Source organism: Petromyzon marinus, chromosome 25 (genome assembly GCF_048934315.1).
Source record: "Petromyzon marinus isolate PM22_M1 ecotype Great Lakes invasive population chromosome 25, UKy_Petmar_22M1.pri1.0, whole genome shotgun sequence".
NCBI classification, from domain to species: Eukaryota; Metazoa; Chordata; class Hyperoartia; order Petromyzontiformes; family Petromyzontidae; genus Petromyzon; species Petromyzon marinus.
Genome location: NC_133691.1, coordinates 4,699,015 through 4,767,639, shown reverse-complemented (window position 1 = coordinate 4,767,639; position 68,625 = coordinate 4,699,015). Strand labels below are relative to the sequence as shown.

At 48.2% G+C, this 68,625-nt stretch overlaps 1 protein-coding gene across 1 annotated transcript; it reads left to right on the top strand.

Moving 5' to 3' along the window:
* Positions 1-7,913: 7,913 nt before the first annotated feature.
* LOC116945941 (cerebellin-1-like) lies at positions 7,914-37,077 on the top strand. Its single transcript, XM_032960640.2, has 3 exons — positions 7,914-8,999; positions 22,687-22,806; positions 33,653-37,077. The coding sequence occupies exons 1-3, from the start codon at positions 8,628-8,630 to the stop codon at positions 33,848-33,850; spliced, it is 690 nt and encodes a 229-aa protein (XP_032816531.1). The 5' UTR covers positions 7,914-8,627; the 3' UTR covers positions 33,851-37,077.
* Positions 37,078-68,625: the final 31,548 nt, after the last annotated feature.

Sequence of the window (68,625 nt, the reverse complement as noted above, 5' to 3'; positions counted from 1 at the left end):
AACTCACTTTTAGAACTCACTTTTATAAATTTTAGAACTCACTTTTATAAATTTTAGAACTCACTTTTAAAACTCACTTTTATAACTTTTAAGAACTCACTTTTAGAACTCACTTTTATACATTTTAGAACTCACTTTTATAACTCACTTTTATAACTTTTAAGAACTCACTTTTAGAATTCACTTTTATAAATTTTAGAACTCACTTTTAGAATTCACTTTTATAAATTTTAGAACTCACTTTTAAAACTCACTTTTATAAATTTTAGAACTCACTTTTATAAATTTTAGAACTCACTTTTAGAACTCACTTTTAGAACTTTTAAGAACTCACTTTTAAAACTCACTTTTATAAATTTTAGAACTCACTTTTATAAATTTTGGAACTCACTTTTAGAACTCACTTTTAGTACTTTTAAGAACTCACTTTTATAAATTTTAGAACTCACTTTTATAAATTTTTGAACTCACTTTTAAAACTCACTTTTATAACTTTTAAGAACTCACTTTTAGAACTCACTTTTATACATTTTAGAACTCACTTTTATAACTCACTTTTATAACTTTTAAGAACTCACTTTTAGAATTCACTTTTATAAATTTTAGAACTCACTTTTAGAACTCACTTTTATAACTTTTAAGAACTCACTTTTAGAACTCACTTTTATAAATTTTTGAACTCACTTTTAGAACTCACTTTTATAAATTTTAGAACTCACTTTTAGAACTCACTTTTATAACTTTTAGAACTCACTTTCAAGAACTCACTTTAAGAACTCACTTTTAGAACTCACTTTTATAAATTTTTGAACTCACTTTTAGAACTCACTTTTATAAATTTTAGAACTCACTTTTAGAACTCACTTTTATAACTTTTAGAACTCACTTTCAAGAACTCACTTTTAAGAACTCACTTTTAGAACTCACTTTTATAACTTTTGAGAACTCACTTTTAGAACTCGCTTTTAAAAAAACTCACTTTTAGAACAAAGCCGTAATTGCAATTTCCCCGTGACATTGCAGGGCATGCGCCGATACTTGCTGCTTGTCTCGCGACCCGAAGCCACGTAACGCGAAACATTTGCACTGTCGCAGGACGCCAATTACAGAGAACTTTCTTTCACAACTCCCCCTCCCTTTCTCGCGTCAATAAATAAAATAAAATAAAAATCGCAATGCAACCGCGACACAGATGATATTATTTGACATGCCGTTGGAGGATAGCAGTTCGTCGCACGTGGAATCAATCGTTGAAGTGAAACATGTAGTGCATTGTACAACCGCTGTCGAGTCACTTGCGACTTGGCGGAGGCCGTCAAACTCGCCGAAACCCGAGGATCCGGGTTGAAACGTGGAGCGGACGATCGGTTGTTGGCGAACGCGGCTTTATGTGCATCAGCGGCTTGCCGTCAACCTGTCCGAAAGACTGCGCTCAGAGGTCGAACTCGGCCTCGAACGGGTAATCGGTGTTGCGTGTGAAGATCAACACTGGGAAGATTTAAAAAAAAAACAAAGGCGGCCGGGAATGGTGCTAGTCGCATTCACCACCTTTACGCTAAAAGCCCTCGTCCCAATGGTCTGTACACCGTTAGAAAGAAAAACAAATCCCCGTGTAATTACAGAAAGTTTATATGGCAGCTACGTAGCCGTACATTTTTTTTTGCCAAAATAATGGGCGTCTATACAATCGTTTTCTGTAAGATTTACGGAAATCTGACAGGAAATATTTGGGAAATTTTACGCCGAAATGCCTGAATATTTCATGCAAATATTTCCGTAGCGTATTCGTGAACGTACACACGCAACTCTTGAACAGACTTCCGTTATTTTACGTAAAAAATGTATTGCCAAGCAGCTGCCAGCAATGTGTTTCTATGTGTGCGTGTGTAAATTAACGGAATTTGTATTCAAGGACATTTTGCGTACAATAAGGCTAAAGGGCACGGTGTGTGTCTGTGTTTGTGTGTCTGTGTTTGTGTGTGTCTGTGTTTGTGTGTGTGTCTGTGTGTGTGTCTTTGTTTGTGTGTGTCTTTGTTTGTGTGTGTCTGTGTGTGTGTCTGTGTGTGTGTCTGTCTGTGTGTGTGTTTGTGTCTGTATTTGTGTGTGTGTCTGTATTTGTGTGTGTGTCTGTGTGTTTGTCTGTGTGTGTGTTTGTGTGTGTGTGTCTGTCTGTGTGTGTGTTTGTGTGTGTGTCTGTATTTGTGTGTGTGTCTGTATTTGTGTGTGTCTGTATTTGTGTGTGTGTTTGCGTGTGTGTCTTTGTTTGTGTGTCTGTGTTTGTGTGTGTGTCTGTGTGTGTTTGTGTGTGTTTTTTTCTTTGTGTGTGCTTGTGTGTGTGTGTATGTGTTTGTGTGTGTATATCTGTGTGTGTCTCTGTGTGTGTTGTGTGTGTGTGTCTTTGTATGTGTGTTTGTGTCTGTGTTTGTGTCTGTGTTTGTGTGTGTGTCTGTGTGTGTGTCTGTGTGTGTGTTTGCGTGTGTGTGTGTTCAGCCTGGTGTCGCGGTTAGCTCGCTGCACTTCGAACCCGGCAACCCAAGTTCGATTCCCGCTCACGGCCACCTACACCAGTGGCGATTATCTGAACCCGTCCTGGGCATCCCCTAGGTCGACTCAGCCTCAAACGAATACCTGGTGCGGTGTGTGTACAACATCGTCACTCAGGGAGACAAAGGCGGCCGGTTGTGGTGCTGGCCACCCACCCCCTCGTGTACCGTCCCAGCCTTCATAGGTAGGTGCTGCTCGCTCACAGCACTTGCCCCGACCGTCTGTCCAGGCAAATCGGGGGGATCTTTGTCTTTGTGCTCAGCCTGACGGGGGCAGTGGTGGGGTCAGCATCTACCTGGGGAAGGGGCCCATGTTTGTTTCTCACCCCCCCCCCCCCCCCGGTGCTGAATACCTTGCTCACTATCAACAGGGGTGCTCACTAACAGCAGTGCTCACTAGCAACAGCGGTGCTCACTAACAACAGCGGTGCTCAATAACAGCGGTGCTCACTAACAGCGGTGCTCACTAACAGCGGTGCTCACTAACAGCAGCGGTGCTCACTAACAGCGGTGCTCAATAACAACAGCGGTGCTCACTAACAGCGGTGGTGTTCACTAACAACAGTGCTCACTAACAACAACAGTGCTCACTAACAACAGCGGTGCTCACTAACAACAACAGCGGTGCTCACTAACAACAGTGGTGTTCACTAACAACAGCGGTGCTCACTAACAGCGATGCTCACTAACAGCGGTGCTCACTAACAACAGCGGTGCTCACTAACAACAGCGGTGCTCACTAACAACAGTGCTCACTAACAGCAGCGGTGCTCACTAACAGCAGCGGTGCTCACTAACAACACCGCGCGTTTATATTTTTTCCACACACCGCTGCGTCAATTAAATCAATTCGAGTACGGTTCCTTCAACGCACCGAACTCGATATCTGCCTTAGCGAAGCCTCGGTGGCCACGGACGCGCGTTATAGCGTCAGACATGCTCATCGTTAGATCGCCGTAAGAACTGACCGAAACACACGAAAAAAAATGCGCGTGCCATGCAAATGCGATTTAAAGAAGAGGGGCAAAAAAAAGCGCGCCGTGCTGCCGCGACGTTCTAAGAAGAGCGCGTGGATCAGTGTCAGTCACAAGCTCAAATTAAGGCGCAGATCTCTTTCGTCCTTATCGATCCTCCAGGCAGAGTCGTTAGCAAGTGCATAGCGCCACACGCGCGCGCCTTGCTATTCGCGGTGCGCGTCTGCGTTCACGGCCGAGTTTTGACGCGCAGAGCGCCCGTCGCACGGAGAGAGACGACGGGTTTAGGGAGGAGAGAAGTCGCAACCGGAACAAGACGCGAAGCAGATGCATTGTCCGAGGTCTGAGCTGGGATGGAGCGAAGGTCCGGGAGGCTCTGAGATGTTGGGATTGGGAAAGACGCAAGGGAAATAGGACAACTGTCGCGCGATGATCTGAAGGAAGTGGAGGGGGAGGGGGATGATGTACAGAGAAATGAAGACGGAAGCTCGAGATACGAGAGGATGGGAAAATCTGAGCTAAAGACCTGCCACTGGGCAGAGGACTTATAAAAGACGAATGCAATCAGAAGGGCGAGCTATCTGTGTGCATGTACGTGTGTCGTTGGGAGCGGTAGGTGTAGCGGTTAGCGATACGCGGCGCTACGAACCGGTCCTGGGCCTCCCCTAGGTCAACTCAGCCTCAAATGAGTACCTGGTTGCGGTGTGTAAACATAATCGCCACTGGGGAGACAAAGGCGGCTGGGCGTGGTGCTGGCCGCCCACCCCCTCGTGTGGCGTTCCGGCCTTCATAGGTTCTACACTAACAGCACTTGCCCTAATAGTCTGTTACAGGCTATATGGGGGATCTTTGTCTTTGTCGTTATGGTTAACTGTGGTGAAATATGAATAGCGAATCGCCCAAGAAGCACATTACCGAGATGGCATTGGAGCCCAGTTAAAACATTTTTTTGGAATAAAATTCCAGGAATGTGACTACACTTGAATGAATACGAATGACAGTGACAGATGTAACAATCAGCTGATAGGACAAGCCAACTGTAAAACCCATCAATGGCGTGTTAGCAGTAAATGATTTAATGTCTTTAAGCGGAATTGTTATCAATGATATCCACAGTAATTAAAACGAACATGAGGTGTCAATCTAACATCTGCGTTTAGTTCCATGAATTGCCATATCGACTACAGGGCAATACGTCTTTAAAAAAAAAACCGTAGTGTTATTTTACATTCTCTCGTTGTGTGAGAGTCACATTTAGGAAACATAATTCTCCAACTGCCTCGTCACTCTACTGCTGGATGAAGGCCTCACCGCTCCCTGTCGCGTCACGTGCGTTCTTTGACCATACTTGACCACGCAGATTGGTGCAGAGAGGGAAGGGGGGGGGGTGCAGGTACGATTCAGAGATAATCTTATCTTATTTAATATTTACAGACCGCCAAGGCGCGTTGTCTATAGTTTACCACGCAGTAGGCTTTCGCGACCAATATCATCCATAAGAGAGGTTTTTGGGTTAGATCGCGTAAATATATAAATGTGTCGTTAAAACCCGCCACCACCCGACACAGCCAACTAGTAAGGGTTGTACTCAGATTGTAAATGTCGTGGCTTGGCTCTCCAACACACCGGTGTGCTCTACTCGTGACGAATTGGCACGTTCTGTTTACGTGACAACCCTTACTAGTTGGCTGTGTCGGGTGGTGGCGGGATTTAACGACACATTTATATATTTAGGCGCTCTAACCCAAAACCTCTATTATGGATTGTGTATAGTTGTTTAAAATCGGTCTGTGGCAAAGGGTTCGTGACGGTTCCGTGGCCGAGAACCAGTCTCAGGTCACGGGGGCTCACAGCGGCAACCTGCACGTATTATGAAGTCTACCAATTCACCAGAACACATATGATCCGATAAGATAACCGAACGGAAGAAAAAGTACTACGGGTGATCACTCTATAATAGTGAGATCGCGTCGCAGTTTCCACGGATGATAACAAGCAAAACAACCCCACACACACCATCCCTTAGACATTTGCACAGGGACATACGAATAAACCAGGCCAACACCCCAACCCAGAGAATAACTTACCCGCTTAGAGCCACGTTGCATTCGTCTCAATGTTATGCAATGTAAATGCGCAAAAATGAAACATCTGCCAGGTCGGGATGGAACTACCTCTTGGTCACAACGGGCGATGCATCGCAAAGGAAGATATGCAGTCGCGTATGCGAATGTGATTTGTAATTTAGATCCTTGCCTGTTGGATAGTTCAATGTTAACGTGGCAATTTTATTGAGGGACTACTGCTGTGTGGCGTTATCTTGGTGTGGTCTGGGACTGTTTTCTTTTTGCCACCTTTTCCAATCTTGATTAATCGGACATACAGTATATAAGTAATTGCGTTATTGTTTATTTATATTTAGTGACTTAAATTTGTATTTAAAGCTTTCGTGACTGCAGTGATTCATATTCATATTCTTGGTTTTTTCTTGGTGTGGTCTGGGACTGTTTTCTTTTTGCCACCTTGCCCAATGTTGATAAATCGGACATACAGTATATAAGTAATTGCGTTATTGTTTATTCATATTTAGTGACTTAAATTTGTATTTAAAGCTTTCGTGACTGCAGTGATTCATATTCTTGGTTCTTTCGGTAAAGTCACGTTGAAGGGAAACAATATATTTTATTATTTCCCATCAACGTGACTTTACTGTAAGAACCAAGATTATTTAGTGACTTGCTTACCATTTTCTCTATTTCGCACTCCTATAGTTTTTGTTTTCTTGCTGCATTATTTGCGGTCGTAAACTTTCTCACGCGTCCGTAACTGGACATCTGTGAAAAATAACTTCCCTAGCTCAGCGCATTCCTCCACTGCAAATAAAGATTCTGATTCTGAGATGCGACGCATGAACCCCGGCTGGTGACCTTGGCGATGACAACGCCATCAAGAGGGAGTAAGGAGCTGAGAACGGCCGCAGCTATATCACGCCACAAACTGAATGCGATTGTCGGAGATTTGTCTCGAGATACATCTTGACACCGACGTCGGAACCGATTGAACGAATGCGTGCAATGCCACCATCTATAACGGGACGCATGTCTGTCAATGTGTGCGCGCGCGCTATGAACCCGGCCGCCCGAGTTCGAATCCCGCTCACGGCCAACGCCAGTGACGATTAACCCAACAGGTCCTGGTCCTCTCTTAGGTCGACTCAGCTTCAAAATGAGTGCCTGGTGCGGTGTGTAAACATCGCCACTCGGGGGACAAAGGGTTCCGGGCTTGGTGGGGCTGGTCACCCACCCCCTCGTGTGCCACAGTGCCGGCCTTCATAGGTGCCGCTCGCTAACGGCACTTGCCCTGACAGTCTGTTGAGGCAACGAGGGGGATCTTTGCCTTGTGTGTGCAAAGGACAAATACGTCAACACCTTGCCTGAACGTACATCAATCACGTGGACACATAAAGTTGCCACCTGATTAATTTTTTTTCGCTCTATTTTCTCATTTGATGATGCGCACGTGATTTTGTTAAGGCGTGTGTTCGCAGCATGCATACATTACGCGACTATTCGCATCGTGCAAAGTAAGGTTATATAAAGACATAATGCTCAATTCCGCTAATGCACTGTTAAACCGGAACATTGAGAATATTTGCACGGCTCCATAAACCTGGGAACATATCCTGCTAAAAATGTTTATGCAGAAAATCATCAAATACTACTTCCAAGACGGTAACAACGTCACACGAGTTAAAAACGCACACACGCACAAACCCCATCTACTACATCTGATAAGAGTCATCAGACACTATAGCGCTAATGGACCATTCTAGATTTGAAGTTTTCGTGACTGCAAGGATCCATATTTTTTGGTTCTTTCGGAAAAGTCAAGTAGGTGAAAAAATAAAATAAATTAAATCACGACGTTTCGATTGCAACACAAGCAATCATCATCAGGTGTGACAACCACAGCAAGAAATGTTTTACTTTTTACTTCAGTAAAAAAATACTTATTGCTGTGGTTGTCACACCTGATGATGATTGCTTGTGTTGCAATCGAAACGTCGTGATTTATTTATTTTTTCACCTACGTGACTTTACCGAATGAACCAAATAATATGCTAATGGTCAATTTAAGAGGTCGCAAATCTTACATTTTCACGCGACCAACCAACCGCCACCACGAACCCACCCAGCACAAACTTCCCAACACCTACCACGACTATGTGACTGTATGGATGGGACAGCGAATGTGGCGGGGGAGGAGGTGTGTGGGGGGGGGAGGGCGAAAGGGCGGGGTTGGGGGGGAGACCGCACAGCCTCCATAAACGTCTCTAAATAGGGCATTGTTCTCAACCGTCTCTCATAAATAATTCAGGGTGAGAGGGGCGAGTGGGTTGAGAGAGCGCAGCCAGAGAGTGAGGAGAGGGAGGCGAGCGAGAGAGAGACACACACGCAGGGGTGTTAACGTTGGAGGCGGTGTTGGTGCGGGGGAATGGACAGGCGCGCAGCACCGCGCACCGAGCGCTAGAACTCGGCCGTGCCGCGGGAGGGTGTGGGGGGGGGTGATCCGAGTGAGCAGCCCCGAGACAGCGCGCCGCACGCACGACACGCAGCACCCTCCTCCTCGCTCGCTCGCTCGGAGCGCGCGGCACTTGCAGCGAGCGCAGTGGGAGGCGACTCGGCTCAGACGCTCGGAGGCGGCGCGCACCGCGAAGACGACGCCGCGATCCACGTCGAGAAGGGAACGACGCAGTTCGAGCGCGCGTCCGTTCCTCGCGCGTCCGCCCGTGCACGCGCGTCTGGTTCTGTTGTCTTTCAAACTCATCCACGCCACCCCCTCCGCCACCCACCCACCCCCCCAACCCCCGCTTATACGCGCACGCGCGCGTGTACGCACGTGCGCGCGCGCGTGCGTGTCGCGCTCCTCCAGCCGCAACTCGCTATCGACGACAATAGCCGCCTCTTGACAGTCCTCCGTTCGCTCACGTCGCCAACGGAGTGGGGTCCACCGTTAGCCCGGTGTCTCGTCCCATCACGTCACGCGGCAGCCTCGCCCCCCTGAGCGAGGCGAGGCGAGGCGATTCGTAGCGGCAGTCGCAGTTGCGAGCATGGCAGCGCACGGCTGCCACGACCGCTGCGCGATCCGCGCGGGGCTTCTGCTGCTGCTCGTCGGGTGCGCGTCCCTCCGGCCAAGGACTCGCCCCCCGTGGGCTCTGCTCGCCGCCGCCGCCGCCGTCTTCAGCCTCGCCAGGGTCGCGCCCGTTCTCGGCCAGAACGAGACGGAGCCCATCGTGCTGGAGGGAAAGTGCCTGGTCGTGTGCGACTCCAGCCCCTCGGTGGAGCACGCCGGAGCAGCTGGCGCCTCCTTCGGGATCTCGGTTCGATCCGGCAACGCCAAGGTGGCCTTCTCGGTCATCCGGAGCACGAACCACGAGCCGTCAGAGATGAGCAACCGGACCATGGTTATTTACTTCGATCAGGTATTGATTGTGCGCGTTTGGGGTGTGTGTGTGTGTGTGGGGGGAGCGGTAGTGTAGCGGTTAGCGCTACGCTGCGCTTTAAACCTGCCGATCCAAGTTCGATTCCCGCTCACGGCCAACATCAGTGGCGACTCAGCCTCAAATGAGTACCTGGTGCGGTGACTAAACATCGCCACTGGGGAGACAAAGGCGGTCGGGCGTGGTGCTGGCCACCCACCCCCTCGTGTACCGTTCCGGCCTTCGTAGGTGCTCGCTAACAGCACTTGCCCCTACAGTCTGTTAAGGCTATACGGGGGATCTTTCGTACGGTAGGTAAACGGCGGCGCAACTGTTCGCGCACCGCGCTACGAAACCCGCGACCCGGGTTCGATTCCCGCTCACGGCCAACATCAGTGGCGAATAAATGAACCGGTCCTGGGCCTCCCCTCGGTCGACTCGGCCTCAAATGAGTACCTGGTGCGATGTGTAAGCATCGCCACGAGGGAGACAAAGGCGGCCGGGCGTGGTGTCGGCCACCCACTCGCTCGTGTGCCGTGTGGGCCTTCACAGGTGCTAAGCGCTAACAGCACTTGCCCCAACACTCTATCAAAGGCTATACGGGGGGGGGGGCTCTCTGGCCGCTCGCGACTCGCTCGTTCCCCGAGTGTTCGCCAACTTCAAGGTGCCTCGTAAGAGCAACACAACTCGACACGGCCCCCAGTCATTAGAGTTGTGACATTACATATTTCGCTGAGACAAGCGGAGCTTAATTTGACATTATACCCAACGACGCGTGCCTGGATGCTACCGCAAACTCGAATAGCGCTGTGCTGGCTGGCTGGCACCGTGCGTTATGGGCAGTGCCCGCACGCATATGCCAGGTGCGCAAAAAAAATAGGACCGCACCTCCAATTGTCGCGGTGGTGCTACGTACGGTGCGAAAGAAGTCCAACACACGCACACATACATAGACGTTGCCGTGCGCACTTTGACGAGAATTTGCACTTCTTGACGAGAAATGGATTCCTCACTCCCGGTGGACATTCGAATGGGTCAAGGGGTCCATGCGTCCTGTGAGCCACGCTATAAATATATATAAATTATTAGTAGTATTACATAAAGGGATCCTAAAGCTCACGCGTGCGAATGTGGGGCTATCGTACGGCGAAGGGTTGGTAACGCGAACAGCGAGGAAAATAAAGGGGGTTGGCAGCGGTGGGGGCGGCGGGTTGGAGATTTATCACGGAATTAAATCTTGACTTAGAGCTTCCGTGGCTGCAGGAAGTCATATTCTCGTGTCTTTCGGTAAAGTCACGTAGATAGGTTCAAAGACAATAACACGAACCTGCCGACGTGACTTTACCGAAAGACCCACGAAGAAAATGTATCACGCGATTGTTTTGAGGGCTCGGCAAAGGTGCAACGGTTACGGGTGTCGTGACGTCCACCGTCGTTGTCGAATAACCGGGACTTATTAGACTTCTCTGTGGTGTCAAGTTGCGGAGTTCGAGTCAAATCCTTCCGTCTTCCTCGTTAGGGCGCACTCGCCAAGGCACAAAACAGCTCTTTCCACACGACGACGACGACGACGACGATGATGCTGATGATGATGACGACGCTGACTATTTTCATCTTTCACGTTTTCTTCATGAACTGCACGCACTCAACATTGCAGTTGGGCTACTTTGGTGACGGCGGAATATTGGCATTCATCGCTTAATCCCGAACGCTTTACGAGCGACCCGTTATAATTACATAAACATTACGATCGCGTCAACAGATATTAATGATGTCACTTACACCTTAAGTGCTGTTAAGAACGACCTGTAATGACGATTACAGAAACATGGCAACTTTGATGATAATGTAATGGTTTGTGTTATCAATTACTCATGAGCATTAGTTTAGAAGTGGCCGATGATGATGATGATAATGGTGCTTGCGCGCTGCGCTACGAACCCGGCGACGCTGAGTTTGACTCCCGCTCACGGCCAACACCGGTGACGATTATCTGAACCGGTCCAGGGCCTCCCCTAGGTCGACTCAGTCTCAAATGAGTACCTGGTGCGATGTGTAAACGTCGCCACGAGGGAGACAAAGGCGGCCGGGCGTGGTGCTGGCCACCCACCCTCTCGCGTGACGTGCCGGCCTTCATAGGTGCTGCTCGCTAACAACGCTCGCCCCAACCGTCTGCTAAGGCTATACGGGGGATATTTAGTCTTTGACGGTGTTACGGATGATGCTCGTGATGGCGATGGTATTCGTGCACACAAAAGGTATAATGCCATAGAGGCGTTCTCTCACAGCCTTTGTTCTCAATCCAAAACGCCGTTGTTCTCGACTTCTCCTCGCGCCTCTGAAAATTCCAACCACCACCGTCTAGATGGCGTTCTCAATGCCCTCGGCTCGTCTTCGTCGGAGCAGCGATGTGGGCCGAGTATTCTAACTAAGCCCGTTGTGTGAACGTCCCCAAAAAAAAGAATTAGCCTCTGACCAGATCACGCAGAAATGCGCCCCGATCTCTTCAGATCTCGGAAGCGAAAATCGATTTAATAACTGGATAGTGCTTGGATGGGTGGGCACGTGTTGGGCACGTGCTCCGGAGGGCTGCGAGGTCTCACGTTGTTGGGAACAGAGGGCAGGGCAGTTAAACATCAATTTGTTGTACGGCACTTCTATGCTCCTCCACCTTCACCAACCCGCATCGAGCAGCGTGGTGAATTACGATAAAATTAACCCCCACGACGTGCACGGTGTGGGGATGCCCTATTCTGGCATTGCTTTACGTCGTCTGTGCTCTCGAGTAATAGTTCTAATCATAATCGTAACCCTGATGAAGATGATGACGACGATGCACCTTTGCATTATTGGCAGTCTCCCTGCGCGTGCTCAGTGCGTTCATAGGCGATTAACGCACGCGCGACACCTTCACGCATTGGTTAACCGATCGTCCTGTCCGCCGTGGCGCGGTGATGAGATAACGTAAGGGGTAGTTGTTTTTTTTTTGACATCTCCATTAGCGTCTGCTGCCTTTCTTTAGCCAAGCAAACTAGGCGAGTTCAGCGTCAAAACGACCCGCTAGCTCTGCAGCTAACAACCATTCTTCAAACACCACAGCTAACCTCCAGCAGATGCGATGCACACCTTTCGTGTGCGGGGTTATTTCTGCTCGCGTTCTTCGTCCACACCCGCGCAGCTGGTGTCTGGGAACATTACAACACCCGCATCGAAGAGACCATTGCACCGTAGAGAATTGGCGTGTGTATTTGCGCATGTATTATGCATGCCTTTAAATGTGACCTTATTCTTAGCGATGGTGAATGTGTCAAAAAAAAATTTCGGTGAGCACAATCGACACCCCGATCATCAATATCGCCACCACCATCCCTATTATCACCATCTTTATAATCATCACAATATCATCATCATCATCACCACCACACTACCACCACCACCACTACCACCGCTATTCCCACTCTAGCGTCTAAATCATAAATGTGGGTCACAATGGCAACCATCGACAAGACTGCTGCTGATTCATTCAAACATCCTCTGCCCGGCCTAGATTAGAAGTCGTGTTGGGGCTCTGCTTCCCCTGTGGCTCACCACACAGCCCCCCCCCCCAAAGGGTTAACCGCAATGCTCCCTTCAGTCGCTCGTGGGATGCCGAATTTCAAAGCTCGCGCAGCCGACCTACGACAATGTCCAAACGCGACTGCAACCGGTGGCAATAGCTACTATCGAGTGTCCAGGGCGGTGCAACTGGTCGGGAGAATTCGATGCGCCGGATGACGAAGAGAAGCGGTGAGTGGACATTGGGGCCCATTCCATTACCCCCAGGTGGGGGGGAGTGAGGGGGCCCGGGGCAAACTCCACTTTGGGTCCCCACGACCCCTTCAAACTAAACGGGGAATATTACATCTGACACCGTGACGTCACAGCGCGCTCCCCGCCCCCCAAAGCGCGGGCCCCGGGGCAGTCGCCCCAATTCGTCGTACCCAAAGGAACCGGGCTCTCTGACCCCCACGAGCCGCGCTGAAAACCAAAAAAAGACAGGAGCTGGGAGCTAGAACGGCACGCGTGATCGCCAGAGGCTGATCGCGCGATTTTCTCGTTCTGTGGTAGCGTTCACCGCTATTTAAGAGTTGGTTCACGCGTGCCGTGCCCCGCCCACGAGTCTTGTATGACCCCCCCACCCCCGCCCGTGTTGAACAAGGTAACGGCTACAGGGTTGGGTGACACTGACCCTAACTGCACTCGCAGGCAAAGGGACAATGAACACACACAAACACACGCGCGCGCGTATCCGCTATATTCTCCAAATCGCTGAAGTGCCGCAAAAAGCGTTAACGGTTTGTCATTGCGCCAAGTAAATTATCGAGATCTCATCCCGACCTTCCCTCCCGTCCTCCCTAATGAAAGCAATGTACTCGCCTTCACTGGAGCGACCCCTGCAAATTGTTATTGATTAGTAACCAGTCTATCCGAGTTAATAGTAGAGAGATGTTACGGAAAGATGAAAGGTGTTGTGTGCTTAAGTGTCACGTCCCGGTATATTGTACAACGAGATATGATGTATGTGTGATGCAAGGCTATGGCCCTTTGTCAATCCACTGCTGGATGAAGGCTTCGAGTCACTTATGGGCCAATCAAATGTACATGTCTCATAACTCAATAGCGCACTCGTTAATGTCGGCTCTTTAAAATGTCTATTGTGGAGGCATGCAAAAGTACCCCAAATACAGTTCTGTGCAGACTCAGCTTTAGCGGGGCATGGCATCTCAGTTGTCACCCGTTTCACTCGACTGTGTTTGACTACAGGCTTGTTTAGCTGGATAAGGGGTTCCATTGACCGGCGACACCTGAGTTTGCTCTCCGTCAACCACAGCGCAGTGTGCAAATAATAGCATGCACGTGTACAGCCAGTGCTGGATTAACCTCGGTGCAAAAGTAGCTGCATCTGTAGTAGCTGCATATGTAGTAGCTGCATATGTAGTGGCTGCATATGTAGTGGCTGCATATGTAGTGGCTGCTTATGTAGTAGCTGCTTATGTAGTAGCTGCAGATGTAGTAGCTGCATATGTAGTAGCTGCATATGTAGTAGCTGCAGATGTAGCAGCTGCAGATGTAGCAGCTGCAGATGTAGCAGCTGCAGATGTAGCAGCTGCAGATGTAGTAGCTGCAGATGTAGTAGCTGTATATGTAGTAGCTACGGGCCCCGCACTTTCTTTCAAGTTATCAATTTCGGTTCAGTGATTCTGCACTTGCTCTATTACTATAGTACTATACTGCCTTAGACTTTTATTAACGGCTGGGTGTTTAAGGTTAGCGATTTGTCGTATTATTTGGCTATATAGAAAATAAAAAAAACACAATTACTTTACTATGCAAGTAAAAAATTTGTGTTTTAATATTTATGTGTTTTTTATATTTAGGGCCCCTTTCTAGCATATGCTAGAGGCCCCGCACTAGCCCTGTTGTCAATCTACAGCTGGACAATAATAATAATACGTCCAACTTGTAACGGGCAAAGCCGTCGCTAATTCGCGTAGAGAGCAGAATAATCAGAATATATATCCTCGAGGAATCCGATGAGCTATAAAGCTCTTTTTCACAGATGTCCAGCAAGGGGCGGGTAAGATCGTTACAACAACAAACAGTGCAGAAACACGATAGGAGTGCAAAGGCAAAGTACAAGCAAGGCAAACTAATCACCCAAACACCTGCAAATCAAACGAAACCATCCTGCCAGACAAAGTCCACTGAGGTATTAACTCATTTTTCACAAGCCACCTGGCCACAAATAATAGCTCGGAGGCGCGAGGATGAATCACGGACACGCGGGGTAAGGCAGCCGCGCGGTGACTTGGAGCCAAAAGATTGCCCAAGTTCTGCGCTCCTTTATGTATTGAGGTGTTATCTGTTTACCACGTAGGCTTTCGCGACCAATATTATTCATAAGAAAGGTTTTTGGGTTAGATAGCGTTATTTATAAATGTGTTGTAACCCTCCACCACCCGACACGGCCAATCAGCAAAAAAGTGTCTCGTTGACAAAAGACAAATAGTTCACTACTTTAGCCCACCTGTGTGTTGAAGAGTGAATCCACAACATTTACAGTTTGAGTACGAAGTTTCGCTGCTATTACATCCAGCATCATCGGGCAATTCGCCAGAATGGTAAAGCCCTCACTTGCTCCCGGTCTTAAATAGAGCAAACAGGGTGACGTCATCATTTAACTCATTTCAGGTGCAGTGATTTGAGACGAAGGGGGGAGGGGTATTGTAATTATATAATCAATTGGTAATCAGTCAAATTCGAGGGGGAAAAAACACTCTTTCTCCCATGCAGACGGAACAGGTGAAGTACGCATACTGTACAGGAACTGAACCGGTCCCTTGGGGCAGGTGGCGGCGTTCCCCTAGGTTGACTCGGCCTTTAAGTGAATGCGTAAAACATCTGACACCGAGGGGGAGACAAAAAGAGTGTGGTCGGGTCGAGCACCTTGCGTGGTGCTGGCCACACCACTTGCCCCAACAGTCTGTGTGTCTCTTCCTTCCGATATTGAGAAATCACTGGAGCTATGCACTTTTAAATCGAGCTTGAAAAATTCACCTGTTAAGAACTACTTCTTGTGTTTAGTGTATTGTCCTTACCCTCGCACCTTCGGTTAGCACGGTTGGCTACGTACGGTGCGAAAGAAGTCCAACACACAGCACCTCCGATTAGCACGGTTGGCTACGTACGGTGCGAAAGAAGTCCAACACACACACACACAGCACCTCCGATTAGCACGGTTGGCTACGTACGGTACGAAAGAAGTCCAACATACCCTGCATACAATACATCTCGAGCGCGCACGTTAAGGTATGCAGGGGCAGTAGCCGGCCTTGCCGGGAGCGCATGCAGTTTGAGCGATGAGTGATTTGCCGCCGTGAGATACAGGACTTTGACAAACGAGATCGCTGCGTTTGTACCCGAAGGGATTTCTCTCTCTCTCTCTCCCGTCTCTGGTTTTGTGCCTCTCAGTCAACGCGTCCGCGAGGATGGATCGGCCCCGGCGCACACGTATCGATGTTGATCCGCGCGTGACAACCCACCACACACGATTTAGACTTTGACAATAAGAAGTCGCCACCCCTTTAACCCCACAGTCGCAAAGCAACGGCTTCTCTCGCAGACACCGCGCGAGGCCTTTTTAACGGCTATGTCCCGTGCTGTTGAAGGGTTCATCACAACAATAATCGCGCCCAACAGTTATTCTGGACCGGCCCATAGACACCCCCCCCCCCCCCAAAAAAAAAGAATACAATAGACAAAGATGCCCCGGTGTGTTTTCAGTTTTTTTTTTTAACAGGCTGTTGGAGGCAGGTGCTGTTAGCGAGTTAGCGGCACGCGCGAAGGCCGCCGACTCGCGTGCGAAGGCCGCCGACTCGCCACACGAGGGACGCTGTCGACTCATCGTAGCCCTGGGCCGGTGTGGGTGCAGACCTCGCCGCTGATGTCTTTAGGCGTTTGGGAGGGAATAGAACTCAGGTGGCTAGGTTCACGGCGCAGTGCGCATGCAAAGACCAAGAACCCCCCCATATACATTACACGCACACTGATGAGATGAGTCCTATTACCGAGCACCTATCCTCGTTAAACATACAGATGGAGAGCTTTGGGATTAAAAAATACCCCCCCCCCCGTATAGCATTTACAGACTGTTGTAGCATGTGCTGTTAGCGAGCAGCTATGAAGGACAACACGGCACACGAGAGGGTGGGTGGCCAGCACCACGCCCGGCCGCCTTTGTTTTCCGAGTGGCGACGTTTACACATCGCACCAGGTACTCATTTGAGACTGAGTCGACCTAGGGGAGGCCCTGGACCGGTTTAGATAATCGTCACCGGTGTTGGCCGTGAACGAGAATCGAACTCGGGTCGCGGGGTACAAACCCCTGCGCTACCGTTCCCCACAGAGACACCACACGCGCACACACGCGCGCACAGAGACACACGCGCACACAGAGACACACGCGCACACACAATGAAATATGACTGCGAGACGCCGAGAGGGCGGGTAGCCTCTGTATTAAAAGCCCTTCATCTTCGATTGATGAAAATGTTAAGGGAGTTCGTTATGCCAGGAACGTCCTTCAGCACTCTATTATATATCCATACAACACACCCGCCCTCCTCCATCACACTTAACCAGTGACTTTGCGTCCCGTTTATGTTGATAACCTCGCCTGGTATACAGGAGGTCGCGGGTCCGATCCGGACCCTGACGCCTGCTGTATATTTGGAGTTTGCGTGTGTCTCTCCCCGTGGTCGCGTGGATTTTTCTCCGGGTCCTCCGGTTTTCCCCTCCACATTTAGAAACGTGCGCTTAGAGCATTTGGCTGCCCTACACTTCCACGTGATCAGCCACTTCGTTGAGCTGTCATTGGTTACCAGGTCGCTTCTCAAAAAGAGCTATCCAGCTCAGTGGGCCTTAGCTGGTCAAATTGAATATATTTACTTAAAATAGTAAACCAGGGAAACGAAAAGCAACGTCGCTGGAATTGATGACGGCCGAAGTGAAAGACTGGTGACGGAATGACAGCCAAAGGAGAATCACACCCAAAAGGACTGCCGCCTCCGACACGAGCGATGTGTTCAGTGTGCACAGAAATAAGATGGATCGTGACCTCCCGGGACTGCGAGGGATGGTTGTGGTGTAAGCGGGCCTGCACGTGGCAGTGGATAGATAACGGCTGATGATTCGCAGCGCGGTTGGCCACGTACGGTGCGAAGGAAGTTCGACATAGGTGCGTGCATGATATGTAAACAGTACTTGGCGCGGTATGAATTGCGGGAGCTTGTTTTGCCAGCCTCACAAAGTGATGGAAAGCATCTAAACGCAGCTTGACACGCTTTGGGATTCAGCTGGAGGCCTTGATCCCATCATCTGGAAGCTTTCCCGCAATCACTCCTGTTCCCACAGCCTCAGATTCATCAAGCTCCCGACCGCTCCCCGGAGCCACTTCCATCACGTGCTGTATACATACGCACGCACCGCAATTACGTACAAATAATGACTGAGACATAGAGCTACGTTTTCTGGTGTGCAGTGTGAAATCACGAGTTGGAATTACCACCCTCCCCACTCGTCCCACCGCTCGACCCGCAAGGGGTCAACGCAGCACGATGCATCGCCCATCGTCGATACGGGGCTGGTAAATTCGGCACCACCTCGTAATGTCACGCGACTCGGTTCAAAGGTCAGCAGCAGTTGTTTCTAACAAGCGGCCGCACCTCGCCATAGTAACGTGGGATTTCCAGCATTGGTTCAAAGGCCAGCGCTGAAGACGACCGACCCACACGTGCTTTCACGTTGGTGTCACATGCCAAAAAAGACAAAAAGAAATACACATATTGCAAGGGTGAAATCAAACAAGCCGATTTCAAATGTACCTTGGTTGATCGGAGGCGGGAGGGGGGAGGGGCGTGGATTTGACGATCTGGCCACGGTAGCCTTCGCTCGGCTACCGTGGCAATGAAGCCAGTCCCTACGCAGTGTCTGTGAGTTATCGAATTGAATGAGGACTGCAGCGGATCATAGCCTCCACGCGACGTGTAAAGACTTCAGCGCCGAGTAATTAACTCAACGTGGGGAGTTAAAATAACGGTCAGCTGTCGGCATTCAGGGGCCGCACGCATCGCAGACTTTTACTGGCGACGCAGAGGAAGTTGAGTGCCATAGTCCCTACGCAGTCTTGGAGACATTGAATCATCCGTGCATTCATTCTGCAACGCTGACCGAGAGCCCATCGAGACCACACATGCATCTCATTCACAAGGGAGGCCCGAGGGAGAGAGAGAGAGAGAAAGAAAAACATTATTTGTGGGATGAAAGGTGCCAAATAACCGTTCAACCCCCTACCTCCCCCAATTAATTCCACATGCAAGGACTGTTTTGTCTGTGACAGACGTTTCTAATTGACACCGCTGGAGGCTGGGTACAGCAAAACACCCTGTTTCCAACATGATTCAGTCGTGCTACCTATCCCGGTACTATATATATATACACTATATATAAACGGAGGCGGAGCATGTAATGAATAAAACACGGGAGCAGACAGAACCCATTTTCCCCAAACCAGCCTCGCGTCTCACCGCTGAGACAACCACTGTGGTATTCATTTCTTATGGGGCCCTAACGGTCCAGACTGCTTATGTCAAGTCGGGTTACCGTGCTGAGGAAGCTGCCGACAAAAAACTCCAAACACCGGGGGACTCCCATCCACAGTCCTTTCAGATTGGAAGTAATCGCAGTAGAATATTTTATTTTTGCCCGACGTAGTGGCAGGCGATCGCACCTGTGGTCTAAGATCTTAAGAGGTGGGGTTGGAGTATCGTGCAGAGATGAAGGCTTCCCAAGTGTGAGACTCACACCCGTAAGGTAACAAGGCGCCCGCTGGAGGCAGTACAGAAAGTAGGCCGTGGACTTGTCTGTGTAGTATAACTGTTACTGTATTTGCTTATGTTTTGTTTCGCCCATTACTTCAGTATTCCGATGTGAAACAAACTTACTCAACAAGAAATTGGCCGGATGTTTTACGGCATAGGCCCCATTTCCCTTTTAAAAAACATATACCGTACGTCATTTTGCAAGCACCTGTTTGATTAGCAAACTTTAAAGTTCACCTTCGATGGCCTCAATTACTGGTAACTGATCATTAGAACTTTATATATTTTTTAATTATGAATATTTACACCTGCTTTTAAGGGTTTTCTCGCGTCGACGGTAAATCAATGATAAACAAAGGTGTTCAAGAATGCCGAGAAGTGAGCCCTGTTAAGAAATAAACAGACGCTGACTGGGTGTTATAGCGGCTTGTGAGGTCAGAGAGCGCGGCTCTCTACATTGGCGAGGGGCTGTCGCAGGGGCAGCTGACGCAGGGCGCACAATCTGATTGGACCAGTGGAGGGACCGTTCCAATCTGATTGTGTCGTCACTGTCATTTGAAAGAGCCCGGGGTGGGGGCAATTGAAACGAGGGGTCGGTCGAGAAACCGTTAGGAAGAAACAAGGTGGAGAGTCAGGGAAAGTTCCAGAAAGGACAGAGAATAAGATGAAAGGAGCGGATGGAAGGGGTTTAGGGGATCCTGAACGGAGTAATTCCCTGACGTGATGTTACGCTGCGCTGGAGACGTAACAAAGTGCACGTTCAAAACTTACCTGGGTTGAAACTCCTTTGCAGCACACACACGACAGCCTAATCGGATTTGCAGGCGCGCGAAACCTGAACGAATGACCACGTCCGTGGTGCAGAATCTTCCAAGACTGCGTCCAATATCCTAATGCGCAATCCCACTCCGAGGGGCGAGAGAACAATGCCTTCTGTCACACCGTACCATTGTCAATCCCTCCCGCAGATTATACCAGGACGGCACAAAGAACGACGCGGAGATTTGGCAGGCGGCGTGCGTCGGATTTAAATGTCCATGCGTTTTGTCCATCCATTGCTGGATGAAGGCCTCCCCATGCTACGGCTGTCATGTCATGGGGTTTGCCTGTTTGTTTGTTTGTTTTCGGCCATACTTCACCGCGCTGGTCAGTGCAGGTCGGTTGAAGGGAGGAGGCCCCAGGACCGGTTTTGTTTTATCATCCGCCAGCGATGTTAGCCGTGGCTGGGAATCGAACCTGCGGACGCGGAGGTCAACCGCTCCGTGCGCTCGCCGCTCTGCCACGACTCCCGCAGCCCTCGCCGCCCGTCGGATTCAAAGACATCACACTGAGGAGCAGCGCAGCGTAGCGACGAACTAAAATAATAATAATAAATAATAATCCCTCGCAATCTGCTCCACAAAGAGTGGGCTACCCGGATTTGAGTGGACGGGCCACAACTTGAATGCGACTTCGAACAAGTTGATTCGCGTACAAGCGGCACAAAGTCACTGACTGGAAGCATCCAGGAAAGAGGAGCACACACTCACGACATCGGGCTAATCGTGCAGTAAGCGCATGAACAACAAGGAGAACACTACTCTGACATTTCCACCCACACGTGTGCGGTTATTTGACCAATAACCTACTCGAAAAAGCGGGAACCGTTGAGCTGCATCCGTGTGCCGAATGTCATCCTCATAAACGACGGTGGATGACCATGACAGATGCTATCCGTCTTTCACAATCTTCAGCATCCAACGCAAGTCTTCCAAAGGCCCAAGAAAGGAGCAATAATTACTGCAAAAAGTCCGACATCATGTGAGCAACTAATTAGCCAATCCAATATCAGGACAACAAAACACATATCAATGGCTCGCATTCACAAAATTGCCAATTAAATTAGCCCTCAGAACCTTGCATAATTTTCAATTAAACAAACTCACTGCAATGAAGAAGAACAAAAAACATTTACAGTAACATCTTCGGTTTGAGGAGGAAGAGGCAAGGTTGACCCAACAATCATGGAAAGCATGCGGACGTGCGGATTAAACAAACGAGCTGGCAGTGGAGCTGCTGATGGACACCCTCCATCTTCCCGAGCAAACACAGCCTAAGGAGACGAAATGCTATGGTGAGCCGAGATTGGTTGCTTGAATGGCAGGATGGCCCCTTGTAAGCTGGGCCCAGTATTCCAGGTCTTGCGCTCCTGAATCGATGAGTCGGCAGCCTGACCGGTGATGAGAGAGGCACCGCAAACATTTGGTGACCATGGCGGAGAGGGCCGTCCTGGGCTAACCAGACCCGACTGCCCCTCGCCGTGCCCATCAGCTGCACATCAGCTGAGCAAGCCACAGGGGAAGGTGCGTTGAGTTATTGGCAAACTGCACGGTAGAGGTCCTCCGTCCAGTGGGTCACAGCTCTCGAGCTGGGGACTCATTTCTCTCCACAAAAGGCCAGAGGTGAGCGCAAGCAGATATGGGAAGGCTGAATGAATAGTTCCCCAGGTTCCTCCAGTGGGTCCCAGTGTTCCATGCGAGCCGTAAATTCGTCTCCGTTTTTAGAAGGCGCAACGTCCGTCTTATTGACGCGTGTGTCGGTACTCCTTCGTGAAAATAAAAAAAAATCCGTGGAAGGCCTCCACAATTTGAGAGTGCCGCGGGCAATACTCGGGTAGTGCCAAGCTGCCCAGAGGCTGACATCACCACGGGGCCAGCTGGGTGAAGACAAGCAAAGATTCCTCGAGAGAAATTGAGATCCATCGATACGGACAAACACTGAGAATTAAGCACACACAGAGATTCGAGTAGGTGCGGTTAGGAGAAGCAGCACGGTTGGCTACGTACGGTGCGAAAGAAATCCAACATACATAGAGAACAGGTGATGGTCACAGGGAGTCGTCATTTGTATTATTGTAACAAGCACGGGCACACTGAGCTCCGTTATTGATTTAAAGGCAGAGGCTGGAGGCTGGTTTTGTGACTCTTCAACCCCTTGACTTGTTTCATTTAACACAGATACAATGGCCAGCCGGAGCGAATAACATCACCGAGCATTAATTTCCTTCTCAATATTGACTCCACCGCAGATGGTGCACGTTGGTATCATCTCCGTCCCCCCCCCCCCCCCCCAAAATAAACCATCACCTCCGCCTCGTCTGGGATCCGTTCCAAACTCTTCCCACAGTCGTTTCTACTCCTGCCAGCGTGGTCCCCCCAGGCGTAATCCATCAGGGGTCGCGGAGGATTAACGCGGTTACTTTGGTTCTCACTTTCCTCTCTCCTTAAACGCAGATCCTGGTGAATCACGGGGCGAGCTTCGACGCCGAGCGAAGCATGTTCGTCGCTCCGCGGAAAGGGATCTACAGCTTCAATTTCCACGTCGTCAAAGTGTACAACAGGCAGACGATACAGGTGGGCGAGCCGGTCGGTGATGGTGGTGGTGGTGGTGGCAGGGCGAACAAGGGGGGTTTGCGCTCGCCCACATTCTAGCCAACCCAGCGTTGAGCGCTCAGGTGCGGGCATCGACACAATAACTATCGTACGATGTTTTTTTTTTTAAACATTTTATTTTACCGGTTAAGGCCCACTAAGTGCTATATAGATATATTTTTAAAGCAACCACCTGGCTCTCACAAATGATAGACGAGGTGGTTTATTACGTGGATAATGTACAGTGGCCAAATAATCTGAATGCGTGTTTCTAAATGGTGAGGGGGGGGGGGGGGGTGAAGAAAACGGAGGTTCCCGGATCAAAAATCCACGCGCCCACGTGCAGAGAGACACACAAACTCCCAATATACAGCAGGCGCCAGGGTCGGGGTGAAACCCGCAACCTCCTGCATCCCAGGCGAGGGAGTTAACATCCCAACACCGTGGCGCCCCCTGATATGAGGGCGCTATTGGCATGGCAGTAGTTGGGCCACTAACGTGCGCGGATTAAATCGGTGGATAGTTTGCCGATAAGCTTGCGTGGATTTATATTCTCACCTTTGGTGATTCGACGCACCGTCACGATTCGAGGTCACGGTTCGATCTGAGAATAATTGTTTCTCCCTTTTTGCCATTGAGGTCCTCGTGAGCAGCAGCAGCAGGATAGAATGAAGCCGGTTACGTACGGCGTCAACAAGTTGAGAGAATTGCTTGACTCGTTGTCGCACAACGCATTTACTCCGAGGAAAACAAACAATTTTAATTGATGGATCAGGCAGATAGGTAGGTAATCATAATTGCCAATAATGGGGGGGAGGGGGGGTGGTGATGGTTGACCATACTTCACCACGCCGATCTTGCGAGGAGTAGCGAAGAGGGGCGAGGGCCATGAGTGTTCTTTATCACACACCAGTCGACACCGACGTCAGCCACGGATGGAAATCGAACTCAGGTCGCCAGGTCCATGGCTCTGCGAGTGCGCCACCCCCCACCCCCACCCCCACCCCCCACCCCCACCCCCCCAGGCAGGTGAGTCTTCTTTATCGAGAGCCAGCTAGGCGCACACTCAGGCAGCAACATTGCGTTGGCAATGGGATACTTGCAGGTAAATAGGAGAACAAGAGAGAGTGTTGGCCAAGCGATGAGCATGAAATAATACAGGAGGTGCGATGATAAGTAATGCCGAGTTAAAATTCTATAAATGATTAGCATGATAACCTTAAATAGTACAGTGTCGTGGCGATACACCCCTCACCCCCCCGCCCCAGAGATTACATCAACACAATTCAATGTGACGATTCGATTCAAGAGCCAATTTTAGTTTCATCTCACCTTTAGTACTGTTTATATTGTTACGACTATTCTTTTGTTGTTGTTGTTGTTGCCGAGTTTGACGCAATGTCCTTCGTGCAACATGAGCATACACTATTTGCACTTAAGTTGAATTAAGTTATTAACTCAATTGCACAATTTGATTCACGTGTCATGTGCCTAAGAATTAATGTTCGTCAATCGATGCATCGTGTAATGCCCATTAAACCACAATCGTACAGTTCCAAGACCAAATAAAAATTAACCGTACACCACGATAACCGTCATACAATTATAATTATTCCATTCAAATTAAAGCATACTTCACAATCTGCCAAATTTCCCTGCATTCGTAGTCTAGCCGGGCAGTGGTGGCTACGCACGTGGCCTGTGACACAGCACTGTGGAGGGAGCAAGGGTTGTTGAATCAACGCACACAAATGTTGTTAAACTGCCATCCCTCGGCCCTCCAAGTGGCATTGCCGCTGGTTCTAGCAGGAGAAGGCAGTGCCACAAAAACACGTGGACTCTGCCTGTCCCGCTTGTGTGGGACGGAGTGTCTGCCCTACCCCCCCACTCGGCTCGCACACGTGGGGTTTTCTCTGGGTGCTACCGGTTTCCTCCCACAGGTGGACATTCGCTGATTTGGTCGATATCTTCATGTGCAGAGGATCGCAGAGCTTGGGAAGTTGTTGGTGCCGAGTGGCTGCCTCTCCGCTTGTCTCTCGTTCCTCGCACTTCTGAGCCATTTCCGTGCCTTCGCGAGCGGGCGACTGCCGTGCAACATTGCACGTTGAAACCATTGTTATGAAAAGAAACACACTCAAGATCGCTAAAGCATCCGGATTAAATAAATTACATCAACTCGCAACGTAACATGAATTTCGCAATGTAATATCATTGAGAGGTCTCTTGAGTCTTACACTTAACGATGACAATATTAGTCTAAGCCTCTGAAATATCAGGTATGGCCAAATATCCTCATTACGACTCAATCCAAGCGGGCAAATTGGATATACTCGCTCCGTGTCAACACACACTGGATTGACAAACTTCAAGTGTTTGTAATCCCCTGGAAATCACGTAAAGTGCATTCCGTCCCGGCAACTCGAGCTGAGCAGCACCGCTCTGCCGCACCCCCGATTAGCACGGTTGGCTTTACGTGCGGTGCGAAAGAAGTTCGACATACACGCTTTGGAGAGGCCTCGTCTCGGACAATGAGAGAATGAGGCAGGGGCAGGGGTGTGTGTGGGGGAGGGGGGGGGGTTAGCGCCACGCTTTGCTACGAACCTGGCGACCAGAGTTCGAATCCCTGCTCACGGCCAACACCGGTGACAATTATCTGAACCGGTCATGGGCTTCCCCGATGTCGACTCAACCTCAAATGAGTGTGTAAACATCGCCACTGGGGAGACAAAGGCGGCCGGGCGTCTTGCTGGCCACCCACGTCCTCGTGTGCCGTGCCGGCCTTCATAGGTGCTGGCTAACAGCACTTGCCCAAAACAGTCTGTTCAGGCTATACGGGGGATCTTTGTCTTTGTCACTCCTGGCCCTGCGGCACGCAAGTTCTGTCTGTTCAGGGGACTTCACTTTTTATTTTTACATTTTTTGAAACTAATACGGACTTCGGGGTCGAGCCGGGCCGCTGGCTGGCAGAGCGCCCGCGTTCGCCTGCGGTAAATTTGATTTGCGTGTCGCGATGGACGGATTTGTCACACGCGACGCCAAACGCGGCTGTCGGTTGCCAGCGGACGCGCGCGCAGTGCATCGCGCAGTGCATCGCGCAGTGCATCGCCCAGTGCATCGCCCAGTGCATCGCGCAGTGCATCGCCCAGTGCATCGCCCAGTGCATCGCGCAGTGCATCGCCCAGTGCATCGCCCAGTGCATCGCGCAGTGCATCGCCCAGTGCATCGCCCAGTGCATCGCGCAGTGCATCGCCCAGTGCATCGCGCAGTGCATTGCGTCTGGCGTTTGCTTCAGAGAGACGTTGTTAGAATTTTTTTTTTTGGGGGGGGGGGCGGGCTGATGAATTGTGGCAATGAGAATTGGTCCCTCGTCACATGCTGTAAATTTGTTGTAATTACATTTTTCATTTTCACGAGGCGCGCACGTAGATACTCTGAGCGGCGCGCAGGATTTAAGGAAGCCAATTTATAATACAGAATATGCAAATTGAGAAGACTTGACCGACGCAAAAGGGGTCGAGTCAAAAGTTATTTCCTGTTAAATGAGCATTCCAGCAGTGGTCATCTCACTGCCTGACCCAAGCCAGCAGAGGAAAGTCCACGTTCCTATGGTGGGGGTGAGTCTGTCTGCGGGGGCGGAGCCGACACCACAAACTATTCTGCAATATCCCGAAGCCTCATCCTCAAGTGGGATATATACACAACAAACAAAGACAAAGCTCCCCCATACAGCCTTAGCAGACTGTTGGGACAAGTGCTGTTAGCGAACACCTATGAAGGCCGGCACGGTACACGAGGGGGTGGGTGACAAACACCACACCCGCCCGACCGCCTTTGTCTCCCCATTGGCGATGTTTACACACCGCACCAGGTGCTCATTGGAGGCTGAGGATATGTACACTCACACTCTCCCACATCGCCCTGCCCCAAAGAAATGTGCATCGCTTGGCAGCGCAAGCGATATTTATTTTTTTATTCTCAGGGATGTGAAATTTTACCAAATCAAGTGAAAAACCACACTTAACATTATTGTGTTTTTGTGCAATCACGGGTAACGAGGTGGGTGCCATCAGCTCACTCCACTGGAGAAGCTGAGTTTTCGACACGAGAGCTGAAACCCTGATGTTAGGTCAGTACTCTGGACCCTGAGAAGTCCAGCCAGCTCTCTGGACTACTTTGAGTGCAGTTACAAGATGGACTTTTGGCCAGCGGCTTTTGATGAGTCGATCTGAGTGTGGGAGGACGCCAGACAACCCAGAGAAAACTCACGCGTGTGGTGGAATGACCACTCAAACTCGAGGCAGTTACCCGATCAAAAGCCCTTTCGGATGTACGACTTATTTTTGTGTCGAGTCTGTTTACCCGTCCCGGTACCTTTGATTAGGGTGGTTGGCTATGTACGGTGCCAAAGAAGTTCAACATGCGTCGAGTACTCCGAGGCAAGATATTTCTCTGAATATATTTCCCTGAATGTCTTGCCTGGTTTGCGCGACGACTCCATCACTGCATGATCCACGAACCGCATCTACAAATATCCAGATTACAGGCGTGCATTGACACAATGCTCAGCAATAATCGAACAAAGTTAAATATACACTGCATTTTAGAAGATGCGAGATGCGCGTACGCATCCATGACGAATTCACCACGAATACGCTCGATCTCGTCGGAAGACTTGTGTGCCGTGAGGTTCGCCAAAAAGAGCAATGGTACAACAACGGATCCTCGAATCTATTCGCGCAGAGATTTGAGTGCCACCCCATTCGTGCGTTCGAATTTCCCTCCGCACATTCCAATGTCCTCCCACGCGAAGCCCAGCCGCTCCTCGTTGTAATTGGCCAAACGTTCTAAATCGCGGGGGCCCTCCTGATGTAAGGAAGGCGTCGCGAGACTAGGTGGGGGGCTCTCTCTCTCTTGCGCCACAGCGCGTGGATTTAAAGCGTTTATTTGTGTTGCTGGTGACTGTGTATTTCACATCGGAATCGCCTCCAGTGATGTTGCTGCTGGCGGCATTAAAAGTCGTTTTAAAGTCAAAGTCTCTTTCCACGGAGTGTAAACGAAGAGCAACGTCCATCAAGGAGCAGGCGCCGCTCTCTCGTTTGGCGGCCGACGTTTTAGTGTTATAGTGAGCCAACCGCGCTCGCTCCAGGTCCCCAAGTATCACAGGTGGCACATCATGCCACCGTGAAAGTACTTCGGCCAATAACGCGGCAGCGTCTCGCTCCCTCGCGATGGCGCGCGCAAATTTGCCGGAAAATTGGCAAGCTCGCGCAAATAGATTTTACCGACAGCTGGAGGCAACGTTGAGTAATTAAAAAAAATTATGAATGCGTATTGTTTTCATTTGTTGTCATGCCAACGGCACAATTTTTTATGCAGTCATCGAAAAATGAGAGCTCACGTTGGAGCCGACGCAACGCCGAACGAACACACACAAAAAAAAACTGCACTCTCAAAGAGAAAAAAAAAGATCCATGGAAGCACGCAGTTACTTATTTAGGGTGTACCTTCTCAACGCATCCTATCGTGATAGACAGGTACATGGAAATCTTTTTTAGTTGTATTTATAGCACGGCAGAAGAGGGAGGCACAGGGAATGGGCAAATACGACAGCAGCAGGTGGGCCCATTAACGCAGAAAACAGTGAATTGCTTGGCAAGACATCTACCCACACGTAACGCGCCAAAGCCACCTCCTTTAGCATTTACACTTCGCTAAAGCTGTGAGTTACACGCATAGGCAGACGTACGCACGTTCACTTACCGATCCCCCCCCCCCATTTACGCTTGATGTCATGGCTTACCAATGCAGAATGCGGCCCATTGTGAGCCGCGCATTTTTTTTAGCTCAGTGCAACTACGATGCAATTCTTTGTACTTCGTCCTTCTCGTACAGTTTGATTATTTTTAAAATACGGTATCCACTGCCCCCCCCACCTCCCTTCGCAAATGCTATTCCAACTGCGTCGTTGGTGTCGTGTCATAAGAAGAAGCGTCCGTCTATAACTCTCGATTGTCGTGCCCCATGTTAGAGAAGGGCCCGCGGAAGGGGATAGCACGGAACTAACTCTGAGATCCGTTCAAGTAACTTCTGTTGTCACGTGGCAGTCAAGCAGATGTTCTTTATTCTTGGAGCTGGATTTTAGTCAAATTGAGTTTACTTCGAAGCCAACGCCCCATTATCACAGACTGCTAGGATTGTCTCTCTCCATCCACTGCACTTACAATCTGTGCTCTTCACTCGTCACATCCACCACTCATATCTCGTTCCACCGCATCCCTGCATCTCATACTCAGTCTCCTCCCTATACCCCTTCTGCTCTGCACTGGAGCCATCTCCATAGCCCTTCTAATTTATGGGTCTCTGTGTGAGTCTATCGGTCTCTCTGTGAGTTTATGGGTCTCTCTTTCAGTCTATGGGTCTCTATGTGAGTCTTGGGCTCTCTGTATGAGACTATGGCTTTCGATATGAGCCTATGGGTCTCCAGTCTCCATAGCCCTTTTAATTTATGGGTAATTGTTTGAGTATATGGGTCTCTATGTGAGTATTTGGGTCTCTGTGTGCGTCTATGGGTCTCTCTGTGAGTTTATGGGTCTCTCTTTCAGTTTATGGGTCTCTATGTGAGTCTTGGGCTCTCTGTATGAGACTCTGGGTCTCAATTTGAGCCTAGGGGTCTCCGATCTCCATAGCCATTCTCATCGCATCCACTTTGTCTTTTCTCAGCATGTGCCCAAACCATTTAAATCTCGCCTTCCTCACCTCTAAGATATTAGTAATTTCTGCTGAGGCTTAAACTTCTTCATTCCGCCAAATGTTCCTTACGGCTATTCTCAACAGCTAAATTTGGTGTAAAACTAAATTTAATATTTTTTGCAGTCATTGGCGACCAGGCTGAGGCCATCAACTCAATGTGGTAGAGAACTCAGTTTAATCTAGGGTGGAGTACCTTGATACGAACTAGGATCTCAGTGGAACTGGCTGAGTGCTCTGCCCTCTATGCCAACTGGCAAGCTTTTCTTCTGTATATTTAATTTTCCAAAATGTCTAAAATATCGGGACAAAACTGTGCACATTTGGGATTTATAACTCCGCATGAGAATTGGCAACAGTGACCTCGAAAACCCCTTATTTTTTTGTTATCGTGAAGCATTTAAAAATAAATCCAGACATTGCAGGTGCAAAGCATTGATGATTGAGCAAGGGCTTTTAAAATAAAAGTGGGAAGGTGATTACTATACATAAAAAAGAAATGCAGCCTCAGTATCCATCCAACAATTCCTCCAAATTACACTGTGATATATGCACAGTTTTGCTTTGTGTACGGTAGATGCCTGACACCCAGATAAATGTCAGTGCGGTTCTTGACAGTACCCGGAATGTCCTGTCAGTAATGTATGTCAATGCAGGTCAAACTGCACTAAACTGTATACATTTTGTGCTATGGTTCTGACCTTGGACCCATTCACCTTCTCGTTATATTAACGGCCATACCGGAAAATGTATGGAGCCTGCATTCCCTGTACACTTCTCTCCTTCCCTACCGCCCCACGCGTTCACTCTGTCTCTCTTCAGTTTAAACTGACCAAACGGACTCCGTTCCAGCCAACACACAGAACCCGCTTCTGGATTTTTTTGAGGGGCGCTCAGCAGATAGCTGGAAACCTATACAAAGCTCACTGTACGTTTTTTTTTGCGTTGTTGTTGGCCTCGTTAAAATAGAGACACCCACTGAGCCCAAATATATATTTCACAAGATAGACCTGGTGACTGTTCATTGGTATATTATTAATGATGCCTTGAAAATTTCACAGAAAAGCTTAGCCACGCCACGAGACTCCTTTTCAGGTTTGGTCCTGCACGGATTTATTGAATTTTGAGTGCTTGCAAAAAAAGTTCAATTGCGAGGAGGTACCGCTCAGAGTTCCGCACAGATGGATTCAATAATCCCGTGCTGGACTGACGTATCAACACTACACCGCCATCCTAGCTCTAACCGGGCTCAGTTCTGCTTTCGCTTTTGATATCGAGATCGGATAGATTTCAGGGTGATTGATTGGAGACACATATGTTGACTGCTACCTGTGCTAAACCAGTGAAATTATCCTAAAGAGCTACAGTTTCGTTGAAAGGTTGCTGTTCTCTTAGAATTGTCCTTATATTACTAATGACTTTAACCTACCTCTCATTGAGGCCTTGACCCAGAAAAACACAATTATTTTGTGCAATTTAATGACAGTTTGGCAAAGTAGACATGACATTGTGCGAGAAAAGGCTTTTACCATGATTACAACCACATTATGGAAAGCTGACATAAAACACAGCATGCCTTCACTTTAGATATCAGGCTGGGCCAGTGTGCAACAATTCCAGGGGTGCATTTAATCATTGCATTCGTGAGCAAACAAAGGGATTTAATTAGAAGCACGTGAAAAAATGGTGATAGTAATTTACGAAGCCACATGTTTCAAAAACATAATACGCAGATTGTGCACCCCCTCCACCCCCCCCCCCACCAACTTCCCAAAATTTAAATTCCTGGACACAACCGTGGGTGCAGATGTTGCTGTGAAGCAATCAATAGGTAGACATTGATGACAGTCTCCCCTTCCACATGTCAACAACTGAGTTGACATTGGCTGGGCTCAGGCCACGGTCAAAATCTTCTCGAGTTGATGACAATGTGGCCGAATGAGCGTTTCCCAAAGTCCATCCTTCACGTCCTTCCACGGTCCACCTCTTCACGTTCGCGTACCTTCTCACCCGAATGAGCATCGGGCCGTTGGCGCGCTGCATGCATCTGGCAATTGGCAAACTGAGGCAGACGTGGCCGTGACGTCGGAGATATCGGACCGCAAAGCCGTGCAGAGGTGAGTTCGAGTTTGGAGGGGGGGGGGGGGGCGGGGGAGTGTCACAGTTCCGTCCGTCTCGACACGTTGTGTTGACTGCCCGTGTCAGAATGTGAATACCCTGAGTGCAACTGCAAATGGCATAGCACACGTACAGTATGCCATTCGATTGGCATAACCGACTGTGTCGCACGTGGCAAAGAAATGAAACAGGGAGACGACAGCGGCACCCCCGCTCCATCTCTCCAAGTCAACCTCGTACCTCACCACTGCTGCCCGTGCTTAAATAATACAGCTCATGAACGCTCGTGAATAGCCCAAGGCTTTTAAGCATGTATGAAGAGGCAGCGCCCATTGCTGAATATTCGCCTGTGGGCTTGCTGCATGATGCATGCGCTCAGAAAGCCAAGCCGGGGATGGAGCTATAAGCAGATCACCCAGAATGCACCTGATCGCATACATTTTTTAAAGCTAAGCGGCGTTTGAGCCTAGACAATGCTTGGATGGGTAACCGCGATGTGCAGAAACAAGGTTGTCACAGGCCTCGCATGGACTGCGTGATGGGCAGCAGAGGGCAGCGTGGCAAAATCCATTGCTGCGTTGTACTTCTATGACACCACTTATGTGCTCCCCACCTTCACCAACCAGCACTGATCAATGTGGTGAGGTATGGTCAAGTGACCTTCACAGCTGAAGATGCCATGATCCAGCAGTGGATGCTCTGTGCTTGTGTCATTCAAATGATGTTGTCATTTGAGTAAAAAAGTAAAATGCACGGTAGCATTAAATTATTGTTTGGTAGGTACACACTCCTGCTTCCATGTATGTGCGTGATGAATAAATGCAGGGACACATTCATTCATTTATTAGTTCGAATCTAACTTCTGTGCAGGATTGTTGCAGTCACGGTGTTTAGCTCTCTGGCGTGTTTCCGGGTGGCACCGCCTGTTGTTCGTCACGATGTCCGACGTTTCTCTCCATGTGCTGGGAGCTTCGGCAGCTCTCATCAGTTCCTGCAGACGTTCCCGAAGAAGCCCCCGGCAATGTGGAGCGAAACGTCGGACATCATGCACATCAGAGAGCTCTCATTAGACAACCAGTCCCCGAATTCAAAAATCGTAATGTTCATTTATACTGGAGGAATCCCCTCTCTCTCTCTCTCGCCGTCTAATGTACAAGTCTCCTGTAGCCAAACGCTGCGGTGACCTCCAGTGGAGATTGGCAGACTGCACGTTGCCATCGGCTGTGTGGTTGAGCCGAATCTCGCCGGAGCTCAGAGACTTGTGCATTTCCTACGGTGCCAGGGAGGATCTGCCCCACCAGAACTTACGCTGCTAGCACCTCAAACTAATGTTCCGCCTTTTGCGGGACATCTTCAGGAAACTGAGGGTGCCCTGCTACAACAGCAGCTTCGTATATGGGGGGGGAGGGGGGGAGGTGCCTTACCTGGATAACACACGTTATGACCTGGCCAACTTCGCCTGTGCTCAGGCGAAGATGGCGGTGTACAGAACGAGGAAAAAGATGCTGCAAGGTGACATTGACGGCTGCTCTGTGCTGCTTCCAGTGTTCAGGGGCCTGCTCAAGGCGCGGCTCCGGCTGTAGCACGCCATGTACCACACACATGTTGGTGATGTGCAGCGCGTCTTCTTCGAACGCTGGGAGGCCGGAAAAGCCCCTCTCTGTACCAGCGTGGACGGCACCCTCCTCGTGTTCACCTTCTGAAGCGCTCGCTCGTCGCCGTGGCGCGCGCGATGACCACCACCACCACCACGCGACTTTTATCTTTTGTTGTGCGCGGCGCATTTAGCGCCACAGCGCATGGATGTATTGTGTTTGTTTATTTGTGTTGCTGGTGACTTTGTGTATTTCGTATCGGAATCGCCGCCAGTGCTGTTGCTGCTGGCGGCAATAAAAGTTGTTTAAAAGTCAAAAGTCTCTCTCTCTCTCGCCCTCTCTCTCTCGCCCGCGCCACGCGCGAGCAGGTCAGCCTGATGCTCAACGGGTGGCCCATCATCTCGGCGTTCGCCGGGGACCAGGACGTGACGCGGGAGGCGGCGAGCAACGGCGTTCTGCTGCTCATGGAGAAGAGCGACCGCGTCTACCTGAAGCTCGAGCGGGGCAACCTCATGGGCGGCTGGAAGTACTCCACCTTCTCGGGGTTCCTCGTCTTCCCGCTGTGAAGGGAGATCGGCGGGCTGCTTTTGTTTTGTTTTGTGCTTGGTGGGGAGGTGGTGGTGGGGCGGTGGGGGCAAGGCAGGTGGGTGCGGTGGGGGTAGAGTGGGGTGGCCGTGTGTGTGTGTGTGTGCAGTTGAGGGCAGGGGGAGTGGGGAGGAGGAGATGTAGGGCCCTCCAATGTGCCAGCGCCGTCCGGTCTCTCCTCCGGAGCTACAAGCGTCGCTGCGTGCAGCGAGCGGTGGAAGAGACTCTGTGGCAGCACGAAGAGTGCGCGATTCGATGTGCACCCGTGCGGAAGTTCCATTGTTTTATTGTTGTTTAATTTCCCTTGAAAACAAAAAATATACAAAAGTTATTATTCAACATTACTGTTATCATTACAGTATTTATCTTTGGCCGTGCACACTATACACAACGCGGGGACTTGACAGTGCACAAACGCAAAAGAATTTGAGTTGTGCCGATGAGGCCGTGGATCTGTAAAGCTTCCCCCCTCCCCACTTGATGTCCAAGATGCCACGATGGCAAAGCGTGAAGATAACAAAAAAAAACAGCAGCAGCAACAACGCATCCTACACGTGCGGATGCGGAGCGCGCAGAGGACAATTCAACTGACGCTCCTGTATAAGGTATCTTTGGTCGTTTGTTCGTGTTATGATACGTACAGTACATAAATATGTATATGTAATAGTGTGTGAGCCATCGAAAGCAGATTTGATATTCGCTTTGCAAGATCGTGGGCATCGTTAAAAAAAAATCTATTGAAATGAGCGGAACGCAAAAAAAAAACCCGAATAAAAAAGCCGTATTTAAAACAAAGGAGTCGTTCTAAAAACAAAAAAAAACACATTCCTGTGATCATGTAAGTGTTTATCGTGAACTACGATGTCATTACGCGTTCTCGTGTCCACCCTCACCTCTCGCACTCCCTGCCCCTCTCGCGCTCACAGCTCCCCCCCTCCCCCCTCCCCCCGAACACGCTGGCCACGTTCGCCCTCGCCTCTCCACCGCACGACAATCCCTGACCCCAAGATCCCTGACCCCAAAACCACTCCGCCTCGCCTCTACACCCGCGCGCGTCAAAGCAGCGAAGTGGTGCCTTGTGTCGGTTGTTTCGTTTACCTACACAACTGCGAGGCGTGAAGACACAGAGGCGAGAAATGTGTGCAGGATCCACGGACTTGTACAACGATTCACGAATACAGAACCATGTAACTGCATCCCCCCCCTCCCCCCCCCCCCCATCGCTCGGCCTATGTTGGCAACACTCAAGTTTCATTGCAATTGAGACTGCGATTTGTTTTTTTGAAGGGTAACGCGCATTTCAGAGGAAGATTTAAATTATGATAGTTTACCGTAATTAAGATTAACATTAAAGGTGAATTGTTGTAAGCACATTCGATTGTGCTAAACCAATATTTTTGTTTTTGTACATTTTTATTAAATTGTCACCCGTATATATTTTTTTAAGCTTCAGTTCATTTTTGTTTGTTACCTGCAGAATCGCAAGTGAGCGCACGCACGCATGCACCCGCGTGCGTACCTGTAGCGAATTGGTTAATATACGATTTCCCAGATTCAATGTTGATCAAAAAAAGATCACACGCTGCCAAACGGAGCCAACAGCAAGCGCCAGGCACATTTCACCATGAGAAAAGCATCTCCCCCCCCCTCCCTGCCCCCCCCCCACACACTTCAGCAATTACACGGTTATTTGTCGTTACTGTATCTGTGTAAATGCGACCCTTTGTGTGTACACCCGCATGAGAACAAATTTTAACTATAAACTGTTTTTTTTATTTCAACAAGTAAGGCCCACTGAGCTATATAGCTCTTTTTTCAGACGTGACCTGACCACAAATGATAGCCCAATTCAGTGGATTATCATGCGGACATTTATAGCAGTCAAATGCTCTAAACGCGCGTTTCTAAATGTGGAGGGAAAAGCCGGAGGAGCCGGAGAAAAATCCACGCGACCACGGAGTGAACACGCAAACTCCAAATATACAGCAGGCGTCAGGATCGGGATCTAACCCACGACCTTCCGTAGACCAGGCGAGGTAAGTTAACATCTCCTAGCCACCGTGGCGTGTCGCGTTCAGGATGCCTCGAAGTCTCAAGCTGCAAAATTGATCAACATGGGCCCTGGCGCAAATGCGCTTCTGAACTCTTTTTCGCTTTATTCATCCATTTTTAAATTTGTATTTCTCCATCTCCACCAGACAGCAGCTTTCGCTCCGCTGCGTAGCCCTACCACACACGAGTTGTGTGCACGATGTGGTACAGCACTCGCCGTTGTCGCCTTCGTGTCTGCAATTCTGATCGCAATGTCATTGAAAAGCCACTTCCTCTCGAAGCTATGCCGTTCGTTTGTCCCAATGGACTGCAATTACCAATTGCTGTTAAATGCCATTTGAAACTAATCTTGTGAACGCCGGCTGATGTTAACGTACAACACATCTATGCTGTAGATATAAACAAACATACTATAGTGCCGTATATAGAAACTTTAATCTATATATAGGCAGTATCGAATGTCTTGTACAGATCTGTATGTACGGTATATTGGTCTGTATGTGTTAATTAAGACAACGTATGTATGACACGTATACAGATATTATATAGGCATACAGTTTATGTATATATAGAGTCGATGGTGTGTGGGTGGGCTGGTGTGTAGGGCTATACACTATGTGTGTCTAAACGCTAACGCTCAATAACCCTGGTGTTTATTTTAATGGCATAGGCATATACACAGTATAGTGCACACAAAAAGATGAAGACTCCCCGTGTAGCCTTAACAGACTGTTGGGGCAAGTGCAGTTCACGAGCAGCCATGGGGCCGGCACTCCACATGAGGGGGTGGACGGCCAGCACCACGCCCCACAGTTTTCTGTGGCGAATATCTGAACCGGGCCTGGGCCTCCACTAGGTAAACTCAGCCTTAAACGAGTACTTGGTGCGGTGTGTAAACATCACTGGGGAGACAAAGGCGTCCGGGCGTGATATTGGCCATCCACGCCCCGTTGAATTGCCGTGCTAGCCTTCATAGGTGCTCACCCAACAGCACCTGCCCCAACAGCCTATTTAAGGCTATGCGGATGGGATATTCCGTCTCTATAGTACATCCATACATACACACGCACGCGTTTCTGTTGCATTGCAGGTGTGTGTCGAGGAGTGCGATGGCCGCAGATTAAAGAGACGAACGTTGGTTCTGTCAAGAGATGTACATCTCGTGTCGTCTTGGTGGCTGTCACGATCAATCTGCGTCACGGCACCGCGGATGAGCGCGTGGGCCTTCGGGAGGCACCGCGGGTCCCACGCGTTAACCCCCCCCACCCACCCCCGCAAGTCACTCCCCAACCAACCTCTCTGTCTCCAGCACTGCCCGCCCTGCAGATAACGATAGGGCGGTCGCAATGCGCGCGCTTAATAAAGTTCAATGTACACCCCTCGAAATGGGCAGCTTCGCAGAGGACAATTTTATTGGATGTTAATACGCTCGCGGGGACGTCCACGAAGCTACAGAGCGGGACGTTGGCACGGCAGGAAAGTGCATTTTTTTTTAATGAACACATCATTGAGAGGGGATAAAACGCAAAAACTGGAGGAAAGAGGGGAGCGAGTCCAGTGTGCAGTGGTGCAGTGTTTGGTACGTTACACCCTGAACGCGGTGAGCTGAGTTCAAATGTCAGCCACGGCTAACATCACCGGCAAGTGCTGTATTCTGAACCGGTCTTGCCTTGCCAACACCTTCAGATACAACCGGCCCACTCACGCTCCAAACACCGCCTATCCCAATCACTGGGTATTTAATAGCCGCATTATTTTGTAATTTTCTTCACGATGAGTCGTTTTTTTTTCCTTCATTTCCAGGCAGTGCAAGTGGTGAGCGCACTGCGAAATCAACCTGGCATCTCGAGTTTGATACCCTTCCCAAACGGAATTGTGCCGCTCATTCAGAGACCCGTGCTCACTAAGGTGGTGAAGTATGGTCATCCAAGCGGCAGCTGCTCACACGGCTTGGGGAGGCAGTCATCAGGCAGCGGATTAGCAAAGGGCTAAAACCATCGATGTATTTGACGTAACCAAAAAAAAACCCAAAGCACAAACCAAAAAACCGGTACAAACAATCGACATGCACACAATACTTACTTGTTATTCCGTTTAATTATGCATGAGTACAATGTGTTGACGTGTAAAGATAAACCACTCCGCCTTTGTGCTACCGGCACACGAGGAGCTCATTCGGGGTAATGTATACAGCAGGGAAAGGGTGACTATAGAGGCACGGCGACCTGCATTCAGCAGACGCGATGCAACAGCGTAGAGTTGTGGCGTTTCAGGACAAATGGATTTGAGGAGCTGCAGCGGCGTAATCTTACGAAGCCAGCCAGCCAGCCAGCCCGCCCCCACCACTCCACGCGAACCCCTGGCCGGGACTACGAGATGAGAGAGTCCGTCTCTGTGGCGTGTCACACTGAGACGCTCGCTCGCGACACGGCAGTCAGCACTCCGCTTCATTAGCGCAGTGCAAGGGGGGGGGGGGGGGAGGGGGGGGTTGGGAGGGGGGGTCGCAGCCTTTAAAGCACGCTAAGATTACATGAGAGTGAAGGTTTACTTTCCTGCGTGTCTCCCTTCTCTATTATTTAATCTCCGCACGGAGATAAGCGCTATGCAGGTGTTATGTTAATTAGTCCAGGTCCGCTACGTGAGAGATAAATTGCCGGCAGCAGCCAATCGGCGCTATTTATTTTTCTCTCCGCCTAATGAATTGAATGCTGCTATTGTTTGAGATATGAATGCTCATAGCTGGGGGGGGGGGGGGGGGACAAAAACAAACTGTCACATATCAGCAAAGACCACTCAAACTTCTCCACGAAAAGAACAGAAACCCACCGATATGGACACTCGGGCTTCCACGCAAAGGCGTCTCGTCACAACGCCATCTCAGCACAATGCACAAACCCCACTCGCGTGGCCCGCAATTGAGAGGGCCTTTCCCTACGACCCGTCCATTGATTAACAATTAAACTTGCTCTTGTCATCAACATTTTGACCATAATTTACACGCGACAACACGATTCTGTCTTTGCAATCACGTTCACAAACTATTTGCTTTGAAACAACCCTCACTGCCTGCAGGGTGCGTCACGGGAGGTTCTCATCCAGCAGTGGATTGACAAACGGGCAGTGCACGTACCAGCTCAGGTTACATTCAAAGTTACAGCCGGCATTAATCGTGATGGGCGTTACCACTTGAGACCCTTTCCTCGCAAATGGAAATGCCCAGCGGTACATGAAATTTGTGGGAGATGACACACCGTGCACACGACCATGATACAGCGTCACCTGCGTTCAGTGCAATACTCATTTTATACTACCGGATGATAAATGTGAACGTGATATATTTTTTGCGTGCAAGAAATCCTTACTAATTCTCATTATTCATATGCAGGAGGGCCCTGCATTGGAATATTTAGCCAATTCTGGTATGTTGGACTTCTTTTGCACCGTACGCAGCCAACTGTGTGCATTGAAGGTGCGGGGGAAGGAAAGCAAACAAAACACGTAACGCAATTAGAAAGATATTAGTTTTCAATCTAGAGTTTAAATAATTGAATATATGTTACAAATAAGTTCCCCTGCATTCACAATCATATTTCATGCAACGACTCAGTTAAATCATATTACACAGTTGGAGTAATAATGATTATTTACAGCTTTTTGTTTCACGGCCTTGGATGAAGGCCTCCCCATGCCTCGTTAACCACGGGGTTGCGTAACCATACTTCACCATGCTTGTGAGTGCGGGTTATTTAAGGAAGGTGACCATGACCAACTTCGAGATCACTCGCCACTGGCGTTAGCCGTGGCTGGGAGCCGAACTAAAATTTCCGGATTCATAGCGCAGTGCACTACCCACTGTGCCGTCGCTCAACGCATCAAGTAATATAATTGCCCTGCATCTATCTGGGAGAGCCTCGTTGAACCTCGGGATTGTTTTTCATGAGGATCCTGCATTGGAACGTTTTGTCGATTCTATTAATGCGTATTTAGCATATGAGAGGAAACCGAAGGACTGGTTAAACACACACATTTCAGCCTTCGGCTTGTCTTCCGCATGTGCTATTGCATTTAGGGTGTCTACACTGCAATGAACAGTAATCTGCGCTGACACTAATTGCACAAACACCGAAGCTAAGTTTACGTGTAACACTCAGATTCTAGCTGAATCCACGTTGCTCACGTAGAGTTGTATTCTGTGGAAGTACTGCTGTGTTAGGGCTCTGCTGACAACAGCTCTCCCGATGTGTTTATTGGCTGCCACTGCGCGTGCCTTCTTGGAGTCTGCTCGGAGGTTTCCAGGTGCTGTCCAGGGTCTGAAAGTCTTGCCGGAGCTCTCCAGATGCTGGAGCTGTCCAGGGTTCTGAAAGCCTTACCGGAGCTCTGCAACAACCCGAAACCACATCGGAGAGCTATGCTATCGCATTAATACAGGCCTGGTGGGTGGGTGGATGGGGGGTGACTCCTCCTACGGTTGCGAAATCAACTACAGGCTCAGGGAAGCGTCTGTCAGTGAACGAGAGGAATTGGCGAGGGGGAATAACTGTGCACGCAGGTAAGCTCCTCAGTTTAAATGCATGTTAATCTCCAGCCTTGTTTGCAATTGATATGTGGTCGCGCCACACTGTGCATGAATTATAGATAGGGCTGGCTGGCTATTAGAGCGGCTTAATAAGATGTCCCAATGCGACGCATATGATGTTGCATTTTAAACACAGTGGTGCTTAACTATGAAGTGCGCAATTATGAAAGAATAGTTTCACAAGTGGCGGTATAAAGGTTTCGGCTTTAGGCGCAATAAAAAGGCAGTTGGCCACAAATTAATCACGTTAACGCTTTTGTAATTGGCTGCAGTAAAAATGAAAAATCACTACACGAATTAGCCCGGATCTGACGCGTATTTGTCACGTGCGTACGTATGTGTGACTGTCTGTCTGTCTAGGTCGACTCAGCTTCAAATGAGTACCACACGAGGGGGTGTGATGTGTACACATCACACCCCCTCGTGTGTCGTGCCAGCCTTCATAGGCGCTCGCTAACAGCACTTGCCCCAACAGTCCGTGCAAGGCTATATGGGTGATCTTGTATTTGTGTGTGTCATCATGTCCGTGTGGATGTACGTGTGTCAGCACATCTGTACGCATGCACCTGTGTCGGCACGTCTGTGTGGATGCACGTGTGTGTGTGTGTCAGCACGTCTGTGTGTGTGTGCACGTGCGTATTCTGTGTGGTCACATTTCCTTATTGGCCGCACGTAGCCAGACGAACTCGTGGGGCCTCACATTACCAGCCATGTTTACTGTTTTGATTGGGAATCGGCTAATGAGCAACGGTTATACGGGTGCATATCACTTGGACAAATAGCACCTTTGTTGACTTATGCAAATTATTAACAGCCAGCGTGTGTTCTTTTCTTTTCACGTAAAAGAGCTAAACATTCGCCTCCGTTTAAAGACCCATGGCATTGAGATAGCCAGCCACTCTTGTCAGGCAACTCGATGCATTTGTGCAGATCCGTGAGCAGGCGCGTCTTTAATAACTTACGCGGGGTAACACGAGGGCTCTTTGTGTTACACTTACACCACCTTGACGCGAGCGTGGGGATTATTAGCTGGGACAGGGTGGAAGAAATGGCGTGCAGTAAACTCTTCTCTCCGCGCGTGTAATGTGAATTAAACGGCCATCTAAACCGTGAATTTAAAACGTCACCGACATATAAACACAACACCCTCCTCAAATTAAGCCATGTCCCTGTGTGCCAAAGCACCTCGGCAGGCGCTCTTCAATCCGAATGAAGTGGCATTCCTACGTGCACGGCCCGGTTTTGTCAATCCACTGAGAGATACGATACATCCACCGCGTCTGAACTATACATGACCGAGTTGATCAATGCGGAGTTGGCGAAGGTATTGGGAGCACGGAACAATAACGAGGTTTGCTCTACTCCCACATCGCCTAGCTCACAACGCCCACTGCAACTGGATGTTGCTGCACAGCGGTGGCCCATCCAAGCACTATCCAGGCACAACCTTGCTTCGCTTCCGAAGTCTAACGGGTAATATTTGGTTAAAAGGCAATTTATGAAAGCTTATTTGAAACATTGTTTAGGACGCATGCAAATGCGGACGTCCTTCCGGACAAAAAAAGAGTAATTCCACTCTCGAGAAGGACGAATGTAAACGCTCTTAATATTCATCTGAAGAATATTGAGCACGTAGTGAAGACTGTTTCATTTTTTTTAGTTCGAACGAAACTGCACGCGGGTTAATTCCGTACGATTAGAGTTATACTTGGGACGTTGCTGGAATAGCAAACGCGTTTACATGAAACACCAGTAGTGGCCGCGTCTGCAGTGAACATGCAACCAGCTGAACGCGGATTCGATTGTTTATTCGAATCATTTCATGGTGGTTCTCAGTATCGGTGACCCTGTGGATGAGAAACAACGCGCCACCGCTATGCACAACACCGCTTCCCAATACATGTTCTACGTACGCATGTATGTATGTATGTTGAACTTAATGTGCACCGTACGTAGCGAACCGTGCACTCGGACACCTGTTCAGTCTTAAATACAAAACAAACACAAAGGCAACATCACCTCCGCCTTGTTGTGCCCCTTCAGGCCTGAGTCGGGGTGTGACGATTCATCCGCCCCACGAGATCCTATGAATTGTCCGATTGATTAATATTGTTTTGCCTTCGGGCGAACTGTGTGGCCTCTAGCGACTGGCACGGGTCACGCCAACTCATTAATACAACACGCAGCGTACGAATGGAAGAACATTGATTATGATCATTATTGCACAATGTATGCGATAATTCTATCGTGACCTTACAGAATTGATATTAACAATGGCATCGTTCTTAGTAAGTGCGCTCTAATCGCAATTGCTCGTATAAACATCCCCCGTGATAAGCCACGTATCCATACATACCGTCGCCATACCACTGCTCTGAGTGATCGAACCAATATCATTCACATATTAAATATGCTGTAGGTCTGCCTCTCGCCTGACGTAACAATGTATATTTAATGCGCAGAGTATTGGCCTTCTGAATTCCATTACATTTGTTTACACCAGCAAATGCTGTGCAGGTTTCGCCTGTATGGGTCTCATCAGCGGTCAGGGGTTGTCAAACAAGCTACTCTACCGGTTAGTTGGCTCACGTCATGGGCACTCCACCTTCACAATGGGCTCCTGTTTAGCACAACACGCAACACCTCCATGTGCTGACAACACTCAAGCTCTTATTTGCATGTGTAAAGACACGTTACAGTCCGTTCAGTGGCTTTATTATTCTTGAAATGCACACACGCCTGGACCTCTAAAATCGGACAGCTCAGCGGGCAAAGCAGGTGGGCAAGGAATGGACCGGGGGGGGGGGGTGAAATTGGTGTCGATTTTTGTGACAATTCCTTTTCTCATTGATTGGGCCTCTCCGGGATGAATATCAACAGAATGCACGGATCCACGTGACCGTCAATCACATCACGCCGCACATGGGTGCTAGGCTTGCCAACTCTCGAAAGCTACGCATACTTGCAGCCTTGGTGATGGATTGGATGGGAATCCGCCCGAGAATATCAGGCGGTGTACGCTTGGTGGCCAGGAGATGGGAGTATTGCAATAGATTCTTCATTCCATCTGTGCGGATCTTGTTTTCTTATTCTTCACCACGTATGCATGCGTGGGGTTTTCTCTGGGTTACTCTGGTCAACTCTCACACATACGGAACCCATTTCACTGAATGCATAAATTAACTTGATTAGACATCGCGAATGCAAGACCCTCGGGTAAAGTAGAAGTATCAATATAGAATATAGTTGTTGCTTGAGTCGGCGCTGACGGCAATGGCAATGTATGAGAGCAGCGATGATGTAACCGCAGCACATAATACGTAGGGATGTCTTTTACAACGTCAAATTTTTATAACACGTTAGTCCATCAGCCTCTAGAATGCCTCCGCGCATATTTTCCAGCTGGATTTGATCCAGGGGGGTGGTAGATGTAGTGGCACAGTAATTTGTACACTTCACTGTGAAACTGACAACACGAATACGATTCCCGTTCACGGCTAACATCAGTGGCGAGTGATATACGAACGTTCCATGTCCACTGCCGTCCTAAACGAGCACTCGAGCATCTCTATCCCCTGCTCCTATGCGGGGATAAATCGAGGATCTCGGTCTTGGTGCGGGAGAAATGACAGCTATTGTAACTCCGATGAGCACGGTTGGCTACTTACGGCTAAGAAAGAAGTTCAACATACAATACATTATGGCGTTCTGCTGCTGGAGGCTTCCCGGCAGTGACCGTGCTTGGCAAAAATGCTCATCGTCACCCTGGGTAATACGATTCAGTTTGGGGCACGCGATAGCATGGGACACTTTATTATTTAGCATTGGTCACAAATGCAATTGTATCCTATTTGGCATACATTGGGTGGAGCGTACGGTGCCGTGGATTTCTCACCGCTGCACGAACTCGGCGAACGGGATTCGATTCCCGTTCGCGGCTCTCGTCAGTGGCGAGTGATAGCTGAACCGGCCCGCGTCTCCCCGCTGCAGCTCGCCTTCACACACACAAAAATTCGCACTGACCAGCACGGTGAAGTATGGTCAAAGAACAATACTCACGACCGACGCAAGCGTGAAAGAGGCCTTCATCCAACTGTGATGGGTTGACAAAGGTCTGGCTGTTGCATTGTACAGAGTAGGTCTGCGAGACCTCCCTCTCGTGGAGGCCCTGCTCACCGGCGCTGGGGTAGCGTACGAAATTGCGGGGCTGCGCCTTTACCCTCAAAAACCCCTTTGAGACTTTGCCGCCCTTAAACATAGTCGTACATCGAGCGCGTGATTCCACGCGTGCCTCAAGATTGTCCCCCCACGATGCAGAGACGTCTTTGGTTTTTTTTTCCTTCTACACGCACCATCTTTGAGATGTGATTGCAACTTGGACGCTATATGAATCAAAATCGCGTTGTATCGTATGCCATTAACACCGCTGTGCTGTTATTGAGAAAGGTTTGCCCGCAGGGAAGGCAAAGGCTAAACATACGAGATTTATTTTTTGTGCCCATGGTGGAATTCGCATAAATGTCCTCCCTTAAATATGCGGCGATCTGCATATGGACAGCCTGTGGGTCAGTGTCGGCAAATCCTTCAATCCCTGTGATGGAATTCCCTCGATTTCTAACAGGGGACTGTCGATGCGGCCAATTACATGACGTATTATATCGCGTTTATTTGAATGGCACGAGAAGAAAGGTGGGGCTTAACTGCCACAGTATGACGTCTTTTGGCTTAAGAATTTACCAAAAAGCTAAATGTGAGAGAGAGAGAGAGGAAATGCTAACACGGTTTCTTAAAAATTGGTACGAACGGATGATCGTTTATAAAATGTCATTACACATCCACGGCCGGGTAATGAGACATCCATTTCACATTCACCCCGAGAGATCATCGGTGCTAGAGCCGTGACGCAGCGGCTTTTGGCTCAGCCATCGAACAAACACGGCGGGGTCACTGCATCGCGCGGCGCTTTTGCGGCCGTCTGGAACGCTCTCTCCCTTCCGATGTCAGGAAGCCAATGGAGCTACGCACTTTTAAACTTAGATTGAAAACTCATTTCTTTAGAACTGCTTTTTTTGCGTTTCGTTTGTCGTCTTTCCCCCGCACCTACGATTAGCGCTGTCGGCTACGTACGGTGCGAAAGAAGTTCAACATAGATACAGAGCACAACTGCACTATAAACCTAGCGAGCTGAACCGGATTCCAGGCCACTGCTAACATCAGCTGGTGAGTGATATCTGAACCGGTTCTGAGCATCCACACTCACACTCTGTACCAACTATTACTGACCAGCAAGGTGAAGTATGTTCAGACAGCCCCCATGATTGGAACAGTGCGGGGGAGGCCTTCATCCAGCAGCGAATTGATGAAGTGTAATAAAACAAGTGCTCATTTTCAAAGACATGGTGGGGGGAAATACCCACATTTTACCAAATCGTAGAAGACCCAACAATGGATGAATAATCAGGTATGCTGAGATATCTGTGTGGCGGAGTATATGGTGATTTGAAGTTTTCGTGACTGCAAGGATCCATACTCTTTGGTTCTTTCGGTAGTCACGTAGGTAAAAAATAAACAAATAAATTAAATCACGACGTTTCGGAGGCGACACAAGCTTCCTTCATCAGGTGTAAAAAGCAAAGCAAAAAAGCACAGCAAAATTACTGTAATTTTGCTGTGCTTTTTACACCTGATGAAGGAAGCTTGTGTTGCCTCCGAAACGTCGTGATAAAATTAATGTATTTATTATTTATAAAAAAATACCTACGTGACCTTACCGAAAGAACCAAAGGAGATGAATATATGCACCAAACATCAGCAGAGTGAGGATTATGAACAAGTACTGCTGGCTTATCAGACGTTCTACCGCATTAGCTTTCCATCTAAACTATGGGGACCTATGAAACGCAAAAAAGGCAACATTGTACTCACGTTCGGTATGTACAATATATCAATATCGTCTCATTTGCATGACGCTCAATACATTGGTTTGGAAAGCGAATAAATAGGCCGATTTGGGGGGATTTTTTTTGGTTGTTAAGTGGCTAATTTGTCGGTTCATGATTGAAATATCGCCTTGTTTGTGACTGCGCATATGTACGAGTCAACAGTGTGTGCGCGCGCGCGTGTGTTACAGGCATTTGTAAACGCTTTCACCTTCTCTCCCAGGGGCTAACACCGGCGCTGGAAGACGACTTAATTGAGAAGGCGCCAGTTGTGACGGCGGATTCTTTTAAGAGCGCGCATTTTAACATTCGCAGCCGAACGGTTCGGGCGCAGCTGCCGCCAATTAAAACCCATGCCACGCTCTGACTGCATCACACACACACACACCACTCAAACACCACACCCCCTATTAACACATCCCCCACCCACCCACCCCCAATATCCCATCTCCACCCCCCCACTGCTCACCCCCCCTCCCTCCCATCAACAACCCCCACCCCCGTAAACACCCGCTATCAACACCACAAACAATCGTTCAGCCCGCACCATTGTGCCAATATCGTCACGTGCGCCGTTCCGGCCATATTAATTTCGACTTCACTTGTGGACCTCGAGGAGAAGCCGCCCTGCTCGAGATGCGTGCTAAACGAGATCACAAGTGGCCTATTGTCGAGCCGCGCGCTCTCTTCAAGCGCCCACGGGAACGCGCGGCCTTTGCGCGGCGCCCATGTGGTTCGTGAGATCGTCGCCACGTACGGACCTTTTTTTATTTACATTTTTTTTATTTACAAGCGAGAGATTAATAATTATTCACTCGTCGCGTCCACCTCTTCGATCCGTTTGTCCTCTTGGGCCGTGGCTGTAAAACAAAAAATTGAAACCGGAAAACCGCACGCGTGATTTGTTTTTGTGCGTGTGTGCGTGCGTGTGTCTCTCCCTCCCACCCAATTACGTTCCACATTTCGATGCCCGAGGCGTCACGTTATATCGAGGAGCAAGGCATATTACACGCCGAGCTCCTGCCAGCGAGCAGCGCACCACCTTGCGTTAGAGATTGACTCTGGAACAGAGCATGCTATGGATCTAATTCTAAAGTCGCTTGCAACTACGAAAAGTATACAACATTGTCGATAGAATAAGCCAAACTAAATTGAAAACACAAGTGTAATAGAGATCTAGTTTTTTTGGAGGGGAGGGGGTGTGGGTTGTGTGGTCAACAGAGACCGCTATGAAAACATGAACTGGCTATACTTGTGCGTCCTGGATCTCAGCAGTGCCAGCTCAGTTCTCTGACCCCTGGTTCAACCTGGCCACCCTCCCGCCTTATTTCAATGGTCGGCACGAGTCGACAATCTCACTGTACAATGCAACACACGAGAGAAGAATATCGCGCCATCAAGCAGGGAGATGATGCATCCCATTTCGCCTTCGTGAACGCCAATGACGAACGCTGTGGTTGAGCACCCATTAGGCCCTGGGTGTGGTGGGGCTCATCACCATGCAGACAACGGGTACCTTTGACCACTCCGCTGCATCTCAAGAGCGAGGTCAATTGGTCATCTTCGTCTCTACTGTTAATGACACCACTCAGTGACCTCCAAGGCCCGCTCCTGTAGGTTCGTCATCACTGTCTGGCCTACGTCTTCCCATTGGTTGCTGACTTCTGGATGCCACTCCAATGCCGTCCCCAGTAACCTGCCCTCTGACATGCTGCTCACACGCCCCTCCAATCAAAACCTGCTTTTCTTGGTTACATCTACAAAAAAATCTAGTTGTTGGCCATATTCTTCCATGAATTATATCTAGCATCGTCTGGACCTACCTGTATTCAAAGGCCAGAACTGGGTTTGCTCTGTGAAAGTCAAACTATCGAATCTGTACTGTACCTGCTAGTATTCGGCTGAGTAAAGGTCGTGTATGTTTATATCGATGGTGAACTTCTTGCGTACCGTACGTAGCCAGCCGTGCTAATCGGAGGTGCGGGAGACAATGGCGGGGGTTGAGTATTATTGACAACCACTGGCCATGTGCATTGTGGTCAGGAATCAAACTCAGACTGACAGGATACTGTAGTGTGACTACACTCGTATATATAAAAATAAAATCGATATTCTTTGGGTCTTTCGGTAAAGGTGGCTTGTGTTGCGATTGAAACGTCGTAGTTTTTTTAAACCTATCTATGTCACTTTACCGAAAGACCCAAAAAATATTAATTCTTGCAGTCACGAAAGCATTCAGTCAAGATGTAAAAAAAAATCGATGTTTAAATTGGGGGAACGGTGGCACTGTTGTAATGGCATTGCATTACAAACCCTGCAACCTGAGTTCAATTTCTGGCCACGACTAAACATCACCGACCAGGTTCTGGCCCCCATCTTTCACAAAGACAAAGATCCCCCGTATAGCCTGAACAGACTATTGGGGCAAGTGCTGTTAGCAAGCACCTACACAGTATGTAGGCCGGAACAGCACACGAGGGGGTGGGTGGCCAGCACCACGCCCGGCCGCCTTTGTGTTCCCAGTGGAAATTTTTATACATTGCAAACCAGGTACTCATTTGAGGCTGAGTGCACCTAGGGGAGGCCCCAAGACCGGTTCAGATAATCGCTACCGGTGTCGGCCGTGAGCGGGAATCGAACTCGGGTGGCCAGGTTCGTAGCGCTACGCCACTGCTCCCCACGTGTGCTGAGTTGCACGATGACGCACGCAACTTTATTAAACAAATTATTTTTATCACATCGGGTGACCCAGGTTACGATCGCAAAATGAGACTCGCGCTGGACTCTTGAGTTATTTGCGTCGCTAAACAAAATCAACTGACACCGTCGAACAGCACACACGAGCGACACCAGGTCCCTTTATCCTGCAGTATATCGACCGAAAGGGCTAAAAGTTCCTTTAAAAAAATCTATTTCGAACAAGCGATGTATAATGTTTAAATAAACAATTAATAGCACGCATCAGCGTGTAATCGTGTGCTAATGGTTCAATGTCAAACGCGTTCCAAAGTCAGGTCAAATGCGGCGTCATTCCTTCATCAATCTCTGAATCTGTCTGCCGCGTGTCAACTGTGAGTTCTCAATTCCTATGTGCATAGATAATGAACCAACAAGCAAAGTCATCACCCACAAGAGAATATGTACGCGCGGTCGTGTGTGTGTGTCTTTGTTTGCGTGTCACCAGAACACAAAAATAAAATAAAACACCGCACGCTGTAAATATGCAACCATCGCAAGTGGTCAACTCTAGCCCTTCAGCGGCTACGACTTGCTATTAATAAACTGCGACTGATCATTTCACGGAAAAGCTACCCTTGTGCTAGTGAGTTTTCAAGTAATTTAAAGGCGCCCAGAGGCGAGAGCCAACCCCGGCCAGCACTGCTAGAACCGTGAACACTTGCCGTTCAGTCGACGGACACATGCTGGTTAGAAACCATTGAGAATTTCTTTGAAACAAGGACAAAGATCCCCTTCATAACCACAACATTCAACCGGGCCGGGTGCTGTTTGAAGGCACCTATTAAGTGATGATATTGGCCACCGCAGCGCCCTGTGCAAGGCTACGTGCAGTTTGAGGCCACGCGATGTGTCGAAGAGTTGCCGAGAAGATGTCACTGGACAACCACAGGTGTTTTTTGGGCTGACTGAGTTGGCTGGCAGATGCGCCACCTGAGATCGCCCACCGTGCCAACTTGCCGCACTTTAAACGCCCGCGCTGTGCCCGTTGTTGTGAGCGTCGCTCCACCTCCCTCCACTGTAGCTGAAGGGTCGTTGCCTCCAACTGCCGAGTCGTCTTTCCCGAGTCTCCCTCCCCCACAGATGCCGATCTTGACGAGACTGATAGCCGTCATCGAGTGCCATGTCACCCTGTACTATTTCAGTCCATCTCACGTAGCCCAGGACCGGGCCCTGTTAACACACACACAAATAAGTGGAGCATAGCCAAAAATAAAAATAAACTCGCATAACACATTGGCCGCCAAGATTAGACCCTTGTGTGCTGATATTAGAGCCACGCTCAGACAATTATCGCCTAATTGGAAGCCATTGCCAGATTGTTAATTACTGAGGCTAAGCTGGCTGGACTGGGAGACGTACCTACAGAGAAAGTTAGGAAAGAAATGTCAAAAATTACATTTAAGTTTAAATAGAAATGCGTTGTATCGTCAGTGTGCATGCAACTGTGTTAGTTTACACAGTCATCGGCTTGAGTCCAGTCACTGCTCACTTATTTCAGGAATTATCTGGCATATCCAGTCAATATCCATATACAGGGTGCTTCAAAAAAGATATGAACACTTTTATGTTAATACTGGTAGGAACCTCCTGGTTACACCACCAGCCCACAGGGGGATTATTGTGTCCGTCGTGCATCCAAAAATGGGAGGGGTGGGGCTGGGTGGAGAGGGGAGGGTGGGGAGGGGCTGGGTGGGGAGGGTGGGGAGGGGCTGGGTGGGGTGGGGAGGGGAGGGTGGGGAGGGGCTGGGTGGGGAGGGTGGGGCTGGGTGGGGGGTGGGAGGGGTGGGGCTGGGTGGGGAGGGGTGGGGCTGGGTGGGGAGGGGCTGGTCACCCCGTGGTGCCCTTATAAAACTCAACGTTTAACCTACTCACACCTGCTTGTGCCCACCCTCACAGTCGGGCATATTTGCGGAATACACCACGTGGTGCCGCCGTTGACCCTGGCCAATGACCGAGCAACCCAACGTTCCTACCAGCTCCCTCCGCAGGAATGTGTTATTTTACTATCGTTTTTAATAGAAAAAGAACGGATAATACACTGTAATATAATAACAAATGTATGTTAATAGCTTAAAAAAGTCAAAGAGTCGCCACTTGATCGCCATCATTGTCAACACACGCCTGGAATCTTCTGCAGGTGGTCTCCAGAGCCCGGAGGCAACATTTATTGTGGTATTGTTGCAAATTCTCAGAAGTTTAAAACATTTTTTTAAAGCACCCTGTATAGTTGTGTCTCCATGAACACTTCCACAGAATTTCGATTTAAAGCTTTCGTGACTGCAATGATTCATCTTTGGTTCTTTCGGTAAAGTCACGTAGAATGAGAATAAAATAATAAATTGATAAAATAAAATAACACAATAATATTCTCACGACGTTTCGGCCACAACACAAGCGGCCTTCATCAGGTGAAGGGGGGCGAGACTGTCTGGTAGGACAGCGCTGGAATTCGTTTTGCATTGAGAGAAGTTGCAACAGCAGAGGTTAGTGTAAATGCGGTTGGTATTACCTTAGAGTCGCGGCATCTCTTCAGAAAGGTGAGAGACTCGATTAGTTGAGCCTTCTTATCCCGAAGTCTGTTGAATGATCTTAAGGATGTGTGGAATCCCTCCCCGTAGAGGCGGTTAAATTTCGATTTAAAGCTTTCGTGACTGCAATGATTCATCTTCTTTGGTTCTTTCGGTAAAGTCACGTAGAATGAGAATAAAATAATAAATTGATAAAATAAAATAACACAATAATATTCTCACGACGTTTCGGCCACAACACAAGCGGCCTTCATCAGGTGAAGGGGGGCGAGACTGTCTGGTAGGACAGCGCTGGAATTCGTTTTGCATTGAGAGAAGTTGCAACAGCAGAGGTTAGTGTAAATGCGGTTGGTATTACCTTAGAGTCGCGGCATCTCTTCAGAAAGGTGAGAGACTCGATTAGTTGAGCCTTCTTATCCCGAAGTCTGTTGAATGATCTTAAGGATGTGTGGAATCCCTCCCCGTAGAGGCGGTTAAATTTCGATTTAAAGCTTTCGTGACTGCAATGATTCATCTTCTTTGGTTCTTTCGGTAAAGTCACGTAGAATGAGAATAAAATAATAAATTGATAAAATAAAATAACACAATAATATTCTCACGACGTTTCGGCCACAACACAAGCGGCCTTCATCAGGTGAAGGGGGGCGAGACTGTCTGGTAGGACAGCACTGGAATTCGTTTTGCATTGAGAGAAGTTGCAACAGCAGAGGTTAGTGTAAATGCGGTTGGTATTACCTTAGAGTCGCGGCATCTCTTCAGAAAGGTGAGAGACTCGATTAGTTGAGCCTTCTTATCCCGAAGTCTGTTGAATGATCTTAAGGATGTGTGGAATCCCTCCCCGGAGAGGCGGTTAAATTTCGATTTAAAGCTTTCGTGACTGCAATGATTCATCTTCTTTGGTTCTTTCGGTAAAGTCACGTAGAATGAGAATAAAATAATAAATTGATAAAATAAATAACGCAATAATATTCTCACGACGTTTCGGCCACAACACAAGCGGCCTTCATCAGGTGAAGGGGGGCGAGACTGTCTGGTAGGACAGCGCTGGAATTCGTTTTGCATTGAGAGAAGTTGCAACAGCAGAGGTTAGTGTAAATGCGGTTGGTATTACCTTAGAGTCGCGGCATCTCTTCAGAAAGGTGAGAGACTCGATTAGTTGAGCCTTCTTATCCCGAAGTCTGTTGAATGATCTTAAGGATGTGTGGAATCCCTCCCCGTAGAGGCGGTTAAATTTCGATTTAAAGCTTTCGTGACTGCAATGATTCATCTTCTTTGGTTCTTTCGGTAAAGTCACGTAGAATGAGAATAAAATAATAAATTGATAAAATAAAATAACACAATAGTATTCTCACGACGTTTCGGCCACAACACAAGCGGCCTTCATCAGGTGAAGGGGGGCGAGACTGTCTGGTAGGACAGCGCTGGAATTCGTTTTGCATTGAGAGAAGTTGCAACAGCAGAGGTTAGTGTAAATGCGGTTGGTATTACCTTAGAGTCGCGGCATCTCTTCAGAAAGGTGAGAGACTCGATTAGTTGAGCCTTCTTATCCCGAAGTCTGTTGAATGATCTTAAGGATGTGTGGAATCCCTCCCCGTAGAGGCGGTTAAATTTCGATTTAAAGCTTTCGTGACTGCAATGATTCATCTTCTTTGGTTCTTTATCAATTTATTATTTTATTCTCATTCTACGTGACTTTACCGAAAGAACCAAAGAAGATGAATCATTGCAGTCACGAAAGCTTTAAATCGAAATTTAACCGCCTCTACGGGGAGGGATTCCACACATCCTTAAGATCATTCAACAGACTTCGGGATAAGAAGGCTCAACTAATCGAGTCTCTCACCTTTCTGAAGAGATGCCGCGACTCTAAGGTAATACCAACCGCATTTACACTAACCTCTGCTGTTGCAACTTCTCTCAATGCAAAACGAATTCCAGCGCTGTCCTACCAGACAGTCTCGCCCCCCTTCACCTGATGAAGGCCGCTTGTGTTGTGGCCGAAACGTCGTGAGAATATTATTGTGTTATTTTATTTTATCAATTTATTATTTTATTCTCATTCTACGTGACTTTACCGAAAGAACCAAAGAAGATGAATCATTGCAGTCACGAAAGCTTTAAATCGAAATTTAACCGCCTCTACGGGGAGGGATTCCACACATCCTTAAGATCATTCAACAGACTTCGGGATAAGAAGGCTCAACTAATCGAGTCTCTCACCTTTCTGAAGAGATGCCGCGACTCTAAGGTAATACCAACCGCATTTACACTAACCTCTGCTGTTGCAACTTCTCTCAATGCAAAACGAATTCCAGCGCTGTCCTACCAGACAGTCTCGCCCCCCTTCACCTGATGAAGGCCGCTTGTGTTTTAGCCGAAACGTCGTGAGAATATTATTGTGTTATTTTATTTTATCAATTTATTATTTTATTCTCATTCTACGTGACTTTACCGAAAGAACCAAAGAAGATGAATCATTGCAGTCACGAAAGCTTTAAATCGAAATTTAACCGCCTCTACGGGGAGGGATTCCACACATCCTTAAGATCATTCAACAGACTTCGGGATAAGAATGCTCAACTAATCGAGTCTCTCACCTTTCTGAAGAGATGCCGCGACTCTAAGGTAATACCAACCGCATTTACACTAACCTCTGCTGTTGCAACTTCTCTCAATGCAAAACGAATTCCAGCGCTGTCCTACCAGACAGTCTCGCCCCCCTTCACCTGATGAAGGCCGCTTGTGTTGTGGCCGAAACGTCGTGAGAATATTATTGTGTTATTTTATTTTATCAATTTATTATTTTATTCTCATTCTACGTGACTTTACCGAAAGAACCAAAGAAGATGAATCATTGCAGTCACGAAAGCTTTAAATCGAAATTTAACCGCCTCTACGGGGAGGGATTCCACACATCCTTAAGATCATTCAACAGACTTCGGGATAAGAATGCTCAACTAATCGAGTCTCTCACCTTTCTGAAGAGATGCCGCGACTCTAAGGTAATACCAACCGCATTTACACTAACCTCTGCTGTTGCAACTTCTCTCAATGCAAAACGAATTCCAGCGCTGTCCTACCAGACAGTCTCGCCCCCCTTCACCTGATGAAGGCCGCTTGTGTTGTGGCCGAAACGTCGTGAGAATATTATTGTGTTATTTTATTTTATCAATTTATTATTTTATTCTCATTCTACGTGACTTTACCGAAAGAACCAAAGAAGATGAATCATTGCAGTCACGAAAGCTTTAAATCGAAATTTAACCGCCTCTACGGGGAGGGATTCCACACATCCTTAAGATCATTCAACAGACTTCGGGATAAGAAGGCTCAACTAATCGAGTCTCTCACCTTTCTGAAGAGATGCCGCGACTCTAAGGTAATACCAACCGCATTTACACTAACCTCTGCTGTTGCAACTTCTCTCAATGCAAAACGAATTCCAGCGCTGTCCTACCAGACAGTCTCGCCCCCCTTCACCTGATGAAGGCCGCTTGTGTTGTGGCCGAAACGTCGTGAGAATATTATTGTGTTATTTTATTTTATCAATTTATTATTTTATTCTCATTCTACGTGACTTTACCGAAAGAACCAAAGAAGATGAATCATTGCAGTCACGAAAGCTTTAAATCGAAATTTAACCGCCTCTACGGGGAGGGATTCCACACATCCTTAAGATCATTCAACAGACTTCGGGATAAGAAGGCTCAACTAATCGAGTCTCTCACCTTTCTGAAGAGATGCCGCGACTCTAAGGTAATACCAACCGCATTTACACTAACCTCTGCTGTTGCAACTTCTCTCAATGCAAAACGAATTCCAGCGCTGTCCTACCAGACAGTCTCGCCCCCCTTCACCTGATGAAGGCCGCTTGTGTTGTGGCCGAAACGTCGTGAGAATATTATTGTGTTATTTTATTTTATCAATTTATTATTTTATTCTCATTCTACGTGACTTTACCGAAAGAACCAAAGAAGATGAATCATTGCAGTCACGAAAGCTTTAAATCGAAATTTAACCGCCTCTACGGGGAGGGATTCCACACATCCTTAAGATCATTCAACAGACTTCGGGATAAGAAGGCTCAACTAATCGAGTCTCTCACCTTTCTGAAGAGATGCCGCGACTCTAAGGTAATACCAACCGCATTTACACTAACCTCTGCTGTTGCAACTTCTCTCAATGCAAAACGAATTCCAGCGCTGTCCTACCAGACAGTCTCGCCCCCCTTCACCTGATGAAGGCCGCTTGTGTTGTGGCCGAAACGTCGTGAGAATATTATTGTGTTATTTTATTTTATCAATTTATTATTTTATTCTCATTCTACGTGACTTTACCGAAAGAACCAAAGAAGATGAATCATTGCAGTCACGAAAGCTTTAAATCGAAATTTAACCGCCTCTACGGGGAGGGATTCCACACATCCTTAAGATCATTCAACAGACTTCGGGATAAGAATGCTCAACTAATCGAGTCTCTCACCTTTCTGAAGAGATGCCGCGACTCTAAGGTAATACCAACCGCATTTACACTAACCTCTGCTGTTGCAACTTCTCTCAATGCAAAACGAATTCCAGCGCTGTCCTACCAGACAGTCTCGCCCCCCTTCACCTGATGAAGGCCGCTTGTGTTGTGGCCGAAACGTCGTGAGAATATTATTGTGTTATTTTATTTTATCAATTTATTATTTTATTCTCATTCTACGTGACTTTACCGAAAGAACCAAAGAAGATGAATCATTGCAGTCACGAAAGCTTTAAATCGAAATTTAACCGCCTCTACGGGGAGGGATTCCACACATCCTTAAGATCATTCAACAGACTTCGGGATAAGAAGGCTCAACTAATCGAGTCTCTCACCTTTCTGAAGAGATGCCGCGACTCTAAGGTAATACCAACCGCATTTACACTAACCTCTGCTGTTGCAACTTCTCTCAATGCAAAACGAATTCCAGCGCTGTCCTACCAGACAGTCTCGCCCCCCTTCACCTGATGAAGGCCGCTTGTGTTGTGGCCGAAACGTCGTGAGAATATTATTGTGTTATTTTATTTTATCAATTTATTATTTTATTCTCATTCTACGTGACTTTACCGAAAGAACCAAAGAAGATGAATCATTGCAGTCACGAAAGCTTTAAATCGAAATTTAACCGCCTCTACGGGGAGGGATTCCACACATCCTTAAGATCATTCAACAGACTTCGGGATAAGAATGCTCAACTAATCGAGTCTCTCACCTTTCTGAAGAGATGCCGCGACTCTAAGGTAATACCAACCGCATTTACACTAACCTCTGCTGTTGCAACTTCTCTCAATGCAAAACGAATTCCAGCGCTGTCCTACCAGACAGTCTCGCCCCCCTTCACCTGATGAAGGCCGCTTGTGTTGTGGCCGAAACGTCGTGAGAATATTATTGTGTTATTTTATTTTATCAATTTATTATTTTATTCTCATTCTACGTGACTTTACCGAAAGAACCAAAGAAGATGAATCATTGCAGTCACGAAAGCTTTAAATCGAAATTTAACCGCCTCTACGGGGAGGGATTCCACACATCCTTAAGATCATTCAACAGACTTCGGGATAAGAAGGCTCAACTAATCGAGTCTCTCACCTTTCTGAAGAGATGCCGCGACTCTAAGGTAATACCAACCGCATTTACACTAACCTCTGCTGTTGCAACTTCTCTCAATGCAAAACGAATTCCAGCGCTGTCCTACCAGACAGTCTCGCCCCCCTTCACCTGATGAAGGCCGCTTGTGTTGTGGCCGAAACGTCGTGAGAATATTATTGTGTTATTTTATTTTATCAATTTATTATTTTATTCTCATTCTACGTGACTTTACCGAAAGAACCAAAGAAGATGAATCATTGCAGTCACGAAAGCTTTAAATCGAAATTTAACCGCCTCTACGGGGAGGGATTCCACACATCCTTAAGATCATTCAACAGACTTCGGGATAAGAATGCTCAACTAATCGAGTCTCTCACCTTTCTGAAGAGATGCCGCGACTCTAAGGTAATACCAACCGCATTTACACTAACCTCTGCTGTTGCAACTTCTCTCAATGCAAAACGAATTCCAGCGCTGTCCTACCAGACAGTCTCGCCCCCCTTCACCTGATGAAGGCCGCTTGTGTTGTGGCCGAAACGTCGTGAGAATATTATTGTGTTATTTTATTTTATCAATTTATTATTTTATTCTCATTCTACGTGACTTTACCGAAAGAACCAAAGAAGATGAATCATTGCAGTCACGAAAGCTTTAAATGGAAATTTAACCGCCTCTACGGGGAGGGATTCCACACATCCTTAAGATCATTCAACAGACTTCGGGATAAGAAGGCTCAACTAATCGAGTCTCTCACCTTTCTGAAGAGATGCCGCGACTCTAAGGTAATACCAACCGCATTTACACTAACCTCTGCTGTTGCAACTTCTCTCAATGCAAAACGAATTCCAGCGCTGTCCTACCAGACAGTCTCGCCCCCCTTCACCTGATGAAGGCCGCTTGTGTTGTGGCCGAAACGTCGTGAGAATATTATTGTGTTATTTTATTTTATCAATTTATTATTTTATTCTCATTCTACGTGACTTTACCGAAAGAACCAAAGAAGACTTCCACAGAAATTAGCGCATAATGACAAGCGTGGATTTGTTGGGACCCAAACACTCCCAGAAGGTTGCAAGCCAATTCAAATGTTTGGCTGACCTAAAAATCTTTCGAAGCGTGAACAATATTTGCATGCAAACTTATAAAGAGAACCAGTTTCAACGGCGGCAACGAAGCCACTTGCGAATCTTACGAGGTGAAATATGGAGTCATCCAACAGATTAACATTTATTCTCATGCAGCTTGGTCCGCGTTACAGTTGATCGTCGCCATTCTTGTTGGCGTCCTTAGCCTACATAGGCAGAGGACCGCCACATGACGAGGCAAACTGTCAATGCACCTATTGAGACCGACATGGCACATGAGCAGGCGGTGTGGGCAATAAATCTCATTGGGCCACCTTCGTCTTCCTTGTGCTGATGTGTGCGCCCCATATCGGCTACCCGTGTAAGGTTGAGTCTACATGAGCAAAGGCCCAGGACCAAATATTTACCGCTTGTAACTGACGTTAGCTAGGGCCAGGAATTGCACTCACGTCAAGAACGCAATGTACTCACCACTAACACACTGTGCCATCGCTCCCACACATAGCCTACACGCAAAGATACCTTCTGTATACCTTCAACGCGGCCTGTGGGGGGCAATTGCTGTCAGTGAACACCTATGAAGGCTGCCACTGAGAACTAGAGGATGGTTGTGGCCAGTAGCATGCCCGGTGCTGATGTAATATATAAACTGCAGCAGGTACTAGGTTAAGGCTGAGTCGACGTCGGGGATGCCCAGGATTATTTGAAATATTCGCCACTGACGTGTTGGTGTGAGCGTGTGCGATCGAGCCTGGGTAGACGGGCTTACGCTAACCGCTGCACCGCCGCTCCCCACCGCTAGCCGAAGCGCACACCGCAAACACTTAATCAAATGAGAAAGTTCTCAAAGCAGACACCTGCAGGCAGGCAGTGCCATCGATTAGTTGGTGTTTCATCACGAAGAAAGCCAAATTCTTAATCTCCCGCACGACAAAACGAAGATGACATCACACGCGGCGCTACTCTGAAATGTATCCCGTCGATGCGCGGCACTCTGGCTCCATCCACACGCGTGGGGTCGAGTGCTTTTGTCCGTGTGTGTCCGATAGCTCGGGCACAGGCAGAGATGAAGGAACGTGATGGAGTCACGTCCTGAACACGCGGTGCGCCCTTGCGTGCGTGCACTATTGAGTTGTTGAGACCTTTTGTTGGCAAGGGAACGGTGTTTGACCCACGGAGCAAGTCAATACAAACCACGAGATGCATTTCAGCCCCCCCCATCCCCCCTACATTTCTTTTTTCAATAACTTCCGTCACTTGAGCGTCAAGACCGTACGGACAGCGACGATAGCGTACCCAGCAGACGAGTGCTTTCTGGCTCCCGCGGGATTTAATGTTAAACCCAGGTAACGAGCGGAAAATGTTAAGCAGGAATTTGTCAGAGGCAACGTTTTTTTGTCGTTTGCACAAAACTGTCACAGGTGTACGCACACCACGCGGTTCATCTGTACACATTAGTGGTCTATGATTTCACTTTTTTTTGGTGAAGGTTGGCAAAATCTGAGGAGCTACGGTGGAGTGAACAACTTAATGTCCGTCTGATTTTGAATCTTCGTTCTATTAGTTTGTAATTGTGAGATTGTGTAATTCTGTATTTTATTGTATTGGTATTATTGTACAGGCAGTATTGTGCTGTGTGTGTGTGTATCCTGAACCTAAACACGTTTTCGGCTGCATTGTCAGTCTGTAATTCCTCTTTTTAAAATATTCAGTCTGTAATTCCTCAGTCTGTAATTCTGTAATTCTGCAGTCTATAATATTCAGTCTGTAATTCCTCTTTTGAAAATATTCAAGCGGGTATGGGCGGCGGGTATATTTGCGATATTGGAACGAAGGCATGGGGAGTAAATGTTTAACTTGGTGATCCATTGGCAGAACTTGGCGTTGGGCAATAATAACATACTCACGAATCAAGGTCCTCAGCAGACTGCACTAAATATTCGACTAAAGTTCTCAGAACAAGACAAGGACACTATCAATACACACATATACGGTATACATAGCATACATACATGCATGGGCATATAACAATAAAGTCATACACATTTCCATGTTAAGGTTGCATACAAGGTATTTGAATACGTAGTCATTCAAATGTGATGTTTAATGCGATTGTCTGTTACCGTCGAAAGAGGACCATCCGTGTGCACGCACACCGTGCACAACGACGTGTTTACTGCATCATAACTTTGCTGCGTGCCACTAAGAGGCCATTGTACTGTCACCCACCTCTTCTGGATATGACCTTCGTCAAGAACTGCGCCTGCCTTATGGAGCCGTGCGTTCGTATCGGGGCGATGCTGCACACTCAGACCTCGCCTCTGCCACGTCTCACACCGGGCATTCCAGGTAATGATTGCTTGCCGGGTGGGATAAATATATTTCCCACCAGTCGCGACAAATCTCAGCGTGGTCATTCTCTAAGGGCAGCGTGGTGAATGCCCGGCATGCAGCGCTTTGGACGCAATGATTTGTGGATAATGTGAAGTGACTGGGAGGAGAGGGGGGAGGGGGGTAAAGCAAAATGTGTTGATGAACATATCAGCGTAAACCTTTGAATGTTGTCCACTCAATGTGCATGTGTTGTATTTGGGCTAATCGGATTTCCTCCCACACGTCTAATAATAATACGTATGTATAATGACATTTGTGTAACATTTTCATTCAAGGAGTCAAACTAAATTAATAGCGTTGAGACTCTGCGACGCTTTCCAAAGATCCTGGGGTGGTGGCTGCCTGCGATTAAACCGGGCTCTCAAATGCAGTGGGTTCGTGGTCTCATGCTGCTGGCAATAAAATAAAAACCCGGAACATTAAATTCGCTTTTGTAACTTAATCTGGCAGGGTGGGTGGGAAAGTGAGGTCACTGGAAGGAATTTCCAAAGTAGTTTTATGATATCAACTTCCACGAAGGGTTCTCCAACATGGACGGCTCCGCATGAGTTCCAAACTGAATATTTATCGTCTTATGCCGATAACAAAACTGGGATAAAATTGAGAAAAATAATAAAAATTTAAGGCCAGGGCATGACCTGGAACATTTAATTGCATGTCGCACATTCCCGTATTCTTTTCGGTCTAAGGACGTTCTTTCTCAAATGGTGTAGGTCTATAATGATGTATGTACATACATATTAGCATAGGTAAACAGACTTGCACATTACACGAGCACTTCATCTACCTGAGTTTAATTCCCAGTTTGCAGCTGACACCAGTGGTGAGTGATACCACCACCTTTCTGAACCAACCCACACTACTAACCTGGGTGGTGAAGTATGGTCAAAATGACTCTGATGACCTACACAGCATGAGAAGGTTTTCATCTAGCAATGGGTTGGCAAGGTCTTCATATATGTTGTAAAATATTTAAGTCATGTACACATATAGCTACTGTAAGTGGAAGATATGGCACAAAATGCATACATATGTAAATGTGCGATATGCATAAATACATATAAAAAGGGTGATCCATTTTACCTGTCAAATCATTGCACCTTTGTAGCTCCCGAGCAAAAATAAGATAACGTTTCCCGGATTGATGGGTCATATATCAATAGCCTTCTCGGGCTCCGGTCACAAGCGAAGTCATTATCAATCATGACAATGCCGTGTCAATAATATGTTTACACGCGTGACAGCCTCGACCGTTCTGCGTCGACTTTTGCCATTACGACGGCGGAGAGAATTTTTTTTTTAGCGGCGCCAAAAATCCTCACGTCTCTTCGCCGAGCAACTTATTCGCATTTGCCGATGCTTCGCTCCTCGTCGAAGACGCATTTGGAACGTTGGGACGTTCATTTGCCCGTGCCGAAACACGTTATTAATAGACGTGCGACTGAGACTCAAGGAGACCAGCAACTGGGTCATTCAGAGAATGTTCGCCGGTTCGATTACGAAGACAGAGGGTGCTAGGATCAAACGGAAATGAATCGCGGTAAACGCCACCGACCGATGAGCACGCTTGAGCTACGAGCGGTGTGAAATAAGTTAATCGTACAATCATCGTTGACTCAACTCGAATCTCGACCCGGTCGAATGCCTGCCGTGTCGGTGAACTTAGTCTAAAAAAATGACCGTTTCATTCCGCACACACATTTAGTGAATTCCCCTTCGCATTGTGACACCTACAGAATAGATAATGCACGTAAATGGCGCGCGTAAACCTCTATGAGTTCTCATCGCAGGAACTACGATTTTTTGCTATTACATTTTCCATGCGGTGTGCATGTCGCACTGGACTGACGCAATACGACCGGTGTGTTCTTCATTGCAAGGCCAGCGGGCCACTGGCGGCCCCTGTTGGTGGCCTTTAGTGGGGCCCCTGACAATGCACAAACCCATCATCATCACCACCACGTGCTGCTGTCAAACCCCCAATGGTTTCAAATGGTGTGGCGGCACCCTCGCACTGACGATGTCTTATCGGCGAAAGTGGCTCCCCCCACTTCCCCACCTCACCTCTGAAAAAATCGCAAAGAAACACAGCAACACGGTAGCGGCAGCAACAACAACAAACAAACAACAGACATAACAACGGCAAACGCCGCACGTTCGCTGCCGAAGGCTCTCATCCTCATCATCATCCTCCTCCTCCTGCTGGTGCTGCGGGAAGGCGACAGGACGCGAAGACGCAATGCGCGCGCGTTGAATCGGCCACGCGGCGCCGTGAACGTTGATTATAATTAGCATCAGGCCGCCCTAATTGCGTTCACCGAACGAGCAAGACAATGACCCCCTCCCTGCCCCGCCCGTAGAAGCCTGTAAGAAACTGTGGGGGCAAGTGCTGTGAGCGAGCAGCACCTATGGAGGCCGGCCACGGCACCCGAGGGGGTGAGTGGCCAACACCACGCCCGGCCGCCTTTTTCTCCCCAGTGGCGATGTTTACTAAACACCGCACCAGGTACTAATTTTCAGGCTGAGTCGATCTAGGGGAGGCCCGGGAACGGTTCAGATAATCGTCACCGTTGTTGGCCGTGAGCGGGAATCGAACTCGGGACGCCGGGTTCGTAGCGCGGCGTAGCGCAAAACCACTACACTACCGCTCCCCCGCAGCAACCAAACGCACACAGATCACGCGAGCAGACCGGCTCATAAATACTGGGCAGTCACTTTGCACAAACTGGCCCGTAAAGGCTGGCAAACACACGCGCTGGCTACTTGTGCCACATAGATCTTGTTTTGATTGCAAATGGACTGACAGAGCAGCCAGTGGATGTAGCGAATCGGGGAGCACAAAGCTCACAAAAGTAAATCGGGCTGCTACAAACGGCAGCTATGGCGACAACGGCTGCCGATAGATAATAACACGCGAGCGGGGTTTGCTCATTGGACAGAGCGTGAAGGCATTCACGCAGACCCACACACACATCAAAGATGGCACTTTTACTTTTACAGACAGCACTTGCAAGTGCTGCTAGCGAGCACGTATTGTATGGCCGGAACGGCACTTCATTCCCCAATGTTTGCAAAATGTACCAAGTTACTCATCTTAGGCTGATGCGCATGGCACTCATCACTGCACCACCACTCCCCCTACAAACACTCACACGTACGTTAGGGGAAATAATACAAAGATCCCTCCTTTAGCCCTCGAGACTGGAGGTACAGGTGCCATGATTTGGTAGTGTGGCCACTATACTATGCCTGAATGTTATTTTACTCTAGTGTTGATAGCCACACACCACATCAGTTACTCGTTTAAATCTGAGCCAGCCGAAGGACAGATTCAATGGCCATGAATCACGTGCAGGTTAACCGGGGGTTGTGGCGGAGTGCCACAACTGCCCACCGACCTAAACACAAACGCAGCCTCCAGACCTGGATGTCACGTGCCTTGCGGTGTCAGCTCATGTTCCGACAATGTGTGAAAAATTGCCAACCTTTAGGCAACACTTTCCCAAAAGATGAACGCGAAATGTCTGATGCTCAAGGAATCGCTACATTCCAGGTGGTAATACAACACGTCCTTGTAACGATATGGTTTACCCACGTAGGGGGCGCCTTGCAAAAGAAGGAATGAACGTCAATGGTGTTTCACCTGGTTAAATAAAGGACATTGATTGAGGGTGTAGAGATGGCCCACCATTGTATTTTCACGGTCACTGAAATTGACTGCGCGCGTCTGGCGCCTGGCCTACAAAAAAAAACAGTAACTCAGGACACGTCAGTGCGGCTCGCTGTGGGTTAAAAAAAGTGCCGGGACAACACGGTTCCAAACGTTCAAAGGTGGCACACACATACACGCCAGGGTGAAACGAGGCCAATCTCACAAATGAACAAGTGAGAGAGGTTTGTGGCGCGTGTGTATATTATAACAAGTGAAAAAAATAATACCAGTGACGGTTATATGAACCGGCCCTGGGTCTCACCTAGGTCGACTCAGCGTCAAATAAGTACCTGGTGTGGTGTGTACAAGCCATCGTCACTAGGGAGACAAAGGCGGTCGGGCGTGGTGCTGGCCACCCACCACCTCGTGTGCCGTGCCGGCCTTCATATATGCTCGCTAACAGCACTTGCCTCAACAGTCTGTTTCAGTCTATACTGGGGATCTTTGTCTATGTCCGTCTTTGTGGGTTGGTGAAGACACGATTCGTAGGCGTTGGAGCACAGTACATGGAATTTTCAACTCGCAACCACTGCACCACCCAACTGGAGCTGTGGCTCAAGTTTGTTGATCTGCCGCGTGTATATTTTGAGTTTGCACGTCATCTGAGTCCTTCGGTTTGTCCCTCCACAGGTAGAAACGTGCGTTTAGAGTGTTTGGCTGCTCTAACATTCCCACGTGATAAGCCACTAAACTTCGTTGCGCTATTAGTTGTCGCCAGGTGGCTTCTGCAAAAGAGCTATACAGCTCAGTGGGCCTTACCTGGTAAAATAAAAAAAAATAGGAATAGCTTTAATACATGTAGCAACTGGGCACAGGACACATACAGAATAGCTGATTTATTGAATGTCTATCGATATTTAAAATTGTTATCCATATAATACTAACACTGCACGCCGAAGCCCTCTTTTCAGCGCAGTAAATTAATAATGCACACTATTGAAAGGAGGCAGGTGGCCAGTTGGCCGGGTAGCTCGAGAGGTGAGTGCGACCGAGGCGGAACTCCTGCTGAGAACCTGGATTCTCACGAGTGCCTGCGACGTTGCCTGGGATTAAAGCGAGGCTGTCTAGGGGAGTGATTGGGATGACATCAGCTGGGTCATGAATGACTGGACAAAGCAAAGCCGTTCGTATGAAGTTTGGTTTCACATTTTTCCTTTGGCTAATGTCCAGCTGCGAGACTTAACCGATGTATTTGTTTTATTCTCACGGGGCAAACAATATCTTTGGTGGAGTGTACGGGAAAGTGCCGTCTCCACTGTGTAGAGACAAAAAACGGCACGCGAAGGATCGTTTGCGAGAAGTCCCGCGGTAGTTCTTTTCTTCACATGGTGCGTACTGCTCAGTGAGATTTCCGATCGGATTCCTCGTTCCGATACGTGACGTGGTTATCACGTTGACGAAAACAACTGTAGAGGAAAATACCATTTTCAGTAAATAGTAAAATGTGTAATTACAGCCCTAAAGAAAATTGCCTAAATTATTTGCACAGCATCCCCATCCTGAAGAAAGAGAGAGAGAGAGATAGTATCGCTATTAGAGGGCGACAATTTGTCCACTGTGCTGGCACTCGCATTGAGGCCTCCTCATGCAATGAGTGCTGTGGGATCTTTAACGTCCACAAACAGACGCGACAGCTGGTTTAACGTCCCCCTCTGAAGGACGGCGCAACTTGTGATGTGACACAAGGCGGAGCGTTTGGGCATAGGGTGTCTTGTATTCCTCTTAAATTATTTATCTAGTCATTATGGGGGTTTTTTGGTGGGGTTTTTTTACTCATTTATTTAATTTAAGAGCCAACGAGCATGCCGTATATACCTCCGAGCTCGATTTGCAGTGATTTATGTCTATGGTTTTTCGTCTTTGAAAGCAAGACTTCTTCCCGAGGGTGCGAGAATGAATATGCGTGGCCATGTGCATTCCTGGCATGAACGAGATATAATGGTACACTCATACACACACATTCTAGATAAATGGTGGGTGTATGCACGCTCTGATGTGTGTATAAGCGTCTCATGCAGAGGGAGCTGTGGGTCCTGTAATCCAAGGCAGCTGTTAAATGTCCCCTGAAGGTAGGTATGTCGGGAACAGATTACACATGCCTAGCCCACAGGGCTCACTAGTCCACTAATAATAATAATAATAATACTAAAACGACCCTCCGATACACGTTCAATACGACTATGGAATTAAACAAATCTAGAGAAAAATAAAATGTCTCTAATACTCGTATAAAAAAAAACCCACTGGCGCATTGAAGCCACACTCAAAAGACCATCCAATCACCAATTAGAGGAAATGCCAAGAGTACATGCAAAGGGTAAGCGGGCACTTGAAGTACATTTTAATTTGAACCAGGATTTATTGCACGCGGGTTCTTTTTTGCCGTGGGTATTTTTCCGTGTTTTATAATAGGGGTTGAACCGGCCGAAAAACAAGTGAACATTTGTGAGTTTTTTTTGTGCTAGTTCATTATCCGGGTCACATTCAAAAATGGAAATTCCCTTACTTTCGAGGTCGGCGTGAGACAAACAAGTTTTAAAATACAATGTATTTTAAACGCCAGAAAAGTTATTGCATATTAACCCAAACCAAGAGATCACATGCCATAAAAAAAGAAAAACAATGCTGGCTCAATAACCCCAAGGAACGCATTGCCCACGTGGCAAGCCTACGAGACTCACCGGTAGGGTGACGCGTTTGTTCACGGCAATCTTGAGTAAAATTCACGGATGAGGTAAGAAAAACTAAAAAAACCCCATAGAATTGGTGGAGAGTCCATGCAATTAGGTTAGATGGTATAACGACTATATTTGAAAAATAAATATTTAACTGTTAAAATAACCATGTAAAAGTAAAAAAAAGTTACGCTAAGTGACTCATTGAAGTAGTTTTTCCTCACCTTTTTTTTTTGCATTTCGAGTCAATTCGGAGAAAAATCAAATAAACACCCACAGCTGCAATAGCAACCACTTCACGTTAATTATTCTCAGTGAAAATGCAGATTTGTGCTTGAGTGCATTTCGTGGGGCACTTTTGAAAAGGAAATGAAGGCAACACCTAACCTCGTGTTTCTCACAGCCATTTACTCATACATTTGACGGCCTTTATAAAATTTCACAATTTCCATGACCACCGTCACCTCCTTTTCCAACAAGAATAACGCCTTCGCTGCTCATCAATACATTGTGGGATGAGGCTTGAGGGATGCGCCCACGAAATGTTGGCCTTTCACGATGCGGTTGCCGCCTTCGCGAGCTTCTCACCGCAACGATGTCTTTTTCATGGCCGCAACTCGCAAAGTGAGGGTCTCAAGACATCGCGAGGGAGCGAGCGAGCGAGTGAGAGGGGGCGTTAGGAAGGGAGAGACGACGCCTTTAAAGGACTAAACGGGGCTTCCCTGCGGAGGCGCGGGTAAGAGCTCCATTCGAAGGGTGGCGCAGTCGCTAATCACGAAAGCTGCGGGCACCGCTGCTCCGTCTCCGACAGATTGGGAGCCAGGGCGCACGCGTCGAGGGGGGGGGAGAGCAAAGCGAGCTGATGCACAGTGCCGGTAATGTGATCCTGCGTATGTAAAGACAAACAAAATGGGATGTAACAAGAACCCAATGATTTACTCCTTGTCCGATGCTGCCGTGACGTAATGGTGAGTGCACCGGACTTGAAATATTCGAGGTCATAGGTTCGATCTCCTGGCGCGATAGTTGAAACAATAGTATAAGTTGCATACGCTGAGTGAGGTGTTTGTACGAAAACGTGGCACTGCGTGAGAAATAAAAAAAATGGCACGTTTGATATTTTCATTACGTAACGTGCCTTTTGTTATTCTTTTCTTCCCCCCCCCCCCCATTTTTTAGCTCTATTAGTACTGTATGTTCATCCATCATCCTCATGCTAATTGCGATACTGGCTCGTGACAACTTAGCCCAGAGTAAGTGCGCGTTAAGTGTCAGTATCACCCTTGTAGTCAAGGTGAAGAGGTCAAGGAGTCATCTGGCCTTTGCCGTTCAAGCCACCACACCTCGCTGACACTGCCGCAACACCAGTCAAGGCTGGTAAATTATGCCAGCTTACAACGAACAAAAAAAATATGTAGAGCAAAATTACGGCTGGCCCTTTCT

Excerpts from the sequence above, each read along its gene's own strand:
- LOC116945941 (XM_032960640.2), top strand. The coding sequence starts at position 8,628 with ATGGCAGCGCACGGCTGCCACGACCGCTGCGCGATCCGCGCGGGGCTT. Across the intron at positions 9,000-22,686 it reads TGGTTATTTACTTCGATCAG|ATCCTGGTGAATCACGGGGC; the intron begins GTATTGATTGTG and ends CCTTAAACGCAG. Across the intron at positions 22,807-33,652 it reads ACAACAGGCAGACGATACAG|GTCAGCCTGATGCTCAACGG; the intron begins GTGGGCGAGCCG and ends ACGCGCGAGCAG.